General features: G+C 32.6%; 1 pseudogene; it reads left to right on the top strand.

Annotated features, from left to right (window-relative positions):
• The first annotated feature begins 23,668 nt into the window (after nt 1-23,668).
• Nucleotides 23,669-24,746, top strand: LOC144253499 (ras association domain-containing protein 2 pseudogene; annotated as a pseudogene).
• Nucleotides 24,747-72,089: the final 47,343 nt, after the last annotated feature.

Genomic DNA, 72,089 nt, shown 5'->3' on the forward strand with positions numbered 1-72,089 from the left:
TTGAAGATCCATTTACAGCTAGAACAAAAAATTCTATTACTCAGACATGACCACTTTACTCTTCTCTTCAAAGTAATAACACAAGGAAAGAAACTCATTGTATTGTGTGTATATATACCACATTTTCTTTATCCATTTATCTACTGAAGGGCATTTAGGTTGGTTCCACAGTTTAGCTGCTGTGAATTGTGCTGCTATAAACATTGACAATGGAATATTATTCAGCATTAAAAAAGAATCACCTCATAGCATTTGCAGGTAAATAGATGGAGCTAGAGAAAATAATGCTAAGTGAAATTAGCCAATCCCAAAAAAACAATTGTGGAATGATTTCTCTGATTTAAGCATGCTGATTCATAACATGCTGTTCGGGGAGGGGCGGGGTGGTAGGTGGGAGGATTAAATGAACTCTAGATAGGGCAGAGGGTGTCGCGACCCCTTGCCCGCAAGGAAGACGCAACTCGGGAATCTTCTCTCAGCAGTTTATTCAGGTCCTTGATACTTTTTCTTCTATCTCCTGGATGCCCCTCCCAGCCTTAATAAAGCACCTCAAGCCCCAATGCGAAGCTGCCACGTGGACTTTTCTCATAGGGTGCCAAGTCACAGCGTGCCAACTCATTCTGATAAGGAGTTGTTTGTCACAGACTACAGGGGAAACCAGCGCCATCTTGTAATGGCGGCCACAGTTCACAGAAACGGCTCACCACAAGAGGGGAAAAGGGAAGGGAGGGGAATAGAGGTAGGAAATATGATGGAATGCAATGGTTATCATTACCCTAAGTACATGTATGAAGACACAAAATTTGACTCTATTTTGTATACTACTAGAGGTATGAAAAATTGTGTTCTATATGTGTAATATGAATTGTAATGCATTCTGTTGCCAAATATAACAAATTAAAATTTAAAGAAAAGAAACTCATTGTAAAATTTCCATTTTTTGCAGATGTAAACAGGTGGTGATTCTCTTAATAATTTGTACATTAGAGTACAGGGTACTTCCTCTCTTACTTTCCATTGTTATCTATGTTCTTATTTATTTATTTATTTTTAGACAACCCATTTGAATACATTTTGTGTTTAATAATTAGTGCTTATCAAAGTGAGGGTCCTACCTTTCTGTAGAGACTGGGAGATAATGACTTTATTTTTCTTAATGATTACAGTGAAGAATTGCTCTCAGAACCTTGAGAAACATTCCTGAATTAAATATGAGTGAATTTTGGAGATTTTCCTCTCAAAAGGACAGAGAAAGCATTTCAAGGAGAGAGTGTTTGTCTGTTTCTTTTTTTTTGCTTTGTTTGTATATGATCTAAGAAAAAGAAATTTAAAAAAGCTATTATCTCAAAACAAACAAACAACAACAACAACAAAAAAACCCTGTCTAACCTATAGTCAAACTCAGGGGAACTTAAGGCCATCTTGTTCAATGCATGTAAAAAGCCAGCAAAGAGCTTGACTCTATTAAATCAGGGAGACTAGAGTCTTTTTTTTTTTTTTTTTTTTTATTGGTTGTTCATAACATTACATAGTTCTTAATACATCATATTACACGGTTGATTCACGTGGATTATGAACTCCCGCTTTTACCCCGTATACAAATCAGTGGGTAATTCTCTTCTCAGGAGAGAGGCATGGTTGTTCCTGTAAAACCAAGGTGTTTTCTTATGCGTGTTTGTGTATTTTCTACTGCTCTCTGGCTCCTGTTGCTCTGGACAATCCCTGTCCTGGTTCCTCTTTCCCCCTCCGTCCCCAGGGTCCTATGATAAAGCCTGAAGAGTAGATAACAAGGAGTAAATAAATGAATCATTAGAACAACTGCAAGACAATGAGCCCCTAAGCCAATGTCCAAATTGTTGCCACTGTGGCAGAATGAAATCAAAGCCAGGAAGGGAAGGCTAGCTCTAGTTCAGTGAAACAACTGTGAAAATAGGGTGAGGATACTGAAGTGTCAGATGAGCAGAGACCTTGGTAATGTGAAGAACCATGAACCAAAGGAAACAAAAAGTCACAATGCCAGGGACAGGAGTCAGAGCAGCAAGCCAGGAAGACTATCAAAGGAGCAGAAAAAAAAACTAATATAGAATTTGTTAGATATCAACCAAAAGTACAAGTTATCCCTTAAGAATACCTTGGTTTGTGGTATGTACAGGAAGTGCTTGATAGGAATCCTTAACCAATCTAGAAAGAAATACTGTCTATCTGAGGATATACCCAATTCCTAAGTTGTGCCTGAACTACAAAACCACAACCTTGCTACACTCAGGCTGGTTCAACTGGATAAGTCCCATTCCTACTTGATGGATTCACCCAATAAAACATTGAGAATTGGGGATGGGGTTGTGGCTCAGTGGTGGAGCATTCACCTATCATATATGAGGCACTGGGTTTAATTCTCAGAACCACATAAAAATAAATAAATAAATAAAATAAAGGTAGGGGTCCATTTGCAACTGAAAAAAAGATTAAATATATTGAGAATTGATCAATATATGTTATGCCAGTACTGTTTACATGCATTTTCACAAAGAACTTCAAATATAAGAAAAAATATATAACTTGAGGTAGCTCAATGAACTAATCTAATTATGACATGGTCTTTGTATATTTTAGGAACAGAAACCATAAACTGCATGCATTTTAAGCCACAGTGAAAGAACAGGATATGCCTAATGCTAAACCACATGCTATTATGAATAAATCTGTCCTTTTGGGAGAAGTAATTACTGCTACTCTTCTGAACTTTAGGTACCTGCTATTAACCCAGTAGGAAACCTTAAATTGTAACTTACCCTGAAGTCAACCACTCACAGAAATAAATGGGCTCCTCCTTCTAATAGAAATAACAAACACTCTTTCATTCCTTACTTAGAGCTGGAGGGGATGATCATTGCTTATAAATAGGGTGTATATTGTTCACATTTAAGTATATTTTTTGGTGTATTATTTCACTTAAATTCATGTAAAGTTGAAAAAGCAGTGGTAAAGTATAATGTTTTCCTTTTAATTGCTGTTATTTTGTAGTGTTCTAAATGTAGACTAAGTTAGATGCAGATCAGTAAAACAAGCATTTGTAATTATTTTATATAGAACATTCACAAAAGACATGTGAAACTGTTTTTGTCTCTTTTTAAATAACACCCACTGGCTAGTGATTGCATCTGCTCACTGGCATATTTTTTTTTCCTAGTTTAATGAGTAAAGGTCTTAATAGACATTCACCTATATCAGTCATACCATTTTTGGCAATTTCAGATGTACATTTATGCTGCTATCTGACTGGATATTTGAAAAACCAAGGAATTATAATTTGCAGTAAAGTGTACATAGAATATTAGAAAACAACAAATAACTTCTGACCTATAAATAATGAAATGCTCTGAAATCTCAAGAGTTTTGTGTGTAAAAATGTCTGAATGTACATCTCTGTCCATAACTATCTGTTATTTAGTACTATTATTTATAATCTGTATCTAAGAGCATTGTTCTAATGCATATTCTGCTACATTAATTTGTGAAACAACTAACATTGAGTACATACTATGACATCCTCTGAAGTTAATGTATAAGTACATAGATGGTGCTGGTGAATGAATGAGTAATTGACTGTCACTTTATGAAAGAACAAAAGGATCAAGGTCCAGAGGGTCTCACCAATTTTTAGTCTTCAGGTCATGCTGTGAGTTCAAAATTTGCAGCATTGATATGTATTTTTTTTTCTTGGAAATGACCTTGCATTTAGGCAGTTTACATGAAATAGGCTCAGTAAAATTGGTATTTGCCTCATTACCTCATTTCCCCACTGCTTTTATTTGTTCACAGAGAAATGTGTGAATATCTCAAGGAATTTAATATTTTAAGGTAGTGTCAATTTCTGATGTATGTATCCTAATAGTCACAATATACTCAAATAGAGGACGTTTGTATAAAATAATATATCTTACAGGGAAATGACAAATTCTTCCTGAAAATTTTATCCTTATTTAATTAATATTGTGAAACATACTTTATAGTAAAGTGTTAGGGTCTGTAAACAAGTCAAGATGGCGCCTGGCATTTTGCCAGAGGGAGTGGTTTATGAAGTAATGCCAGCAAGCCATTAAGTGTGGAGATTTCTTATTGGTTGACTGCTGTATCTATTTTATGTTAATTAAGATAAGCTGTGTGTAATGTATAAATACCTCTGTTGTCCTACAATAAATGGCTCCCACTCCTGCTGTATCAATGTATGGAAGTTGCTCATCACCCCCAGTTAGTTCGCTGCAGCCGGACTGCGGCAGTAAAGCTGAGGATATCCCTTCATTTCATACGTACTTGATAAAAGTAAAATCAAAATTGCTTAACACATGTAAGACAATCTGTGAGAGCTGAATAAATACTGGTTGACTGGCTGTGTGAAGTAATATATAGGCTTTGTAATGAAGCTGAAGTTTACTAAACACATATTGAAGACATTCTAATTCAAATAGTTATAAATACTTTGGGTTGCCTAAATTGAGTTTTTTGGGCAACAACTAGTTATAATAATTGAACTAAGTAACCTATAAAATATATAAAGAGATAAAACAGCATAGTAGAAGTTGAATACAATAGGTTTTACAATAATATTTATATTAAAAAATGCTCATTTGTAAATTAAAATTAGACTTCATAGTACAATTAGGATTTTCATGAACATTTTTATTCCTATCTAAGACATTTCTTAAAAATTCATTTATTGACAGAGTTTCACAGGAAAAAAGATACTAAAATTTTGCAATAGTAGATTTATATATTGTTTAGAATTGACAAGTGTAAGAATATATGCAAAGCCATGGGATAGTGAAGTATTCATGGTAAACAATGCAAAAATATTAGGAGTTTTAGCATTTTTCAATATATTGAGGTATAATTTACATTTAAAACCCACATCCATTTCCCATTATCAATTAATTTATTCAGAGGCACTGTGTCAGTCTCTCTTAGAAAACCAGCAAGTAAGAAACTCCCTGATCTTCAACAATTTCTTATGTAACAGGATAGTTTCTTATAAAATATGAAAGTGATATTATTTAGAGCACAACTCAAATCATTGCCAATTAACTATCCAGAACTTTCATCTGAATATCAAGTGTGGGACAATTTGTTCGGGCTTTCTGTCTGCCTATACATACATCAAATTTCCCTCTTAATCCAGGTCTTTGCAGAGTTTAACTCACCAGTGCTAAAAAATACTTTTATTTTATTATGACTATTAACATTTATTATTTGAACAATGTTTTGCTGAATAATTTTCACGCATGCATATATTATGGCTTCATTATCTCTACCTTTCCTTCTGCCCTCTCTTGCCAGCCTTTTCCCTCCCCTCTTCTTGTCCCCTTCTCTGATACTTTCGTCTTCCACATTAGGCCTTTTTTTACTTCCTTTATTGTTTTAGTACTGTGCTGTTCTACTTTGCATTCTCACCAATTAAATATAAAGGTTAATATTTCTCCACATCTTCCGCCAGCATTCTTTTTATGCTTGTTTGATTTGGCTTTTGATTATAGCCTTTATGAATGGGGTGAGATGGAATTTTGGTGTAGTTTTAATTTGCATTTCCCTGATGCTAAAGATATTATATATATATATATATATATATATATATATATATATATATATATATATATATATATATATACTTTTGAAAATCATCTATTCAGATGATTTGGTCATTTTTTTATTGAATCACTTATTCTTTTTGGTTGATTTTTTTGAAGTTCTTAATCTATTCTGGATATTAATCTTCTGTCACCAGAATAGTTGGCAAAGATTTTCTGCCATTCCATGGTTTCATGGTTTATTTCATCACTCAGTTGACTATTTCCTTTGTTGTTATTGACAACTTTCTTTCTTTTTTTTAGAGAGAGAAGAGAGAGAGAATTTTTTAATATTTATTTTTCAGTGGACACAACATCTTTATTTTATTTTTATGTGGTCATGAGGATCAAACCCAGCACCCCGCACATGCCAGGAAAGCATGTTACCACTTGAGCCACATCCCCAGCCCTATTATTGACAATTTTCAATTGATGTAATCTCACTTGTTATTTTTTCATTTTGTTTACTGACTTATTGGAGCCCCATCTAGGAAATGGTTGCCTGTGCAAATATGTTGAAGTGTTTCCTTTATGTTTTCATTTAGTAGTTTCAAAGATTAAGATCTTACAATGTGGTCTTTTACTCATTTTGAGTTTATTTTTGTGCAGGGTGAGAGAGAAGTGTTCTTTTAAATCTTCTACATGTGGATATCAGGTTTATCCAGAACTGTTTATTCAAAGACTGTTTTTTCTCCTACTTTTGTTAGAATCAGATGATTGTAATTGCAGTGGGTCTATTTTTGGGTCTTCTACTCTGTTGCAGTGATGTAAAAATCTATTTTCATGCTTATGTGATACTGTTTTATTGTCATGTCTCTGTAGTATAAATTGGAATCAGGTAATGTCATGTTGTCAGTGTTACTCTTTTTGATCAGTACTGCTTTGGCTATTCAGGGTCATTTATACTTGCATATGACTCTGAGGATTTTTTTACCTTATTCTTCGAAAATTGTTAATGGTAATATGATGTGTATTGCCTCAAATCTTCAGATAACTTTGAGAAGTATGGCCATTTTAACAATATTCTCTTAATCTAAGTGAGAGACCTTCTATCTTATAGTGTTATGTGTCTTTATTCAGTGTTTCATAATTTTCATTATAAAGGTATATTACCACCTTAAATTTATTCCTAGATATAGTTTTAGGCTATTGTCAGTGGGATTACTTTCCTGATATCTTTGTCAGTGATTTAATTATTGGCATATAGAGCTTTTAATTGAGTTTTAACAAATGTATAGACATCAATATTCACTACCATAATGGAGATAGACAGGATTTTTAATACCCCAAAATATAATTTGTCTTTTTCCTACTATCACCTAATGAGTGATATACTTTTTAAGACTAAAGATTAATTTTCTCAGGCTAAAATCTCATTAAAATATAATTTAAGATTATATAACTCTTAGTACCTGACTTATTTCACTCAATGTAATGTGGTAAAAAATGGTGTTGAATGTATCAGTAGTTCACTAACTTCTGTTTTTATATTACATTTTATTGGATATTTTATAATCTGTTAATGCTTTCTTTCACTGCCATTTGGGTTACTACAGGTTTTGGCTACTTTATATAAAGCTGCTCTAAAGTTACACGTGAGTATTTGTGCTTTTCTTTCTTTTGTATAAATATGCATGAGTAGAACTACTCAATTATGGCATGAATATCATTTTTGTTTTGCTCATTTTCTATCATTTTTAAATTCTAGAATGACCAGAATTTTATTGTAGTTTTTAATTTATGTAGTCCTTATTAAATATAAATTGTCATCAATTGCTAAGAATTAAGCAATACATTTTAGCAGCAAGTAGACTCATTTTACCACTAAACATTTTTTGTCTTGGCAATAACAGAGTGTAGGACTTTTACGTGATTCTAGTGGTTCAGAAAGTGTTGTTATTCTTACAACATTGAATGAAAAGTTTTATTCTAATTCCTCTTTTCATTGATAGATCATCATTTACATGCTTTCAAAGCCTGATGAAATATTTACTTTATAAAATTTCAGAGATTGAATTCATTTGTTCCTAATTTTCATAGTTTATGAGTATCAGAGTATAATATTGAAGGTAATTTAAAAGATTTTTCCTAAGTATATTTGGCTCAACTTTTTTTCCTTATATGTGGAATTAAGAAAAAAAATTCTCATATGTGAAAACTAGGAAAAACAAAAGATAATCTGAAATTAGAAATTATATAAGAGATGATTACATGAAATCATTAACTCATGCAATTAATATGTGTTGATCATAAAAAAAAATCAACATTGGACCTCTAACCAGGGATTAAACCCAGGGGCACTTTAACACTGACATATATCCCCAGCCCTTTTTATTTTTTATCTTGACATAGGATCTCATTAAGTTGCCTAGGGCCTTGCAGAATTGCTGGGTTTGCCTTCTTACTTGTGGCCCTCCTCTCTCAGCCTCCCAAACTGCTGGGGATTATAAGTGTGTAACAGCACGCCCATTTGAGCTCTAAGATTTTATTATCAGCCCTGCTATCTGGAATTTAGGATGTCACCAATGAAAAACTAAAGACATCAATAAACCATTAAAATAAAATGTGAGATAAATTAATATTAAAAAGACACACTTATCCCCCTATCATTATGGCTTTTCACCAAAGTATGTGTTGTGCAATTTGATTAATATCAGAATACTCATCTCCACCCACATATTAGGAAAAGCACACTTAATTGCATTGGTTGTTTAGAATTCTATACAAAATATTTTAATGGGTTAATAATAAAACCTTTAATTTTAAATAAAAATAAATCTCAACTATAATGATCAGTCAATTAAAATAAAACAATATATTTGTTATTTTGACACCACATCTGGTTACACAGAACAAGTGTTAGTTTTATTAGGTCTTGTTTCCAAAGCCAACTCCTTGTCAATTTGAATATCTTACTCTATGCACAATTATATAGTTAATTTTAATTAATAATGATTAATTTATTAAATCACATATTTAACTTGTTATGTATTTTACATTTTGTAAGGATATGTTTAAAATGTAAAATGCTAACAAGTCCTTTGTTTATCTTAGTAATAATAAGCAAAAAATGATGGGCTAACTGAAATCACATAAAAATTTATAGTATAGAATGTAATTCAAATATTCAAGCATGATATTATATTATTAGCAGGAAAAACTTCCAGCAAGTAGTTAATTAGCACTGAATTATGATGCTGCTTTCTTTGTGCATGGGTCTTAAGCTGTGAACTCTTAATGGGCTATATGTAAATGATGAATAAGTGTGATAGCCTCGACACATTCTCAACTTAATCAAGGAAGTGACTGGTCTTGTTACTGGAGTAGTAAAAAAAAATATTTTCAGCTCTATTATGAAGCATAGTTATTACCATATATTTGATTAGAAACATATTAATATATTATTTGAAGACTATGTTATACTCTTTTATAAAAAATATTTTTTAGTTGCCAATGGACATTTATTTTATTTATTTATGTGTGGTACTGAGGATAAAACCTAATGCCTCACATATTCTAGGCAAGTGCTTTACTACTGAGCCACAACCCCAGCCCCTATGCTATACTCTTCAAGGAGAAGTTTTGAGGAATTGACTAGAATGACCACATCTAAAATATTAGATTGTTAATTTGAATAAATGAGATTCATCACTTGTGAAAATATGGAGTAAAATTGTATAGTTCTTTTACCACATTTTAAATTTTCATCTTATAAGTTTATTTTATTCTTAACAAATAATAATTATGTATATTTATGAGGTTCCAAGTATTATTTTGAATATGAATACATTATATAAATATAAATCAAGGTAACTAGTATCCATCATCTAATCAATGTGTGTGTGTTGTGAGGATTAAAAAAATCTACTTCAGAAATTTAAAAATGTATGTTATTGTTAACATTGTTCATGATGCAGTATCAATCACTAAAACTTACATGTCTAGTCTTCTTGCAGAGCAAGACTTCCAGCAACATCTTCCCTTTTTCCATTCCCTCCCGCCCCCCAGCTTCCAGTGTTTACACTTCTCTGTTCCTATGATTTCTTTCTTTTTTTAGATTATACATATAAGGGAGATTATATAATATTTGTATTTCTGTGTCTGTTATTTTTTCTTTGACATTATAACAACAACACAACGTCCTTCTTCTTAAAGCCTATATGATATTCCATTATTAGATAACACCATGTCTTTATCTGTTCATCCACTGAAGAACACACTGATCTACCTCTTGGCTATCTCTGAACAGTGCTGAAATGAATATTGTAGTGCAGTGCAGATGTCTATCTGGACACTCATTATAATTATTTTGGCTATATACTCAAAAGTGGATGTGCTGAGTCACAAGGAAATTCTATTTTAATTTCACATTTTGTAGAACAGCCATACTAGTTTCCAAATAGGCTTAGTGCCTTACATTCCTACCATCAGAGTTCAAGTGTTTCCTTTTCTCCCCATCTTAGAAATTAGTTATAATTTGCCTCATCAATAGTCACCTTTATAATGGGTGGAGATCTAATTGTAATTTTAATTTACATTTCCTTTTAATTAGAGATGCTGAGCATATATCTGTTGTCCATTCATTTATTTTTTTTCTATTGAGAAATGTCTTTTCAGATTCTTTTTAAATTTTTAATTGTGTTACTATTTTCCTTCTATTGAGTGTTCATGTCCCCTATATATTTTGGAATTAGCCCTATTTTAGATGTACAGTTTATAAGTATTTTCTCTCAATCCCAGATTATCTATTTGCTCCTGTTGTTTCCTTGGTTCTATAAAATCTTTTTATTTGATGTTATCTCATCTGCTTTTATATCTGTTTTGTATTCATTGAAAGTCCTATCCAGGAAATTATTATTGAAACCAATGTTGTATGATATTTCCCATATTGTTTCTTCTAGTAGATTTCCATCAGATCTTAGATTAAATTTTTTTTAAATTCTGAGTTGATTTTGAGATATGATATGAGATAAAGGTCTAGTTGGTTATGTCTTTATGTTAACACTCAGTTAATCTAATATTATTTATTGGAAACATTGTTCTTTTCCCACTGAGGATTTCTAGTAAATTTATCAAAACAAAATTTCTTGTAAATATTTGATCTTATTTCTCTAACTTCTATCTCTAAAATAATAAATAAATATGAATTAATCATAAAATGATCTGATGTTCAAAATAACTGGGATTAAAGCTGTTTAATGAATGAATAATAGTCACAAGTATTAATGTTATAGTTCACATGCATTGTGACAGTTATGAATGTAGAAGAACCTATAAAAATATTAATGAAAGATATTTGCTAATTTACAAAAGGAAAATATGTATTTTATTTCTACCTTTCAGATAGCTTTTATGAGAATTATATTTATTTCATAATTGTGGGGTTCATTTTGACATTTCATAAATGCATTTCACATATTTTTTTAATTCCAATCCCCAGTACTTCTGCATATCCTCTTTTTCTCCCTCACCCTGATCATTTCTCAACTCATCTTCCTTCTATATATTCATTATTTTTAATTGGTGCATCATAGTTATACAATAAAGTGGAATTTGTTATGTTATAGCCATCAAGGCACATAGCAAAACCTTGTCAATCTTGTTATGCTTTTCAACTCCTTCCCTATTTCCCATCTTTTCTTTCCCCCCTCAATTTCCTTTCTTCAACTGCACTATTCTCCCTTCTGTATTATTGAGATGCCCTCTTTAAAAAAAAAATGTTTATATTTCTCCAGTTTCCACATATGAGAGCGAACATTTAAGCCTTGATTTTTTTCAGCCTGGCTTATTTTACTTAACATGACTTTCTCCAGTTTCATTCTGTAAGTGACATAATTTCATTACTTTTTATGGCTGAATAAAACTTAATTGTATAAATCACACATTTTCCTTAATCATTCATATGTTAGTGGGTATCTAGGCTTATTTTGTAACTAGGGTATTAAGAATTGTGCTCCTGCAAACATTGGTATGCTTATATCACGGTGGAAAGTGGATGAGTCTCTGTGATCCACTGACACTGTGGTGTAAGAAAAGCCAAGCCAGGGAAATATTCCTTCTTGCCAAAAGGCAAAGATATGAACATCCTTGATATTCTGCTAGTTTTCAGTACAATAGGTTTTCTGGATACAGCAAGATAGTCCACAGGATGTTCCTAACTCCGGAATAACGGGATAGTTACAAAAATGTTTCTAGTTCTTTAAGTTTTTAGTGCACAAAGAAGCCTCTTAATAACTAAAAAAGCCTTGAACAATTTACAATACCCATATAGTTAAACTTTCTGATTAGGAGACCTTATATAATAAACTTGTGGAGTTAGTTCTGAGTCACTGTTCCTCAATCAGATGGCAGAATCCCACCTGGCACCAGCTCTGCTTCATAACTCACTTGAAACTAATGTCTGAAATATGATATGTCAAGAGCCTTGTAAGGTTTTGAACAACCAATAAAAAAAATAAATAAAAAAAATATATAAAAAAAAAGGTCTCATGTTTTTCTCAATCTCCTGTCACCATATTCCAGATTCTTTGTTGATATGTGTGTGTCAGACTACCACTGTAGTATATTGATTTTAGGTTTTTTTTTTTTTTTTTTTTTTTTTTTTGTGTGTGTGTGTGTGTATAACATTTAAGGGGAGACCTGTGTCATATGGTGGTTCCATTGCTAGACTTTTGAGGAATTTCCATACTGCTTTCCATTGATTGAACTAATTCGTAGTCTCACTCATAATGCACGAATATACATTTTGCCCCATATTCTCAAAATAAAATATTAATTGTATTCTTGGTTATTACCATTCTAGCTGGAGTGAGATGAAATCTCAGCGTAGTTTTGATTTCTAAGGATATTGAACATTTTTTGTCACATATTTGTTGGACATTTGTATTTCTTCTTTTGAGAAATATCTGCTGAAATGTTTGACCTTTTGTTGATTGGCTTTTTTTCGGTGTAACATTTTTTGGGATTTTATGTTCTGTATATTATTTCCATGTCTGAAGAGTAGCTGATGGTCTATCTATATATACATACATATATATTACATATATGTGAGATATATATATTACATATATGTGAGATATATATATATATATATATATATCCATATCCTTCTGTTCTGTTCCATTCATCATTGTGTTTGTTTTGATGCCAATACCATCCACTATTTTTTTTAGTATAATTCCCTAGAATATTTTTGATCAAATATGTAAGTATTCCTGCAGTGTTCTTTTTGCTGAAATTGCACTTGATACTTAGTTTTTGAGGAGTTCAACACAAATTTTGAAATTTCACTTTTGATTTCTGAAAACACCATAATTGATATTTGATAAGGAATATATTGAATCTGTAGATCACTTCTTATAGGATTGTCTACATGATACATCTTTAAATGTGCATTGTTTAAGATGACAACGTGAAATTATTAATTATTTTAACTTTTCATATATAATGAAATATACAGAATTACTAAAAGTTGAATATAGAAATAATTTAACAATATCTCCTTTCCCAATGACAGATTTATGTGTCTAAAAGCTTTGATTGTACTTTTTCATTTTACTAATTAATTACTTTTTTTGGAAATTGAAATATAAATGCTTATCTGCTAATTTACAATTTATTTCAAAGTATTTTACTATACTAATACATGAGTAATAAAAAATCTAAATTGATTAAAATCTCAGAATTACATTAATGAAATCCAGTAATGAATTATATATTTTTGTTTTCAAATATCGACCTATTAATGGAACACAACATGGACAACACAACATCCAAATCAGAGAATAATTTGATAGCTGTAATTGTATCATGAGATTAGGTTTCAGGAATTTGAGAATAGAATGTTATTTTAAATATAAATATAAATATATATATATAATTAAAGTTGTAAAGTTGATTTACTGCAAGATAAATAAATGCAATTACTATTTAAGGAAATGTATATTTTTTTCAAAATCAAGTAATTACAAATAAAATATAGAGATGATATGGGTACTATATTTTCTGGGTGATCCCTTTATATAATTTCAGAATTTTAAAACTCTAATCGACATTGTCAAAAGTTAGGGTTATTAAGAGTCTCTTTTTTATTTATTGGTTCCTAATCACTAAGTGTATTTCCTTCTGTTTAGCAAAACTTATTTTGGAAATATAAAATAGATAAACTTGGACAACATGTGTATAGCTAGAAAACAAGTAGTAGAGCTAACATTGTTCTCCCAGATGATGCATAGGACTTTCCAAGGTATAACACAACAGCTCCCAATCTCAGAGAGCAGAATGGTTAACAGAGACTGAGGGCAAAAGGTGAGAACAAAGGAAGGAGTGTTACGAAAATTGTAAAATTACAAAAAAAGCACAAAAATATAACCTACAATCAAGACAGAAAATGTACAATAGAAGTTTTGTAATAAACCAACAAAACTTTTGAAATTACTATGAAAAATGCAAGGTAAAGGATTTATTGAAAAATATTGATATAAACACAGTGTAATTTCAACACTGAAAAGGAAACTATAAAAGAAGCAAATGAAAATAATTGAAGTGAAAAATAGAATGAAGTTAATAAAATTTCATCACTGAAATTAACACTGGATTGGGTAAAATGCAAAAAAAAAGATTGCTCACTTTAAAGATAGTATATACATTATCTAAAGAGGAAGATTAGAAAAATTTTAAAAAATGTGGACAGAATATCCAATATCTGTGGAGAATATCAAAGAGTTTGACATATATATAATGGGAGCCCCAGAAAAAAGCAAGGAAAACCTGATCCCAAGATATATTTTAGGAAACAATAGACTAGAAAATGAAATGAACAAAGAATGATGCCTAAAGTCTCATCAGAAAAGAAAGAGAAAGAAAGAAGACAAAGACGATGATGGGATTATATCTTGGGAATGCTGAGGAAAGACTCAATCTATGGATTTATACTTCCATACTAAATATATTTACATATTTATATTTAAAAAACAAAGGCATCCAGGCACAGTAGTAAATGCTCATAGTCCCAGCTATTTAGGAGATGGAGACAGAAAAATTACAAAATAAATATACTTCAAGACTAAAATAAAAAAATAATAATATAATTAACTGGAAACAAAACATTTTTAAATTTTATTTATTTACTCTAATTTGTTATACATGACATCAGAATGCATTTCAATTTGTAGTACATACATAGAGCACAACTTTTCATGTCTCAGTTCACAAAGTAGAGTCACACCATCTGTGCACTTGGGGTAACAATGCCCATCTCATTCCTCAAATCTTTTCTACCCCCATATCTCCTCTCTTTTCCTTATTCCCCTGTGCCTTATGTAAAATTACTCCATTTCTCCCATACCTCACCCCCATCCCCATTATGGATCAGCATCCTTTTATCAGAGAAAATATTCGGTCTTTGGTTCTTTGGTATTGCCTTACTTCACTTTATTATAAATTCTCCAATTCCATCCATTTAACTGAAAATGCCATGATTTTATTGTCTTTTACTGCTGAGTGATATTCCATTGTGTATATATACCATGGTTTCTTTACCCATTCATCTACTGAAGGGCATCTAGGTTGGTTCCACATTTAGCTATTGTGAATTGTGCTGCTATAAATATTGATGTGGCTATGTCTCTGGAGTATGCTGTTTTTAAGCCATTTGCATATAAACCTAGGAGTGGGATAGCTGGGTCAAATGGTGGTTCCATTGTAAGTTTTCCCAGGAATCTCCATACTGTTTTCCATATTGGCTGCACCAATTTGCAGTCCCACTAGCAATGTATGAGTGTGCCTTTTCCCCCATATCCTTGCCAACACATATTATTGTTTGTATTCTTAATATCTGCCATTCTGACTAGAGTGAGATGAAATCTCAGAGTAGTTTTAATTTGCATTTCTCAAATTCTTAGAGATGTTAAACATTTTTTGTTATATATGTGTTGATTGATTGTATATCATCTTCTGATTAGTGTCTGTTGATTCACCCTGAGTTGTGCATGGTGAGAGATAGGGGCTTAAGTGCATTTTTAATAAGGATTTTCAGTTTTCCCAGCACTTTTTGCTGAAGAGGCTATCCTTTATCCAATATATGCTTTTGGTGCCTATATTTATTATGAGATAACTGTATTTATGTTGTTTTTTTCTCTGTGTCCTTTATTCTGTACCATTTGTCTACAAGTCTATTTTGGTTCCAATACCATGCCATTTTTGTTACTATTACTCTGTAGTATAGTTTAAGCTCTAGTATAGTGATGTCACCTTCTTCACTCTTCTTGCTAAGGATTGCTTTGGCTATTTTGGGTCTCTTATTTTTTTAAATGAATTTCATGTTTGCTTTTTATATTTCTATGGTGAATTTCATTGGGATTTGATTGTAATTGCATCTGTATAGTGTTTTTGGTAATGTGGTCATCTTGACAATATTAATTGTGCTATCCAAAAACGAGGGAGATCTTTCCATCTTCCAAGGTCTTCTTTAATTTCTGTCTTTAGTATTCTGTACTTTTTTTTCTATAGAGGTCTTTCACCTCTTTCATTAAGTTGACTCCCAAGGTTTTTTGTTTGTTTGTTTGTTTGTTTGTTTGTGGCTATTGTAAATGGGTGGTTTTCCTAGTTTCTCTGTTAGAGGATTTGTCACTGATGTACAGAAATACCTTTGATTAATAGGTATTGATTTTATATTCTGCTATTTTGCTGAATTCATTTATTAGTTCTAGAAGTTTTATGTCAGAATTTTTTTGGATCATCTAAATAAAGAACATGTCATCCGCAAGTAGTAATAGCTTGAATTCTTCTTTTACTATCCATATCCAGTTAATTTATTTTGTCTATTTAATTGCTCTATCTAGAGTTTAAAAAACTATTTTAAATAGAAGTGGTAAAAGAGAGCATACCTGTCTTGTTTCAGTTTTTAGAGGGGTTGCTTTCAATTTTTCTCCATTTAGAATGTTGTTGGTCTGTTGCTTAGCATAGATAGCTTTTACAGTGTTGAGAGATGTTTCTGTTATCCCTAGTTTTTTCTAGTGTTTTGATATGAAGGTGTTGCTGTGGGTCACTCAGCTACATCAATCAAAGTGGGTGTGGGGGACATGGGGTCAAAACACAGACACCTGAGAGCTGGTGAGAGCAGGCATGTGGCAACTTCAGATGACCTCCAGCAAGCTGATTTAATGCAGAAGTGATTACAACTGATTTAGGGCATATCCTCCAACCATACATAAGCAAACACGTTATATAACATTTAGTAACCAATCATCTTATGATCAATGTAACTGCACTATGAGGAAGCTCTAAATATTGCTACTCAGTGGAAACCTGTCTGGAAAGATCTTTGTGCCTAGGAGTGGGGGCCTTATGAGTTGGGGGAATCATTCCCTGAGGCCCTTGTCTCTGGGTTCTCTGGCAACACTGACCTCAATCATTGAGGATGTGGTTTCTCAGAAGGCTCGCTAGAGCAGAGTGCACCATCCTGCAGGTGTTTCTGTCAGGCCTGTATGAGCATAGATTATTCTAAAACTGTGAGCTGCTCCTAGCTGCTAGCTGCAAACCAAAAGTTTTTTCTCCCTTTTTATTAAATTTGTAGCCAAAGGAGGAACCTGATAAGACTCAGAACCTATTCACATAGAAAATTGGCCCTCAGTTGGTATCTAATTAGATCAAATTCATAGCGGCCATCCACACAGCTGAAGGAGACTCCTTATTCTCTTTTTTAGTTTGCTTATGTGCATAAAATATCATAGTTTGTTTGGTTTCTATTTTGTTAAGCCTTTTTGGAAGCATCTTAAAATAACGTATATTAGAACAAGAAGAGCAACACCAATTAGTGGGGTCAATTAAGAGCTGACAGGTTATCCCATAGTCACTGTAGAAATGAGGGATTAAGAATTAGATTTGCTAATTCATTTAGGTTTCATTTAGGCTGAGAATCTGGGAAGGCAACATCATAGTGAAATTTCTGAAAGCCATATTCCAAGGTTCCTTAAGTCTATTTGCTAACTCAAGCTGAGCTTCTGTCACATTTTTTTTACTGAGACAGGGGTTTGGCAAGCATATAGAAATTGAGGACTGCAGGGTACCTTATCATTTAATTGAAACATCATTTTTTTATCAATAAGGTCAGTCTGTTGTTGTAGCATAAAGTGGTGCTGTATTTTGTCAAATGCTTTTTCTGCATCTATTGAGATGGTCATATGATTCTTATCTTTGAGTCTATTGATGTGATGAATTACATTTATTGATTTCCTTATGTTGAAACAACCTTGCATCCCTGGGATGAACCTCACTTGATCATGGTGCACTATCTTTTTGATATGTTTTTGTATTCGATTTGCCAGAATTTTATCGAGAATGTTTGCATGAATGTTCATTAAAGATATTGATCTGAAGTTTTCTTTCTTTGATGTATCTTTGTCTGGTTTTAGAATCAGTGTTATATTGGCCTCATAGAATTAATTTGGAAGTGTTTCCTCTTTTTCTATTTTATGAAATAATTTGAGAAGTATTGGTGATAGTTCTTCTTTGAAGGTCTTCTAGAACTCAGTTGTGTATCCATCTGGTCCTGGGCTTTTCTTGGTAGGTAGGCTACTGATGGCCTCTTCTATTTTATTGCTTAAAATTGATCTGTTTAACTTCTGTATTCAGTTCAGACAAATCATAGAACTCCAGAAATTTGTTGATGCCTTTGATATTTTCTATTTTATTGGAGTACAAATTTTCAAAATAATTTCTAATTATCTTCTGTATTTCTGTATTGTTCATTATGATATTTTCTTTTTCATCACAGATGGTAGTAATTTGAGTTTTCTCTCTCCTTCTCTTTGGTGGCATGGCTAAAGTTTTATCAATATTATTTACATTTCTTTAAAAAATTGAAAAAGAGGGCTGAGATTGTGTCTCAGAGAGACACAATGCCTTGCACGCATGAGGCAGTGGGTTCGATCCTTAGAACCACATAAAAATAAAATAAAGATATTGTGTCCATCTATAATAAAAAATAAATATAGAAAGGCTTTATTTTTACATAAAAGCATTGAAAAAGAAATTTATCATTTGTAAGTTATATGATACACTATAAGTAAAAACCTGCAGAAATAAATAAAGGTCAATAGAAAAGTTAAATATTTGTAAAAGAATAATTTATATCTTTTTCAAAAGGCATCATAAGAAAAATAAATAAGTAAATAAGTTGCTCACACACTGATTGCAAATAATTATTATGGATATATCACACAAAACATCAATTTATAAATTTATAAAATCTATCAAGAAAAACTGAATTTCATAAACACATAATTTATATGTAATTTCACTAAATAACGAATGCAAATGCTAAAAAAAGTACATTAAATTAAATTTAGAGTAATTCAAATTAATTAAATTACAACAGAATTAAAAAATTAAATCACAATAACATTTAGCTCAGTTGTTGAGCGCTTACCTATTTTGCCTATGGCCCTAAGTTTAATCCAGCACTGCCAAAAATCTCTAACAAAGAAAATTAAATCATAATGGTATGACTGAGACTGGCAATGCAAAATGTTGCATAGCATTCAGAATAAGTGGAACTCTCAATGTTAATGGGAATGTAAAATGCTAGTACTTTGAGAACTGTTGGGAAATCCTTGTGTATCTAATGGCTTTCTAAATGTATTCGCAGCAAGTTTTTAGATTTATCAAAGAAAGTAAAATAAGAGTATCTATTTAAACACTTAGGAAAGTTTGACATTTGTTCATAGATTATAAATGAGTCAAACACATCTTCTTTGTTTTCAGCCTATTGCTAAACATCTCACCCTGCCAGATGCATACATATGTGCTTGTGAATTTTATTTTGGTCACCTTTTTTTGCAAATCAAAAAGTCGGTAGGTATAAAACACTGTTTCGTTTGTCATTGTTTCTCTGCTCCAGAAGTTTGAAGAGGACACAACAAGTATAAGATATTCTTCCTTATCTAAATCTTCATCTGGGACCACTCAAAGGCCAGGGAGTGCCATCAATAGTGGGAGCTAGATTTAACTTTGTCTGATACCTGGGCTGGAAATACACTGAGTCTGAATTAGACAGGCCTCTTTATCAGGATATATACATATGAGTTTTCTATGTAATTTGACCTTTTAACAAGGAATGGCCTTTAAAAAAAAGAACATCAAGAATGCCCATCCAAAGAGTTATTTATTGTAGTAGCTCAAGCTTCCAGAAGACCAAGTAGAAACTATAAGGCATTTTACCATCTTTCATTGACTGTCACTTAGCATTACTTCTGCCACACTGTATTAAAAAAAAAGTGGTGACTACATTAGTCAAACCTTGACTAGATTCAAGAGAAGTTAACAACAATGCAACCTTTCTGTGGGAAGATTAGCAAATAAGCTGAAGCCTTTTTGTTTGTTTCTTTGTTTTTTCCTAGAACTTTTGTTTTGAGAATCTAATACACAGAGTGACCCTGTATGCTGACCATCACATTTGTGGGTGTTACTTATAGGAACTCTATGTTCTTATGTCAATTCAACAATATTTCTGTGTTCCATGGATGGTGTTCACCACTAGATCCTGTTGCTAATTCTATTGACCTTTGAGTTGCCAGAATTATGCTGTTTTCTAGGTATAAAAGAAACATACTCATTTCCATATTTAATGGTAAGGTCACTCCTTGAATGACTTATAGAGTTCCTCTTGATTTTATTTTCCAATTGTACATGCAAACCACAAATTACATTTTTAAAAGATCCTTCATGAAAACATGTTTGCATTCTATCTATAAACATCTTGCCCACTGAAACTCAAAATATGTGACCAATGGTGTGAAACATTGTGTCCAACATAATTCAGGAATCCTTCTTCTTATCACCCTCCAGGAAAAAAAAAATCTATCCAAATGCTTAAAATGGAATACATTCACATTCTGAGAATATTACCTATTGTGTATTTCCACATCTTACCTATTATTTACATTGTTGCCAAAGGTCCAGTTTTAGATAGATCATACTTTTCCTAAGTATGAGAAATAGGCATATTTATATCTAGTGAGATACTATGCCACCATTCAGGGCATACATTTCATAGTCATTGATCTCACAAATTATTAACCCATATCTCTTGTGCACAATTCATATTACTCCCCCTGATAACAAATCAGTGGTAAATATGAGCTTCAACCCGATACCTTTGGTTAATAAATAAACTAGCATATTTGCTTTTCAAATAATATAGATAAGTATTTGACAATACAACTAACAAAACTACAGAATTACAAATGAGAACAAAATTAGAAGCAAAGCATATGAAGTGATATGAGGAAGACAAAATGTATAAAGTAAAATGCAAAACATGAGTATGATCATTGCAAATAAATCTTAAAAATGCAGCTAATATTTATAAGAAAATCTTGGCTACCATAAAAAAACACATTGAAAACCCAAATTATCTATGATTTCCTGTGAAAACATAGATACATATATAACTATGTGTGTGTGTGTGTGTGTCAACTAAGTACTGAATATTGCACATTTTATAATTCCTATTTTTTTGCTATAAAAGTCTTAGAAACTTGAAATAGGTAATACATATAAAATTTTATTGGATATTTATACTTCCGCGTATATACCCATATGGATATGCATATGAATATGTGCATTGTAAAATACATAAAAATCTTAGACAATTATAGACGTTAAAGGAATATTGAATGCCAAGTTCAGAATATATATCTCAGAAATTATAGGATATTATGGTGCTAAGATATTTTTATATATAGCAATTTGAAGGAATATATTAAATAGATAAAAGAAATATGAATGCATAAAAAAGCACATTGAATGAATGTTACTACTTGATTCTGGTTTTAAAAACAAGGTTTTAAGCCATCAGGGCCTCAAGCTGACAGAGAATACTGATTTTCACCATTGATGTTTTCTCTCTTACTCTATTTTCCAAGTTAGTACAGTTTTTTGTTTGTTTTTACTTTTTTATGCCTAGACACAGATGTGCAAAGATATTAAGCATCACTTATAGATAGTGGAGAAGAAATGTGGTTAAACTCTGAAAATGAATGAGTCAAAGTGTTTAGTGTTCTCACAGGTCTTATATTTTATTCAATTTTTAGAAATTTTTAGAAATTTCTTCATACTTTCTAGTGCTTATTGTAGATCTTTTTATTGGATCAAAATACAGTGGCTATATTTGTTTTGGCATTAAGATAAAGAGATTAATAAAAGGAAAATGAAATAGCAGGAAGGTCAGTAACATAGAGGGAAAGGAATAGGAAAGGGAGGAGGAAAGGGAGAGGGGAAGTACTGGGGAAAGAATTAGAAGACATTGTATTTCACTCTTTTATAATTATGTCAGAATGAGTCATAATGTAATGTATAAATGTAAAAGAACAAATAATAAAAGAAAGACTTTAAACCTCAGAAATTATTAAATGTTGAATCAATATTTTATTTTTTCAAAAAAGTATATTCATTTCTTTCAAATTAATAAAATTATATTTTATTTTATTTAAAAATATATAGGTCATTTGAAGTAAGTTAAAATCAAAATCTTAATACCTATGGCAATTATGAAGTTTGAGCACGGAAACAACAAAAAATAAAGTATTTAGGAAAGGGTTTTAAATTTATTATTAACAACTAGAAAGGATGAAAGTGAACAGTTTCCCTGATAAAGTAATAACTGTAAGAAAAAAAATAAAACTACACAATGTTATTCAAAAAATGTCAATAACGAACACTGACATGCTGCTCTTAGAAATGTTCTAATGAATATCTAGTACCTAGCCAATCATAATGAAAATTACTGTGTAGCTTATCATTTGTCATTTATAAAAACAATAGAAATTTCCTAGCTCTGGAGGAAATGACTTTAAGATTTGATTATTGAATATCAAAACATATTAAATAGGAAAAATATGATAAAATAAATCAGTTCTCTGAAAGATATGAAACACAAGATGAAATTATTTGGTTATTAATAAAATATATAGTATTAGATACCAAAAAAATTAGCAGTAGTGATGTTAAAGCCAAGTAGATTTTAAAAGAGATAAAGTGACTTAAAGTGACATTTATTTTATACAATTATTGAAACCATAAAATTAAAATAAACAACTTTAAACTTATATCATGGAATTGAATTTTCACCTGTAAAAGTATGATTTTGACAAGTGGGAAAATTGAAAAAGCATCTTGTAATTAAAAACATTAATTAAAACTTTACCATGGTACTGAGAAGAATTGAATTGAAAAAAAAAGTAACAGGATTTAGAATTTTGGATTGAAAATAGATATTTCTTTGTGCTGTATATGGTGCTGAGTTTGAATGGGTTAGTAGGATACATGACCTGAACTGAGCTAATTATAATGGCATTATTTTTAAGTCAAACATAACTTATTCTGTTTTCTAATTTCTTTAAAGATTAATTTGACAAATTACATATGAAAGATGAGCTTACAACTACTCTCATACACCCAATGTGAAAATTTACTAAATACTATTTAAGAAATTAAATTTAAATCACAATGTATTGATATCAGTATAATGATCCAATATGACATATCTTTGTTTTATTAAAGGAGAAAATTCTGGACTTTGCTGGAAAAAATCAGAATATTCATTATATGTTCTGATTTAATATAACTTGTTATTTGCTATATGTTGAGATAACATGCATTCAAAACCAAGCAAGTCAGTATTCATTTGTTTGTGTTTTTGTAGATTTCAAATATTTTAAGAAGATAGATTAATTTCATGGAAAGGAAATGAATATGAACAATTGAAAAACTGTACTAAATTATGAGAAAATTCGAGCATTGAAATTAAAACATCTGCAAACTACAAAGAATAACATGTGGAGCTGGGCCGCCAGTCGCTAGCAGAGGCGAGGCTGGAGCATCCCCGCCCCCAGCAGCGGCGCCCCCACTTTGCAACTCCTGGGTCCCAGCAGCGCGCGCTGGATGCAGCTGGCCCCGGGACTCAGGTATCTGGAACCCAGGGGCCTAGAACGCATTCCTCCGGAGAGCAGAGTCCTAGTCTGCAGCGGGCCAGGGTTATAGCCTGCCCTTCGGATGAAAAAAGAAAGGAAGAATGGACTACAATCACCAAACGTCCCTCGTCCCCTGTGGACAAGATAAATACATTTCCAAGAATGATCTTTTCCTGCATCTGAAGACCTACAACCTGTACTACGAAGGCCAGAACTTGCAGCTGCGACACAGAGAGGAAGAAGATGAGTTCATTGTGGAGGGGCTGCTGAATATCTCCTGGGGGCTACGCCGGCCCATCCGCCTGCAGATGCAGGACGACAATGAACGCATCCGCCCCCCTCCGTCCTCTTCCTCCTGGCACTCGGGCTGCAACTTGGGGGCACAAGGCACCATTATGAAGCCCCTCACCATGCCTAACATTCAGATCTCAGAGGTGGATGCGTCTCCTGAGAGTAAACAGACCCCAAGCCCCACAGATTCCAGGGGTCTGAAGCCTGTGCAGGAGGACACCCCACAGTTGATGCGCACACTCAGTGATGTTGGGGTACGTCGCCGTGGCAATGTGAGAACCCCCAGTGACCAGCGGCGAATCAGACGCCACCGCTTCTCCATCAATGGCCATTTCTACAACCACAAGACTTCTGTGTTCACACCTGCCTATGGCTCCGTCACTAACGTCCGCATCAACAGCACCATGACCACCCCACAGGTCCTGAAGCTGCTGCTCAACAAGTTTAAGATAGAGAATTCAGAGGAGGAGTTTGCTTTGTACGTGGTCCACACCAGTGGTGAGAAACAGAAGCTGAAGACCACTGATTACCCCCTGATTGCCCGAATCCTCCAGGGCCCATGTGAGCAGGTCTCCAAAGTGTTCCTGATGGAGAAGGATCAGGTGGAGGAAGTCACCTATGATGTGGCCCAGTACATAAAGTTTGAGATGCCTGTCCTTCAAAGCTTCATTCAGAAGCTCCAAGAGGAAGAAGATCGTGAAGTAAAGAAGCTGATGCGCAAGTACACCGTGCTCCGGCTGATGATTCAGCAAAGGCTGGAGGAGATAGCCGAGACCCCAGCAACGATCTGAACCATGAGAACAAGAGGATCCAGACACCCCAGGGGTTGCCGTTGACTTGAGACGATCCACAGGAAGCTGGGTTCTTTCCTTCCATGGAAATGTTGTCATGCAGACCTTTGCAGCACCTGACCAGCCATTATCTGCTCCCTGAAGCAGGATGAAGAAGTCAGAGGACAAGTCCCCATCCCTGGATCCCTGCTCTCTTCTCTCTCACTCACAAGACTTTTGTTCTAAGGAGGACCCAAAGTGTGTGTTCGCGCTCACATGCATACACAGGATGCATGTCCATGGGCCTCCCTGATATTTTCACATGCAATTAAATTCCAAGCCACCAGCACAAGTGCCATGAGGCTGGCAGATGAGCTGTTGATGGGCAGGAAAGTCAGGGGAGTCCCTATCCCAAGGGCTTTCAGCTAAAGAAGTGATTTCTCCCCTCTGGTGCCAGGGGGAAGCCACACATATCTGCCTGTCTCTGACAGGGGAAGAGTCCCTGGAGCTCACCATTTGGGGGGTTTACATGTTAATAGAGATTCTCCTTGTTTGTCTAGAAGGATCTATGGATGAGATCCTTGGAAATTAATAAAACAACAGCTTCATACCTTTGGGGCAAGTCTGATGGAAAGAAAAAGATAAACCTTCACATGGGATAGATGCAATGAGTGTCCGTGAGTTTTTACACTGGAAATTTTGATTGTTTTAAATAACAAAGATGAATGTGCCATGCTGTGTGGATGCCTGGAAAGAATGGATTCTTCCTCCGTGCCACCTCCGTGGCCAACTGTGTCTCTGCTTTCCAAACTGCCAACTCATCTCTCCGATGCTTCCTTGTGCTGAAGGAAAGTCTCTTGAATCAGTGGTCTGTCTGGCGGGCACATGGCGCTGCCTAGTGGGTATGCTCAGGGCTTGTTTGGAGATGGTGGCCAGGAAGTTTCCAAGCTCTATCCCTAAATCTCAAGAGAAGGGTAGAGGTCACCTGCAGAAATGACAGGTGCCTTTGCGCCCCACCCATCTTCACATCAACGAGTCTTCCTGCACTTGGAGCCGGGCTGTGTGAGTTCGTGGTCAAGACCTTACTCTTCCCAACCTCTGGATTCTTGCATGTTCCCTCACCTTGGATGTGGAGATGGAACCCCAGAGTGAGGACGTGTCCTGCTGTCCACTGAACGTGGTCTCGGGGAAGCTGCCTGGTGAGGGTGCCTAGAGAGGACAGAGCTTCTCTTTCAGCTTCTCAGCAGCCACTGTGCGCCCTGATCTTTGGGCTGGGTGGATTTCAACCTTGAATTGAGGTTAAGGTAAGAGGGTCTCAGCACATTAGCCACCCATTCCTGAGACAAGTGTGGAGGCCGGAGGTCACTGTTTCCTTGAAGTCAAGCTGGTTCAGAAGCGTCAGGTGCTTCAAAGGGGAAATATTTGCATCTTCCTCCTTACCAACAGGAAAGCAATGCTCTTCTCAAAACCTTCCCATAAAGACATTTTATCAGCATATCCATGGCAAATGATAACCCTCCAAAATCTGTTCTCCATGCAAAAACATCTTGGTGAGAATTGCTTCCTATGGAGCTGGGAGACTATTGCAGTGTCAGGAGACTAATGCAACCAAAAAAAAGTCAAGAAACTCTTAAGAAAAGAAAAGCTTTCTTATTTTTTGTACCAGGGATTGAACTCAGGGGCACTTCACCATTGAGCCATATCCCTAGCCCCTTTGGGTATTTTATTTAGATACAATGTCTCACTGAGTTGCTTAGCATCTTGCTTTTGCTGAGGCTGGCTTTGAATTCTCAATCCTCCTGCCTCAGCCTCCTGAACTGTTGGCTTTACAGGTGTGCACCGCTGCACCTAGCTGAAAAACTCTTTTTTTAAAATGTCAGAAACCAGCCTAAAGCCACATTTTATTTCAAAGCTCTGTAACACCTGAGAACTTGATATCCCAGATAATGTCTCCAAGATAGAAGTTTCTGTGTGGACAAGGGACTTGCAGTGTCTCAAGTGTCCAAACCATGACATTGGGAGTATGAGAGATTGCCTGGAGTCTCTCTTCTACAACAGCATGCCTGCATTTTTGAGTATCTACTTAAATTGTTTTACACAAAGCCTTGCTCAAGTCAGATAAGATATGATCTCCTAAATGTAACGAATAGGGCACCCCTTCTTTCAGACCTAACCGGAAGTGTTTACTCTGTCACCGGATGTTAAAGTGCCCCTCTGCCTGTCCCCACCTTTTAATTAAGCACAGAGAAGCACAAGCTGTGAAGAAAAGCCTCAGCTTCCCTTTGGGGTCTTCCCGGCAGATCACAGACCTGTTTCCGGCCTGATGGTTTCTGATGTGTAGTTACTAGTGTTTCTTAAGGGTTCCCCCTCTTGTTTGAGTTCTGTGAAGTATTCTTTTCCTAACTTGCCTTCCAGTCATGGTACCTGGCCTGGTTCAATGTTGGATTCTGAACTGATAAATGGATGCGTTTAGGCATCTTAACATAATTTGACAGGGCCTCAGTAGGGAGCCGAACATTTTTTGTAACCTTTTAATATGTTTTAATGCACCTGATTTAGCTCTTATTGAAATAAAGCACTTTTCAAAGAGAAAAAAAAAAGAATAAAATGTACATAAAATTGAATTTAAAGAAAGTGTAATTTGTATGTTTTGTATCAACATATAGTCTCAATTGAAAGGAAATGAGTGGCTGGGGTTGTAAATCAGTGATAGAGCACTTGCTTAGCACATGTGAGGCATTGGGTTTGATCCTCAGCACCTCATAAAAATAAACAAATAAATAAAAATATTGTGTCTTTCTATAACTAAAAGTACTTTTAGAAAAAATAGAAAGGATATGTCAATATGTAGAACAGCACACTGTTTTATAAATATTATGATTTATGTTGTCCCAGTATTTAAATTCTGAAGGACAACAGCTTATTTCAACATATATCTAAATATTGAATTGTAATTATGTGGCCCATAATTACTTCAAATTTTTTTAATCTCTGGTGATATTCTGTCTACTAAAAGAAAAATAATAGTTGAAAAACAAAAATAACAATATTATGTTTTCACATTTAGAGAAAATAAATTATGGAACATTTGTCCTAATGTAATATGGGGTTAAAATTATTGTAGGAGTAAGGCTTGCTCTTCTTAAATACATATATTAATTAAATAAAAAGCCTATAGAGTTGCTATTATATTAGACTAGTTTTATGTTGCTGAGATTATACTATGACAATTAGATTGAAACTATTATGAGTAATATTCAGACCTTATGTAATTTTGGACCTTGATTTTTTCTGAATTCACTTTGTTTTTTGAGAAAGAATATGGAAATTGCAGCTGGAAAATTAAATTAAATATTAACTACCATTACTTAGGTATTTTTTTTTCTGTTATTAACTAAATGTGAGAGTTTCCCTGTTTCAATAAGGAAATGATATCAAGGTCATCCACCTTAAAGATTATTTTTATATTAAATGATTTCAAAATTATGTAAAAGCAAAACATTAGTTGTTACTGTTAATATTACTAATAATTTTACTTCTACTACTGTTATAATTCTAGTAGTTTTAATAAATTTCACTTTATGCTTTATGCTTATTCTATCAACAAATCAGAACTCACTATCCATTCTTACTACTGAATTGAGTTTAAAAAAGTGAAAATGATATTATATAACATTAATGACTAAAATTAATGACTAAATTTATTTTGTAAAACAATTTTTGTTGCCTATGGGAATTTTAAATCATTATTAGAAGATGATATAAGTGAAATCATATTTAATCTTCACATTAATCTTATTTTCAATCATTTTTCTGTGATTCATAAAAATGCTTACTCTCAATTTTTCTTAGATATTTAAAAAGAAAACTAATTTTAAAAATGTAGAGAACTGTTATATATTTACCTTACTATAAGTCTATCTGAGTTTTGGTTGGGAACATGGTCTCTTGTGACTAACTTGGTTTGATGGAAATGGGTTGCTAGATTGTCCTGATTAGTTTATTGTATAAAGATATAATTAACAAAATAGATGCAAGTTGCTAAGTAGAATAAGACATATTCCATGTAATATGGCATATTATACTCTACTGTTGTGTATACCTAAAATGAACAAATTTTGAAAAAAAAAAAAACTAAAACAAAACAAAAAACAAAGCAATAGAGTGAGAATATAATCATGTATATATTACCCAAGCATGGCATACCCAAGCATGCCAGGGTCTCATTAGATATATCTTATATTTTAAAGTTTCTCTGAAGAAAATTTAAGCTTTCTCTTTAATTTTAATTCTTCTAAGAAGGATCACAATAATTGCAGAAATCCTTTTGTTGGCATTTATGTTGTCATTCACAGTGATAGACATATATTAATCAAGTTGTCAATTTGAATACCTATGAAATGTATTTTAATATGTATCTGTTAGAACAATTTCTTCTATAGCAAGGTATAACATCACACAAATAATGCTCTATAAAATATTTATGTCATGAAAAATACAAAGTCATTTGTCATTCAATCATAGCATTAATTTGAAACAGGAATAGATATGAATTGTCTATGCAAATGAAAGAAATTTATAAGATACTTCAGTTTCTTTGCATTATAACATAGGGACCTCCAAAATACCTATCTTATCTAAATTCTGAAGCTAAGTATGAAGAAAACTACAACTAGGAGTAAGGTCTTGTATTTATTGCTACTCTGGACACCAGGAAGCTTCAATTTCATCAAGTTACCTATTGATAGATTTTCCCATTAGTCAACTCCTTTGAATCTCTACTTCTAATCTGCTAGTATTGATTGGGTTAACTCTATTTTTCTATAGCTTTGCTGAGTTCAAATTCATAGAGTATTACTGAATATTTAAAACCACTATAAATTTATGGCAGCGATATAAGAGTAGTAATATTTACAGCATAAGGGTGGATTTCCAGCTTTACAATGCTTTCATTTTAGTAATTGAAATGTGAAAAATAGAGTATAATGCAGAATTTATTGTTTTGTTCTAGTCCATTGCAAAATCCATAATATTTTACATGATTATATTCTAACCTAATTTTAAGACATTAACCAATGAGTGTCAATGTTTACAATAAATTAGCAGTTTATTTGCATTAATTTAAATCTTTTACGTAAGTGCTACAATAACTTCCTGTGTGTAAGTCCTGCCAAGACCCCATGGGGAATAACTGCAAAGTGGAGGGAAATTCCAGCCTCTTTTATCCTTGCATGTAAACATCCAGGGATCCCACCAAAACTCCCTTAATCCCTTCTGAGGGCAGCATCCTCAATGACAGAGGATTTTTTACTGTTCTTAATGATCCTTACTCCATTCTTAAGGGTTCAACTGCTTCCCAATATTGGCATCATGGGGGACAAGTGTCCAACACATGGATCTTTAGGGGACACCCAACCAAGCACAAACCATAGTATTTTCTTTTATCTCATTATGTTTCCTGTATCTGTATGATTGTTATCTTCTTCATACTGAAGCAGAATACCAACTTCGGTGCCTACACAATTGTATTTTAGTAGTAAATTTTTAGACTGAGTTAGAGTATAAGGAAACACTTTAAAAATCTCTTAAGAAAAGAGATGTAATATCTGTGTTCACACCAGTGCAGGCACTTGGTAGTTTTAAGATATGACTCAATTCCAGTGTGGCAAATAGAACATGGCTTGCACCATGCAAAACATTTTATCTTTTTTTTTTTTTTTTTAATGACTGGATTAGTTATCCTATTCAGTCAAGTCTTAGAAGGGTTATACCTGGACTAAATATATTTGGGAGTTGACCCCATTAATTATACAGTTGCTATAACTTTGGGTCTTATAATCAGAGCTAGGTTCACTTTCTGAGAAACTGAGGAGGAGGAAAGACTGTGGTGAACCAAAATATTTTTCTTCAAACAAATTTTCTCAAGTTAGAAATAGTTTAATCAACTTATATATGTGAGCCATTTTCACTGGCAAGACTTAAATTTCTATGTGGGAAAAATCATAAAAATCAATTTTGATGTTTATTTGTATTAGCTTAAGAAATGAAAAATGTCAAGTATAGCTGCTTTGCCAAAATAGACAATTTATGAAAATGGTTTTGATTTCTGGAATATGAAAGAAGTGCTCTGTGATCAATCCTAAGTTGTTTTGACAAAAAGCAAAATTGAAGCTGTCACAGTAAGTTGTGAAATATAGTCTATGTCACTAACACTTAAATATATAAAATTTGAAATTTTCTAATTTATTGTTAGAGGTATGAATTCAAAGATAACCCCCCCCAAAAAAAAATCTGATCCTCCTAACAGAAGACTGTGCCAAATTGATCATAGTCTATTGTGAAGAATTTTGAAGCTAATTTGAAATAATACTAATTCAATATAAAATAAAGTGAATTTTTTATTATGAGAGATAAAATTCATGAATAAAGATCACTGGGCCTTCCCCTTCATGTTCCCATGCTACCGCACTCCAGAATTTAATGAGTCACCTGTCAGGTGCCAAAATTTAATTTGCTTCTTTTTCTCATTTACACTATAGATATAATAATATCATTATTGGGCATCTATAGATTCTAAGAAATGGTTTCTATAGAATATCTATTGAGAATTTTTTTTTCATACTATCTTATCTATGCTCCAATTTCTTCCTAAATTTATCAAAAACTATCTTAAAAAGTATATTTTAAAAATGTATAATTATTGAGTTGGGGATGTGGCTCAAGCAGTAGCATGCTCGCCTGGCATGGGTTCGATCCTCAGCACCATATACAAATAAAGATGTTGTGTCCGCCGAAAACTAAAAAATAAATATTAAAAAATTCTCTCTCTCTCTCTCTTTAAAAAAATACATAAAAATGTATATTTATTTAACCCAACCATATTTCATTAAATTATTTAGCATAAATAGCAAAAGCACTTTCTTTGTTCACCAGGACATTCTAAATACTTATTTGTATTTTTTGAGTTACTGTATTACATAAATACCAATATGTTTTAAGAGAAAGCAAAAGCTTGTATATTTTATCAACAATAAAAATGAATGATTCTTATAGTGGGAGAAAAATAGAATGGTTTCCACTTTCCTATTTCTCTTAATTTAGAGGAATTATTCTGAAAGACTTTCCATGAAAAGGAATGATTTATTTTGTTCATGGGACATTTTCAGGAGAGAGAAAGAGGAGACAGTGAGACAATGAAAGTATTTCCCTAATAACAGTGAAATCAAATAAATCCAGGGAAAAAATACAAAAAATTAAAGGGTCTCAGTGATTTTGTATTCTGAAAGGGCATGCTTTGTGATTGAAGCTATAGCTAAATGGTAGAGAACTTGCTTAGCATGAGCAAAGCCCTGGGTTCCATTCCCCAGCACCATAAAAACAAACAAACAAACAAACAAACAAAAAGCCATGATTCTTTGAAATCACAGTTAAAGTATATATTACTTAAGTATGTATTGTAGTTCAATTAAAGTTTCTGAGTGATATTAGCATTTGCAAATGTCATTTTTCATGTTTGGTATTTTTTACCTATGTAATGTATTACTTTCACTAAGTTTACATAAGTAGATTATGCTATTACCCTAGATTGGTTTTTAAAGAATGAATTCTGGAACTGGACTATTGAAGTGGAAAACTGAGTTATATACCTTAAAGTTTCCTCATTTGAAAGTTGGTATTAAAACAGCAGTTTAACATCTAAACAGGGTAAATTGAAGGTCTACACACACACAATTTATTTGGAATAATACTTGACACATTGTCAGCAAGATTAAGTTTGTATTAAAATAAAATTTCTAATATGATGCTAGCTATGGAAGACATAATGCAATTTATAAAGACAATTGGCATTTAAACAGCTGAAGGTAATTGAGAAGAAGTTAATTTTTAAACTAACATTTTTTAGACATAGGTGATATAATATTTGATTTCACAAAATTAATATTAAGTCAGTTCAAAAGGACATAAGCATTATGAATCTTCATTGTTTCAGTATTATTTTTTTGCTAAAATTTCTTTTATTTTATTATGGTATTACTATGAATACAAGATACAAAATTTGCTGGATGTGGTGGGGCATGCCTGTAATCCCAGTGGCTCAGGAGGCTTAGGGGAGTTGTGAGATCAAAGCCAGAGTCAGCAATGTCAAGGCACAAAAGCAACTCAGTGAGACCTTGTCTCTAAATAAAATACAAAATAGGGCTGGGGATGTGACTCAGTGGTCGAGTGCCCCTGAGTTCAATCCCGGGTACCAAAAACAACATCATCAACAACAACAAGAAGATACAAAATTATCTGATTATTTTAAAAGCAAAAGCTAAAATCAGTTGGCAGTTCAATTAAAGTTTCTGAGTGGTAACATATATGTGTAAGTTTCCCCAAATATTGACAAAACAATCAAGGTTATACTTGCACTCTATATAATAGAAACAAAATGGTAATGCTACTAATAAAGCATAATACATTGTTTAATTATGAAAATATGAAACCTATTGGGCAAGATTTCTTTTTTACTTCTTCAAATACACCAGACATTCCTAGGCTGTGTCAGCATAATTTCTGTTTTTGCCTCTGATTTCACATTTGCCTCCTTTCAGGGTCTTCCCTTAGTATGTTTGTCTGTGTCCCCTTCATTCTTTTTGGAAGAGCAATGGCCATACTAGATTATGGCTTATTGCAACAGCCCATTCTTTTACCTCATTTAACAAAGTTACTTCTGTAAAGCCCTATTTCCAGAAAAGTTCTCATTAAAAACTATAAGGTTTATGACTTACATATCTGCTGTGAGGACAGAGCTTAAACTACAAAAAAACTTTAATGTACTTCAATGGTGTTCTTTTTTTCTTATCTATAGCCCAAATAACTTGAGTCTGCTAAGGTGGACCATTGTATTTGAATCAGGAATAAATACATGATGTATTTACTTTGTTGAGAAAGTAAGACATGGTTAAATACTGAATTAGTATTTTTGTACTAATGAACTTAGTAATTTCAAGTTGTTATAAGTTAGAACCATAGAACTCTAAAAGCAATGGAATAAATAAAACAATGATGCACATATCATTTAAAAATATTATCATAATTATGTATTGTAATAAGTTCAAATTTAGGACACTTCTAACTTCTTGGACAGTTGAAAGATGTTGAGACAGGTAATTTCCACAGGTAAACTATTAAATCAGGATTTTGTTTTGGAAAAAAAATTCAATTTGTATTTTATGCCAGCATATATTTTTCAATTTTTACTATCATATGAAGTGGTTATGTGTCAAAGCTTCACTTAAATTTGTGTAAGTTTATATGACATTTTTTAGGGATTTTAGAATTAGATTAAAAGTTGCATTTGGATTTCAGAGGAATGACAAATTTTAATATAAATTAATGTGTTCCATGCAATATTAATCTGGTGATGCTATTTATTTCCTTCATTATCAAAGTAAATAAAGGTTTACTTTTTCTGTAAGAATAAATTTAGATAGCAGAATGTCTACACTTTATTAGATGGGTAAAGGAAAACAGAAAAATAAAATTAATAGAAAATAAATGCTCTTACAATTAAGAAAACACTTTTGTTTTAGTCAAAATCGGCCAAAACAATTGAATTCTATTTTTAAATTATGTATTTATTTTGATTTATTTACCTATTACAAAACTATTAAGTTTTTTGAAGGTAATTTTTACATTGATCACCCTATACATTCAATGCAAATAAAATTCAGTGTTAGTACATGATCAAAATCCTATTATTAAAATCAAGTATAATTGAGAAGTTAAAAGGATACAAATTTTATGAGAAGAATGAATACAATTTGTTTTTAAAGTACACAGGAAAAAGGATGAAAGTATGACTTGAGGTTTGGAGACTAAATGGGTAAAATAGTGTGTGGTGTGAGTGTGTGACATGTTTGTCTGTGGGGTGGGTGTGTTTAACAAATGGCATGTAAGTTAGAAATGGAAGACCTAATGTGGTTCATTTTGAAGCAGTAAACAGGTAGTGCCTATACCCTTTGAACAAAAATTGAATTGTGCATGTAACAAATCAGACATGGGAAATTAAACAAAAATTCAAACATCATCTATTTACAATTTTGTTCTTTTAGTTGAGGCCACAGGCATCTCAGAGCAGAAGTATCAGCCATTTGATTTTCAGTTCCTGCCACCTTGACTAATACCTACCTATACTAGCCAAAGTCTTCCTTCACAGTAAATAAGAGTCCCATATTTCCTATTTTTTCATGTCAAAGTATACTATATCCTATCTCACTTTTTTCTTTCTTATTTATCTAGATTTTTTTTACCACCTGATATGCATTATCATTTTAAAAATCTAATTATTGTCTTTATCAGACACCAAGGAAGAGATTTCCATGGATGTGTTGAGTTCCATAACCCTGTTTCTAAACAACTCAATTTGTTTTCAATAAAGTTAATTTCATTGTACTATAATTTATTTATATTGGTTTCATTTACTTTTAAAATTTATCATTTCCTTATACATACAGGCATACAAGAATTTTTGTAAAAACTATACTCTTGCTAATGATATTAAAATAAAGTAGAATACTAGATAGTGCTTTTTCATGGGATCAGAACATGTGATTGCATATTGAAGAGTTAAGTATCGTACATTTTCAAGTGAAAATATAGAGTACCTTTGAAAACATATTTCTAATTTTCCCAAATCTCATTCCTTCTTCCTTGTTCTTCCTTGTTCCTTTAAATAATGTTGGACAAATCATTATGTAAATTTTACCTTGAAAATTAAACATTATGAAGTCTGAATGAACAGCAAGCATGTCCAAATAATGTTGGTAATATTAAAAAGGAATGACTTCTAAGATTCTTCTCATTTGATGTAATTTACATGTAGATTGATGAGCTTTTGGGAATACTAGTATCTAAACTACTCTCATGAGTAACAAATTCACTACACAATACTAGCTGTGAATTTATAAAGTTGCTCTTATCCATGTATGTTGGTTCCACTTGGTATCATTTTCAGGCAGAAATAATACTTTATTGTTTTAATTCAAAATTTTAGTACATAGGGTAATAATAGATTACTTAACACACCAAGGAAAGAGGTGGGGATTATGAAAGTAAAACTTTGGTTTTGGTCAAAAGCTAAAATTAAAAAAAAAATTCATGACTTTTAAAAAATGCATGAGAAATAAATAAGCACATTGTGTGAACAGGATTTAGGATAAGAAAAATTTAGGTAAACATAGTAAAGAGGTATGCATGTCACAGGGACCAAGATAATTATGTTAAATTGAACTTCATTAGTTATTTTGATTTGCAAAGTAAAATTAAAAATAATGAAATTAAGACATTCTAATAATTGTACTTTAATCTTTTATAGAAGTTTATACAAAATTTTAGAAATAATTTGGACAATGAAAAAAACTCTGTGAAAAATACTGCAAAGTACCAAAGAATTATACAAACAATATTTTCAATGTATATGCCTGAACATTTTCCATGATGCTGATGTGGTGTTATTTATTTATTTATTTATTTAATTTTTGAGATTAGTGAGTGACAGGCATTTAATAGAAGTAATACCTTGGCAAAACAGATTTGCAAGAAGCTGGGATTGGATAGACCAGTTATGTAGCATATTGGTGGTAAACTTTAGCTCCAATATATAATTTAGAGTAGAAATAAACATATGTATTAATTTTAACTCTCTGAAACTACCCTAGTTATTTCAACATATGTGAGCAATTTAGCATGCATAAGAACAGCTGTGAGTCTGTTTGTAATATGAAAAAAGAGACTATAAAATATCATAAATGTACAAAACTTAAGGACTACATAAATGCTTTATCAAATATTTTATGAAAATATTTTATGTAGCTAATAAAGCAAATCAAGTTATTCTAAATGAATAGATGCATGATATTAATTTATTAATGTAAAATATTAAAGAAATAGGACACCAGGGTAAGAAAAACTTATATGACTTGGGTTATTCTACATCATGTACAACCAGACGAATGAGAAGTTATATTTCATATGTATGCTGTGTCAAAATTCATTCTACTGTCATGTATAACTCATTAGAAAAAATTTTAAAAAATGAAAACAATTGCATATTTGATGTTTTAAAATTATAATGATGAAAGATCAATAATTTTATATAATTTATCAATATTATTAATTCATGAATAAGTTCATTATAAAATGTTTTAAAATAAAAATTTAGTAACCCCCCAGCACACACACATAAATAAGAATAGATGAAAATGCAGGTCAAAATGACAAGAGAAAATTTTTAAAGGACACTTTTACTACATATATGATGTGGTCTTTTTTAAACATTGCTTGATAGAGACTGAAATCCACAGACTCTATATGATTGTCTGAAGATAATATACAGTCAAGACTGTATAATCCTTATTTTTGTACATAAAAATTCAAGTTGAGGTCTGCTTGTTAAAATTTGAGAAGTTTGAAATATGTCTAAATGGAAACTCTGCTGTTAAAAAGTTGGAATAACATACCACCTTCAATCAAAGTAGAAATTTCCCTCATGAATAAGTTCCTGCATACTCATAAGGGACAGATGTTTTCAAAATTCAGCATCAAAGAGTGTGGGAAAAATCATTTTTATAAGACTATGTGTAAAGCATACACTCCAGATGCTAATTTCCTCTGAATCAAATGTATATGGGCAAGTTTATTAAACCAAGTTCATCATGAGCATGGAACAAAATTCTTTAAAATGTTTAAATACTTGTTTTTCTGTGAAATGAAAGAAGAAAAAAGAAAAACTAAAAAACCATTTGATATAAATGTAACATAATTATTACTTGTAAAAAATTTAAATATCTGAACCAGATATGAGTAGGAACAGATCATATTTTCAGATTATAATTGTACTTTCACCTTATTTTTTAGAGCATTTAATAAAAAGTAATTTATCTTTAGCAAGAATTAATTTAGGGCTGTGGATGTGGCTCAAGTGGTAGCGTGCTCGCCTGGAATGTGTGCAGCCCAGGTTCAATCCTCAGCACCACATACAAACAAAGATGTTGTGTCCACAAAAAAAAAAAAAAAAAACTAAAAAAAAAAAAAAGAAAATATTAAAAATCTCTCTCTCTCTCTCTCTCTCTCTCTCTCTCTCTCTCTCTCTCTCAAATAAAACAAAACAAAACAACAAAAAAGAATTAATTTAGCATTTAATTTAAAAAGGTTCCAATGGTAGTGGAACATTAATATCTGATTATTATTATTTATTATAAAACAATGTGAAAAAATTTTACACAGAAATTTAGAACTGTTCAATTATTTAAGTGAAGAGAATATTCTATGAACCTAAGGTTATATAACAATATTAGGAATTATATATCTATAAAATTTAAAAATGGGTCATTTTGCTTTATCTTTCATATTAATCTTTCAAATTCATTTTTCAGATATTATAACTTTAGAATGTAATGTGAGACAAAAAATAAATAATGACTAATGGCTTATTGACAATATAATTTAATATGGTTATTAAGCAAGTATTTATTCAAGGACATTAAAAGCTTTTATGACAGGCATTTAACTATTAATATATTTTGACCAAATATATAGACTTAGTAACATTTTGCCTTATCATCAGCATTAAGCCAACTATATCATATAAGTTAAAAATGTTTCAGATAAATTGATCACAAAGCATGATCAATAGTTTATCATACTGATATTGTGTGTAAGAATAATAAGATTCTTAAAATGGTTTTCATATGATGTGTCCACCAAATTTCCTGTTAACAAAGATAAATTTAGAGGTTAAATCATTATATTATGAGAACTATAATCAGTCTATCCTAAATGATAATATTGCCCCTTCTTCTCTCTCTCTCTCTCTCTCTCTCTCTCTCTCATACACACACACACACACACACCCTAGTTCTAATTTGAGAAGGATGATTGATGAGAAAGAATGGAAGTTTATGTCACATATTAAAGGTACCATGTTTCATTCTTACACTAATATATTTAGGGGTTTAATTTTTATTCTCATGTTTATGCATATATAAGTATGTACACATGTCTGTCAGAATTTAACAATTTATAAATTACATAAAGATTTGAAGTACATCAATCTTCTTTTAAGACTGTGTCAAAGTGTGGGAACAGGTGCATGGAGCACTGCATACATGACATACATTAAGGGCGTCTGAGTGGCAAACCACTCCCCTGTGCTAGACATGCGAGTGGCAAACCACTTACCCCATAGGCACAGCCCTGGATGTGAGGCCCAGTGTTGCAGTCCCTGTAGTTGCTCCACCACCAGGTCCTCAATTGGTTGTTGCAAGGACAGTTGGCCAGAAATTGTATTGCTGACTGCCTATAATCTGCTTAACTAATGCTTGAATATATATACATGGTAACTGAGCAATAAAATCAGACCTGCTTCCTGCTTGATCTCTGAAGTTCTCGATTTGCTACTCCGCAGCCACACTCTCCTCTATGCTGTTCTGTGGACATCCTTGCTGGATGAGAGAGAGCCCATGCATCCAAGGACATTGGCTTTCTCTGTTTGAGGGCCTTTGGACTCTCATCAAGATATATGCTGCTGGTCTCCTTTTCTCAGGCCTTCTTCAGACTGTGGACTAGGACTTACACTAGTTACCTCCTTTATTCTCAAGCCCTGAGTATAGGCTGGAATTTCTACACTGATTTTCCTAGATTTCTAGCGTGTACATGGCAGATTATGAGACTTCTCAGTCTCTATAATCATGTACACTAATCCCCTCATATTAAAGCTCTTCATATGCATCTATATCTAATTCTATATTATTAGTTTTGTGTGTTTGGACATCTGTGCCTAATAAAAAGGTCTTGTTAAGAGCACTAAGATCAAGTTTCTTTAACTTCTCCTAGGTATTCATAAGAAGAAACTTCAATGTTGTATAAATAAGCTAAATGCCTTAGTATTTTAGATTTATAAAGATGCTTTTTCCTGTGTCAACTGAGGCAGATGTGCTAAAAAATTTGAATGATCAATCAAAAGATTGGAAATTTTTAGTACAAAATTTTACCTGAGTTTACATTTAGAATTCTTCTAAATTCTGGAGTTATATTCTATGAGAATTCCACTAAGAGATGGTAACTGCTATTACTATCTTTAAATAAATTATTTACTACTTATTAATTATTTTACTACGAACATTATAGGCTTTGTTTTCTTTCTTTAGAGACAAATGTAAATAATTATTTACTTACTGTTTTCAAGAAATAGTGTCTAAATTTTCACAAAAAAATCCCTCTCTGTGATAAGTTATACTGGGGGAGAGCTCTGTGTTTAATTTATTCACAATGTGTATTTGTCTTCATTGAAAAAGAATGTACATTTCTACATATTCTTAATTATATTGACAATAAAACTAAAATACAATATCCATACTTACCATATTATGGAAAACACTCTCAGACAAAAAATAATTGCTCAGAAGTTTAGCCTTCTCTGTTGTTAAATTGGCTACTGTTTTTGAAAAGTACTCATTAGAATAATATTTGGGGAAAATGTCATCTCAATAAGTGAACACTTTTTAAAAAAATCCACTAACAATTTATCCCAATAGAGAATCATTCCATGTGGGGCAAACAACAAACATTTTCATTTGAATATCACTCAATATTTTCACCAAAGGAAAGGAATACTGACCACATATGGCTATCAAATTTTAGGAATGGCTCTCAGTCAAGATTTTCATGTAGTCTGGTAGAATTTTAAGACTGGATGCTTTTCTCTGAGCATTAGAATTCTGCACTCTGAAGACTGGAGTAAAAGTCTAGTATAAATGTAATTGAGTTTTTAAAGGTTTCTCTAAAGTTCAGCATGGATTTTAAAATGAAGAATTTCAAGTCTACTTGGCTATAAATAAAATATGTTCTTTAATGTTGGAACCCAACACACTTTTTTTCTTGTCAGCAGAAGGGAAAAAAATCATGATTGGAAACAAAATGAAATATGACTGATAAGTCAAGCCAGTTTTCATCTTTTCCTTGACGTTTCTGTCACTGAAAGTCAAAGTTCTTGTATATTTCCATGATTTTATTTTACCTTTAGAGAGAGAGGTGAGATTCAAATTAAATTGTCTCAATTAGGGATTTTTAAAAATCATGCAATTCATAAGAATTGTTCAAAAGTAAATACACACAAATGCACACATATGCTGATATGCATATGTAAGTACACATACTTACATATGCATAAACCCATACATAGAGTAGTTATTATTTATCTTCAGATTAAAATGATCCTGATATTAATATTTACAGATTCTGACTCTGTAAAAATAGGAAAAAACATTCTAATGAATAGCAACATAAATCTAAGCTACACATAATACAGAGGAAATTTGTAATTATTTGTAACTGAACAGAATTGTAATTTTTAAAGTACTAAATAACTTTAGATGAAAATTTTGAAGAATATTAGAGTGCATCTTCATTCTATTTATAGTATTCTTTTAATTAATTTATATTTAATATATTAGAGCACCAGAACTCTTATAGTATGTCAATATTTTTTCTTTATTTATTTTTTATGGTACCAGAGATTGAACTTAAGAAAATTCTACCACTGAACCACTCCCCAGGCCTATTTTGTATTTTATTTGGAGACAGGGTCTCACTGAGTTGCTTAGTGCGTCGCTACTTGCTGAAGCTAGCTGTGAAATCATGATCTTCTTGCCTCCACCTCTGGAGCTAATGGGTTTACATGCTTGTACCACCTTGCCTGGTTGTAACAATTTTAATGAAGAGAATTATACTAATTTTCTTGAAGCCAGGAAGATTATTATATATTCTGTTCTTTAACTTTCTAAAATTTTTGAGCATACTGGACATTGTACCCAGGGCCATTCACATGCTAGGCAAGTGCTCTGTCACTGAACTATAGTCCCAGCTCATGACATCCATTCTTGTAGAGAATCATCTTGTATAAAATTTTGATTCAGATAGGAATCAAGAAGTCATTTCTACATTAAGACTAAAAAGTTCATATGCTGTTATCACACCATTTTTTAAAATTACCTCTTTTCTATTAAAAATAACTGTTTTCTATTCAAGAATATTTTCTATTTTTTCACATAATAAGCATATATATTTATATATAATAAAAATAATCTTATAAGTGTCGACTAGCTTTTAGTTGTATTGCCATATATTAAAGAATTTAATTAAGACTATTCTAACACACTGCTACTACTATTCATAGATAAGGATAAATAATGTTAGTACTTGTCAGTCACTTACTATGAGACTTAGATTGTCCAATATATTTTTTATCAGTTATCCCTAATGTCAGCATTAAATGATGTGACTATGCCATTAAGCTTTAATATGATATTTAGAAGAGAAACATATATCATTTTTTAAAAACTAACAAAATATTTTTTTCATATTTAAACATGTAGTTAAGTTCATTACTAAACCTGTCAATCAAATTTAGTCTTCTGTGAATAAGGGTGAGGTTTAAAAAACATTATGTACCACACTAAATGTATAAAAATATTTATTTTTCATTTTTATAGTTGGTAATGTTTTCATTATAGTTTCCCCTACATTAATTTTGTATATCATCACAAAATTTGTATTAATATTGACACAAGCCACTGGACTTCTCATACTTACTTACTGTTGAAGACTTTTAAAGTAATCCTTGAAAAGCATATTTCAAAGCAGAAGCAAAATTACTGTTGTTATATATACTGTTGTTGAGTCACAAAAGGGCTTGATGAAATATGTAGTATTAGTTAAAATTCTACCTTTGTTTCTAATGAACTCTATAAAATTATTTCTTCTATGTCTGAACATACAAAAATACAATGTTTGTACATTTTTTTCTGTATATTCAGAAACAATAGGAAAACCATCATTTAAATATTTTCAAAACCTAGTCCAAAATTGAAAAAGTTTGTAACATTTGGAATCACAGAATAGTAGGCACATTATGGTCACACAACTGGACAAAGTATATGCAAATACATGCAAAATAACCAGATGAATATTAGTTAATTTAACAAATACTTAATTAATGCCAATGAAATCTATTGATTGAGTACTGAATTTAGGGCTATGAAAAACATCCAAATAAATACTATTTTAAAAACGGGAAAATAAATCTGAGTAAACATAAGGTATATATTCTGAGAAATGGATGACTTAAGTAAAACATGGAAAATATTGAAAATTACATTTTTAAAAATATTTTCCATGTTTTAAAAAATATGTGGTAGTTCATCAAAAATTGATATTAGCTGAGCATAGTGGCACAGGCCTGTGATCCTACCAGTTTGGGAGGTGGGGACAGGAGGGCTGATTGCAAGTTCAAAGCCAGTCTCAGCAATTTAACAAGACCCTAAGCAACTCAGCAAAACTTTGTCTCTAAATAAGACACAAGAAAGTTTGGGAAGCCAGGATCATGTTCAGTGAGAGTGATTTCCTAGCATATGTGAGGCACTGAATTTGATCACTGGCACCATATAAGAATAAGAAAGAATAAAATAAAGGTATTATGTCCATATATAATTAGAAACAAACAAACAAACATACAAAGGGTTGGTGATGTGGCTCAAAGATTAAATGCCCCTGAGTTCAATCCCCAGTACAAATTAATAATAATAATAATAATAATAATAATAATCTTTATTATGAACACATTTCTTGTAGCAGCCATGATATCAAGTCTCACAAATAATCAGATGAATTCTGTTTCACTAATTGTCCTGAATTCCTGTACTATAAGAGTTAATTGTGTGATTCCATATAGTTTCAAGTGTATAGCTATTTGTATTCAAAGGGTCTTTTTATTTACAGTTTTATTTATTATCACAATCATGTTTAGTAAAGTTACAAGTGATGGTTTTTAATCCCATTCTACTTCTACATCTGAGATTAAAGCACAAGTATAACCATTATGAAGCCAACTTCTATTTTCTCTAAAGTACTGTTCTCATAAATGAATTCTGACTCTTGCTGCCTTTCAGTGACATTATTTCAGGTCATGTCCTATTGCAATGAACATAACTTTGGACTTTTCCCATTCTGTCCAAATTATGTCTGTATAACATTTTAGACCACATTCTATGATAACAGTGAATAATAATTAGATTCAATGTTTCTGTTATGGTCTGCCATGGTGAGAAAGGACAAAGGGGATAGTTTTAGAAGGATATATGAATCCCAAATTAAGAATACTTTGGGGGGTAAAGTTCTGTTGGAAACTATGTTGGGTCAGTGTTCCCAGGTGTGTGCGAATCTATGTGGATTTAATTTTCCACTTAAATTTCAAGATTTGTTAACCAAATCTTTTTAATTTGCTGTTTCGTTTCTTGTCTCAAATTTAGTTGGGACTGTGAATAGCTTGAATGTTCTGCTTTTTAAAACAATTATACTACATAATTGTAGCTTCCATACCCATTTGTGTTAAAGGAGAAATGCATGGCTAATAGATAGTCCTCATTTAAGCTCACACAACATTTTAATTCACTGACTTCTACAATATGATTTGATTCTTTCTATATGCACTGTTTGAAAATAATAAAGAAAAAGAAGATATGGAATAAGAATATAGACCTAGAGTGCAAATACATTGAATTATTAAGTTGAGAGACTTACTGAATTCTTTGCAGACATTTTGTACATGTTAGAATCAACCAAGTATGATTATGTGCGCAATACAAGAAATTTGGAAGATGATTTCACTTATGAATACAGAATCAACTGAATCTTTGCATGTTAAAATTATGCAATGTAACATCCATTTACCAATATATTAAAAAATAAAATAATCATGATCAGGTAGTATTTATATCAGAAATGTAAGGTTTTTCCTCATGTCAGAAAATGCAATGAGAGAAATCAGGAAATGAATAGACAATGCACAGTTATACAATCATTTGAAATGATGCAAACCAATTGTTTCATGAATTTCAATACTTATTAATAACTTGAAATATTTAATAAATAAAGACTTGAAAAGAATTATTTAACTTAGTGGTAAGTACATACAAAACTCTACAGCAAACATTACATTTGAGGCATTCTTTTTTTTAGTTTAGATTTTTAAAAATTTATTTTTATTAGAACATTATAGTTGTACATAGTTGGACCATTTTGACAAAATCAAATATGCATGAAATTTATTTAAATTCCCACCTTTTACCCATTTCCCTCTCCTCCTCTCTTCCTCTATTCTCTTTCCTCTACTGTTTTGATCTTCCTTTTACTTCTTTATTTGTGATTTGGACTATCTACATATACATAAAGATGAAATTCCCTGTGGTATAATCATATATGCTTATAGTGTGATTTTGTTAAATTGTTCCACATTTTCTACCCTTTCCTATTCCTCTTACCTTACTCTTGGTTTCCTTCTTCTACTCCACTGATCTGACATACATACTTGTGATATTGAATTCCTCACCCCACTCTATTTTTCTTATTTTGCTCTAACTTTCAAATATGATAGTAAATATTTGGCCCTTGATTTTCGGAGTCTGGTTTACTTTAGTTAGCATAATGTTTCTTTGAGAGCACAAAAAAAGTGTTTACTAACATTTCAATATTTGTATTGGATGTTTTAATACTTTAAAAAAAGTAGGGTTGGGAGGGATTCACTCTCCTCATTTGCTAATAATATTGTCTTAATTAGAAAAAATACTTAGATTTAAGAAACAAAGCAATAAAATAATTAAAAGTGGTTAGAGTTTTTTTTTTTTCAAATGAATCATGGGCTTACAATTGATATCATGTTTACTACCACTAGGAAATACAAATTATAAAAATACACCTTACCTAGTATCAATAAAAATAAACATGTAAAATGATGAAGAGAGAATAATTGAATAGATACATTAAAAGGTTAAAATTCTAGTAAAGCATTAATTATCATATGAATTGATAAGGAAATAATCCAAAAGTTTTACTAATATTTAAAGAAGTTATAGTATACAGATATTACTTGGAGTAAGTGTGTATGACAACCAGACCCCTCTAGCCATTTATCTCATCTAAGTAGGGATAGAACAAACTATAGAATTTTTGTTAATGTCAAAGCTCCAAGACACAGAGAATTTATCATAGAAAGAGAGCATTTCTCCTCTTTGTGACAACCTTGCTACAACATCAACAAGGGTCACATATATTTAGTGAGAAATACATTTCCCCCCAAGATCATAGACAAAGCAAAAGTCATGGTCAATCATTCCTATTTAATATAGTACAGAATATCTGACATAATGCAATAAAGCAAGAGATTTGTCTTTATTTGAAAATTACATAGTCTATAGTAGTATACAATGTTTTAGTCAGCTATTTCCCTGCTCTGATTAAAAGATATGACCAGAACAATAGTAGAGGAGGAAAAATTGTATTGAGGGCTCATGGTTTCAGAGGTTTCAATGTTCACAGGAGGCCTGCTCCATTCCTTGAGGCTAGAGGCAAAGCTGAACATCATGGCAGGAGAGTGTCACAGAGGTAAGCAGCTCATATGGTGATCAGCAAACAGAGAGAGATTCCACTTGCCAGATAAAAAACACATACTCCAAAGCCACATGTCCAATGCCCCACCTCCTCCAGCCACACCCTACCACTTCAGTTACTACTCAGTTAATCCCTGTCAGGGGATTAATTTACTTATTAGGTTAAGACTATCACAACCCAATCATTTCTCCTCCAAACATTCTTGCACTGTCTCACACATAAGATTTTTGGGGACACCTCACATCCAAACCATAACAATAATAACTCCCAAAAAATAAACAACAACAACAACAAAAAAAAACCTAAATGTCTTAGAACTTTAAACAACTCTGACAAGCTCCCATGATAACAAAGTTAACACTTGTTGGGGACCGCAAATCAAGTCAACATGGCGCCTGGCAGTTTGCCAGGAGGAGTGGTTTGTAAGGCAACGCCACCAAGCCATTAAGATGGTGGAGATTCCTTATTGGCTGACTGCTGTATCTAGATGATGCTAATTGAGTCAAGCTGTGTGCAATCAGTTAGGTATATATACCTCTGCTGTTCTGCAATAAACTGGCTCCTCCCGCTATTTTGGGTGCCCGATATCTTGAGTTCCTGCTCAGTTTCCACCGAGTTTCCCCGCAATAAAGCAGTTCCTGCTTCAACCTTCAAGTTGCTTGTCATCTCCGGGTTATTGTGCCCAGCTGAACTGCAGCAAACACTGAAAACTCATTGCTTTTCAATTACACCACAAATTGGAAGTAAAATGTAAAATAATATTATTTATAAAAAACTAATAAAATAGTTGCTTAGATATAAATGTAATAAAATGTAAAATTGTAAACCTTTAATGAAGGAAATATAAAAGGATCTAAATAAATTCAGAGATATTGTGTGATCATGGACCATAGAATCAATGTTAATAAAATCAAAACCCTTCCTAATTTTATCAGTCAACTAAGTAAAATCACATTCAAAATTCTAGGGCATTTTTATATATCAGTAAATTGATTCAATAATCCATACACAAAGGTATAAGACCTAGAGGAGCTGAAATGATCTTAAACAAACAATTTTAAAAAAAGAAATATCTCGCAGTGTTCAAGAGTTACTTCAAGTAAACACACGACCTATAAACCAGCATTTCCATTCTCACAGGTGTATGTCCTTCTCCAAAATAACCTTATTCACACTCATAATTAGACTGTGTATTGCAACCCTATCCTTGTGGTAGAGAGAAAATCGAAGGCAATCTTTATTCAGTTGCATGCATTACATTAAGTATTTGACATACACTCAGCCACAACTGAATGAACCTATAACTACATTGAAAAAATATAAAACTAATCTAATTGCAATAACCTAAAAACAAAGACTTAAAATACGATATAATGCATATGGACACAAAAATGCAAATAATAGAGTGCATTGAGTTAAAAATCAAGAAACAATTGGAGTATATTTAAGCAGGGGTGGCCATTCTCATATAGAATAAAATCGACTTCAAGACTAAGTTAATCAAAAGGGATAAGGAAGGACATTATATACTGTTAAAAGGAACCATTCACCAACAAGACATAACAATTATCAATATTTATGCACCAAATAATGGTGCTGCGACATTCATAAAACAAATTCTCCTCAAGTTCAAGAATCAAATAGACCACAACACAATAATTAGGGGTGACTTCAACACACCTCTCTCACCTTTAGACAGATGCTCCAAACAAAAGTTGAATAAAGAAACGATAGAACTCAATACCACAATCAATAACCTAGACTTAACTGACATATATAGAATATATCAACCATCATCAAATGGATATGCTTTTTTCTCAGCAGCACATGGATCCTTCTCAAAAATAGACCATATATTATGCCATAGGGCAATCCTCAGTAAATATAAAGGGGTGGAGATAATATCATGCATTTTATCTGATCATAATGGAATGAAACTGGAAATCAAAGATAAAAGAAGGAAGGAAAAATCCTACATCACTTGGAAAATGAACAATATGTTACTGAATGATCAACGGGTTACAGAAGACATAAAGGAGGAAATCAAAAAATTCTTAGAGATAAATGAAAATATAGACACAACATATCAGAATCTATGGGACACAATGAAAGCAGTTTTAAGAGGGAAATTCATCTCCTGGAGGTCATTCCTCAAAAAAAAGAAAAAAACAACAAATAAATGAGCTCACACTTCATCTCAAAGCCCTAGAAAAGGAAGAGCAAAACAACAGCAAATGTAGCAGAAGGCAAGAAATAATGAAAATCAGAGCAGAAATCAATGAAATTGGAACAAAAGAAACTATTGAAAAAATTAACAAAACTAAAAGTTGGTTCTTCGAAAAAATAAATAAGATTGACAGACCTTTAGCCATGCTAACGAAGAGAAAAAGAGACAGAACTCAAATTACTAACATACAGGATGAAAAAGGCAATATCACAACAGATGTTACAGAAATACAGAAGACAATTAGAAATTATTTTGAAAACCTATATTCCAATAAAATAGAAGATAGTGAAGACATCGATAAATTTCTTAAGTCATATGATTTGCCCAGACTGAGTCAGGAGGATACACACAATATGAACAGACCAATATCAATGGATAAAATTGAAGAAGCAATCAAAAGACTACCAACCAAGAAAAGCCCAGGACCAGATGGGTATACAGCGGAGTTTTACAAAACCTTTAAAGAAGAATTAATACCAATACTTTTCAAGTTATTTCAGGAAATAGAAAAAGAGGGAGCTCTTCCAAATTCATTCTATGAGGCCAACATCACCCTGATTCTGAAACCAGACAAAGACACCTCAAAGAAAGAAAACTACAGACCAATATCTCTAATGAACCTAGATGCAAAAATCCTCAATAAAATTCTGGCGAATCGAATACGAAAACACATCAAAAAAATTGTGCACCATGATCAAATAGGATTCATCCCTGGGATGCAAGGATGGTTCAATATACAGAAATCAATAAATGTTATTCACCACATCAATAGACTTAAAGATAAGAACCATATGATCATCTCGATAGACACCGAAAAAGCATTCAACAAAGTACAGCATCCCTTTATGTTCAAAACATTAGAAAAACTAGGGATAGCAGGAACTTACCTTGACATTGTAAAAGCTATCTATGCTAAGCCTCAGGCTAGCATCATTCTGAATGGAGAAAAGTTGAAGGCATTCCCTCTAAAATCTGGAACAAGACAGGGATGCCCTCTATCACCACTTCTATTCAATATAGTTCTCGAAACACTGGCCAGAGCAATTAGACAGATGAAAGAAATTAAAGGCATAAAAATAGGAAAAGAAGAACTTAAATTATCACTATTTGCGGATGACATGATTCTATACCTAGAAGACCCAAAAGGGTCTACAAAGAAACTATTGGAACTAATAAATGAATTCAGCAAAGTGGCAGGATATAAAATCAACATGCATAAATCAAAGGCATTTCTGTATATCAGCAACAAAACTTCTGAAACGGAAATGAGGAAAAACACTCCAATCACAATATCCTCAAAAAAAATAAAAATAAAATACTTGGGAATCAACCTAACAAAAGAGGTGAAAGATTTATACAATGAAAACTTCAGAATCCTAAAGAGAGAAGTAGAAGAAGACCTTAGAAGATGGAAAAATATACCCTGTTCATGGATAGGCAGAACTAACATTATCAAAATGGCGATATTAGGGGAATGGGAAAATAAACAAGGAGAGAAATGAATTACAGTAGATGAGGTAGAGAGAGAAGATGTGAGGGAAGGGGAGGGGGGATAGTAAGGGATAGGAAAGGTAGCAGAATACAACAGTTACTAATAGGGCATTATGTAAAATTGTGGATGTGTAACTGACGTGATTCTGCAATCTGCATTTGGGGTAAAAATTGGGAGTTCATAACACACTTCAATCTAATGTATGAAATATGATATGTCAAGAGCTTTGTAATGTTGTGAACAACCAATAAAAAAAAAAAAGAAACAATTGGGGGCTGGGGATGTAGCTCAAGCGGTAGCGTGCTCGCCTGGAATGTGTGCGGCCCGGGTTCAATCCTCAGCACCACATACCAACAAAAGATGTTGTGTCCACCGAGAACTAAAAAAAAAAAAAAAAAAAAAAAATATTAAAAAATTCTCTCTCTCTCTCACTCTTTCTTTAAAAAAAAGATAAAATTATTCAAACATAATTAAGTTTGAAAAAGGGGGAAGATATAGTTTAGAATGTGTGCTTCACAATACATGTGTGTAGTTTAGGAGGCTGATAGTCCATAGGTTCAGTACAATGTATTTGTATATAAAAGAAGTCATATCTAGACTATGGAAATAACTCCACCAAATGAATAATGAAACAAAATAATCTGAGAGATAATATGAGCAAAACTCTTTATACTCAGGTTGTTAAAAGCACATGTATATTTGGGCTGGGGTTATAGCTCTGTGGTAGAGCGATTGCCTAGCACGTGTGAGGCATTGGGTTTGATTCTCAGCACCACATATTTTAATAAAATAAAGGTCCATTGACAACAAAAATATTTAAATATATATATGCATATATATGTGTGTGTGTGTATATATGTGTGTGTGTGTGTGTGTGTATTCAAATGGTAATAAGCATCTGAAAAGACTCAACATTGTTAGTCATAGAATAATGAAAATTAAATTCCAAATATTTTTCCACTACAAACCCAAAATTGTGAAGAAATAGAATGCATTAAATAGTAAGTGCTTTTAAAGTTACTGAGCAAGTGCAACTCTTTTTTTATTGTTGGATGTATATATTGATATATGCACTTTGGAAAACCATTTGACAGTATATGCACTAAATATGAACATATAAGCAGCAATGACTGAGTAAATACACTCTCAGATATTTATGGGACAGAAATGAACACATTTGTATACAAAATAGACATGTCAAGATTGTACACTGCAGTCCTATTTTTAAAAGCCCCAAATTGGAAATTATGCAAATGCTCAGCATCAATACAACATATGCATGCGTTGTAGTACATTCAAAAAATAAAAATGAATGAACCTTCTTAAAACAACAACGTGGATGGATTTTACAGTCATTATGTTGAGCAAAATTTGCCAGGCTTTTCTCTGTTTGCATTAATTTAAACTTCAAAAATTGTGAAAAAAATACATATGGTGATAAATGAGATGACAGCAGGCACTGAAGAAGAGATGGCACAAAAGTGATTTATGGGTTGATTGGTAATATAACATTTTTGATGTAAATCATATTTATGGAGTGTACATGTTGTGAAAATTAATCACTTTCCAGCTATAATTTATGTAATATATGTAGTTTAGTATTTCACAACAGTCATATAGATGCTCACATACATAGAGTAGAAGAATTAAATTTAAATTAATGAGTAAAAATAAACAGAATTTAATCCAATTTAATTTAAACTTCAATAATTATAGTAGAATGATATTAATGAGTAAATAAACATAAATATCAATATTTTGTAGTTGAAAGTACAGGAGTAGACTTACACTATTTTGGAAATTTTGATAATTTTAATTCAATATAGAAAAGTCAGAACTATTCAATAAAAGGTACTATGAAATTAGCTTATCCATCTGAAAAAAAATTAAAGTTACAGTTTTTTACATTGTACACGGGATGAAAATCTAATAAGTCACATATTTAATTGATAAATTAAAATACTAAAACAAAATATATGAGAATATTTTCCTATAAGTAGGATTTCATGGATTTTATTTATATTTTATTACTAAACAAATATGGTAATAACATGTTAAATGACAAGAAATAATCCTAAATTTCAAATAGTTGAAATAGGCACATGTAGACCACTTTGGGGGATAGATACTGAATGTTTTGGTCATGTTAAATTTTTACTTATAAATTCATATTTTGATTTATGATGATAAAATATTCAAATTGCTCTGAGAAGGTTGGGAAGTGATGGCATAAAAGATAACAGTGGAGACAAAGAATTGTGGAAAAATGTAACATATTTTGGAATCAACAAGATTATCTGGATTATTTATTTTATTTATAAAATTCCAAAAATAGATATGGCATACAAATCTCAGTTTATATGAATACTCAACTAAATTAGTTAATGAATTGAAAAAAACTGAGTGCTGCTGGAATTAGATATGAAAACAAAGAGGAAAATTTGGCTTTTGTCCAGGAGTCAACAGTGGCATAATTATGTGTCAATAGTCTCTTTATTATCAGCGAACAGTGATATACAATCTCAATTGTCCAGATCAATATGCAAAATAACCCTAAAATAGGATGACTGCAATATAGCCTATAACATTTTAGTATAACAGCAATTAAAATGTATTGTTTCAGAAAGTTTCAACAAAGAATTACTTTTTAATGAACCATATATGAATTATCTCATTAGGGATCATATCTGACATAAGAATTGATGCTTATAACATATGTAGCACTTTTCACAGATATCACTCTGGTCTTAAAGTGGGTAAAATGATTCAACAAATAATAAACAATGCACTTGTCCATTTAAGAGAAGTTATATTATGCAAAGCTATCTTGGTATAATAGTGATTTTTTTTTGTAACCAATCCTATTTGACCAGAAAACAAATTTTTATCATTAAGTATAGAAATAGATAGCTCTTGTGATTAACTCATTTGCATATGCATGCTTTTTACTTTTCTTGGCCCATATAATGGCTATGACTTATCTGTTTTTTACTTTTATCTTTGTTTATTTTACATATCACTAAATCTAAACTTTCATATAATTTCTATCTTGTATATTTCTTAAGCAATAATTTCCTAAGTGACTTTGTAAACCACATATCATTGGTATTAAATATGCAGTATTATAAAATTTACGATTTAATTACACATGTTCTGCCAGAATTTTATAAAGTTTGTTACTTCAGCAAGAGTGTGCACCAAGCAAGGAAAAAACATTCCAAATGATTTTTTATTACCTTGACACTAATATAATCACTGTATTATATTAACAAAATATTCTATCACTGATAAATTTGAGGATGAATAGCTGTAGGTATATGGCAAAACAGAGTTACTTGATGAAAAATCTTTGCTTTATTCACATATAGTCATTAATTATAAATGTTAATTTCAAAAAAAAATATAAATGAACTTCTGAATATACTTCCAAACAATTTAAAATTATATTCTATCTGTTGAGGGAGGCATCATATCCTTATGTTTTGTTGTGGTTTTTAACTGTGACCAGTTCAGTGAAGATTTGTTTAGGTCTTTCTGCATTTAAAAGCTGAAACTCATCTGGCTTAAGGTTAAGCTGACTAGAGCATAAATTTTCAAGAGGGAAAGCATAGTATCATACATACAATTTAAGTGTTCATGTGAGTCATGGCACAGAGAACCATCATTCTAAATTATACATTTTTACTGTTCATAACACTTTTTCTTTCTTCTGACATTTTTTTAAAGTTAAAGTTGGTGATTTTTCTAGCATAGAAGCTGTAAAGGAAAACATACAAACCTTTGGCAAAGCTTAAATAAGATGAAATTAATGTGAGATAGGATTTGCATTCTAGTCATGGGTGTGGTATATAATCATGTAGTGTATGCAGTTAAATGAGTCTGTTGTCTGGCAGTAATGAATAACTACATCCATCCTAACAGTTAATGAGGAATAAATGACTTATTATCCATGAATGGCTGTATCTAAATAGCTCTGCAACAAAAACAGAATATTAAAATGTGTAGCTAAAATAGATCTGAAATGATAATGAACTTACTTAGGTTATTAATTAATTGTTAAAGCATCAGAAAGCTTGCAGCTTTGGATGAAATCAGCACTGGAATAAGTTTATGCACAATGACATGTTGAAAGTCTGAATTTTATCTAAGTTTGAATGCAGATGCATTCTTGGGCATGCATATCTATGCATATTAAATCTATGCACGCACACAAATGTATACATATATGCAAAGGAAAAATTTTTACCATATATCTTTGCTTCCTTAAAGTAAAAGCATTAAACTGAACTTGCATTACAGTACTTCCAAAAGTACTACCATTTATTTGTGATACACCCATTTATGTAAATATTAAAACATATTAGAACTATTTTTGATAAGCCTGAAACTCATTGGTATGTTTTAAAGTAAGTAATTTTTAGTTGTGTAAAATTAGAAAGGAAATTTTCATAATAATTTTCCAGATTTATTGATGTATAATAAAATTATGTATTTTTGTGGTACATAGCAAGACTATTTTATATAGATATACATTGTTAAATGTTTAACAAATGAAGCTATTTAATACTATTTAAATTACCTATCACATCATATTAAGTCAACTTGTGTTTTTGTGAATGTGTGTGTGTTTATGTGTATGTATGTGTATATGTGACAAGTGAGAATACTTGAGATCTAGTATTTTAGCAAATTTCAAGTATAAAAGAGGTGAGTATAAAACATAGCCATCATGATGTACATTAGGTAGGTCTCCAGATGCCTTTGACCAAATCTTATTTCTCCTACCCCCAAACCTGGTAACCACTCTCCTATTCTTGTTATGAATTCACCTTTCTAAGATGCCACAGGTTAGTCAAAATGTGTATTTGTTTTTCTTGTGGTTTGTTGGACTCAACATAATTTCCTCCAAGTTCATTTATATTTCTGTAAATAATGTGATTTCCTTCATTATTATAGCCAAATACTTATCTATGTATCTATCTATATCATTTCTAAATGTGAAATTTCTATCTCATATTTTCTACATACCTGCAGTCTTTTGCCTGATAGATTGTCTCCTATCTTTACTCTAGTGAATAACGATGCTATTCACATGGCAGTGCTAATGTGTCTTCAACATGTTCATGTCATTCTCTTTGGATGTGTGCCAAAAAGTGAGATGCTAAGTCATGTACATTTCTATTTTTCAACTTCTAATGAAGTTTCTTACTGTTTTGTATAATGGGTTTTTATTAGTATACATTCCCACCAAACGTTTTCAGGGGCTGCTTCTCTCTACATCTTTATTAAATCTTGTTGCATGTTTAACTTCTGATGATAGTAATTCTGCCAGTGTAGCATTGTGTTGCTAGTAGAATAAGAAATTCTAGCACCTTCTTGCCATATATTGTGGGAACACAATGCATAATGCATAAATGATATTTGAGAACTTTAGCAAACACATCCATATCTGTGTTCAGCAAAGTGTTTTTGTTTTCTACTACATATTCCTGGAGAAGAGAGCAATGTTCTAGCTTACCAAAAGATAGCTTACCTGTATCAGTAATGCTTATCCAACATTTCACTGTTATTTATTTTATTAGTAAATAAATAATATCAGAAAAATGAGATTCTATACCTTCCGTAACTGATGATTTACAAGATTAATTACATTTGAGGAAATGTTTGATGTGCAAATTTAGATGTAGTTAACATTTTAAGGTTATGATTTTTTGTTTGTTTGTACTTAAGATTGAACTGAGAGGTGTTCTTCCACTGAGTTATGTCCCCAATTCTTTTTATATTTTATTTTCAGACAAGGTCTTGCTTGGTTGCTGAGAATCACCCTAAGTTGCTAAGACTGACCTCGAACTTGAATTCCACCTGTTCTCAGTCTACAGAATCAGTGGAATTTCTGGCATGAACTGCTATACTTGGCTTAAGGTATGTTTAATTTGATTCAAACATCACATAGATGTTTACAGATAAATAAATATTTAATTTGGTCCTGAAAAGTGCTAAAAGTATGCTACAAAAAATAATGACATTTCTGTGTAGTTACAATTTATTACCAAAGGAAAATAGAAGTAAAATTATAGGTATAATTAAGCAAAGACAAATATATTTGTATGATCAAACATGCAGGAAAAAATAAATACGTGAATGAAAGAAAAATAATTTCATTTGATTTTTTTAACATGGTAATATTGTTCCAGGGACTCAGGAGGCTGAAAAAGGGAATTACAAATTTAAATCTAGCATCAGCAATTTAGCTAGGCCCTAAGCAATTTAGCAAGATCCTGTCTCAGAATTAAAAATGAAAAGATTTGGGGATGTAATCAGTTGTAAAGTGTTCATGGGCTGGATATCCCCAAACAAAAAATAGAAATCAATACTTACTACATACCATTTTGGGTAGTTTTTAAAATGGAATAATGTAGCTGAGAAATAGTCTTATATTGTATTCTCAGAATTAAACAAGTTAAAAAATATAAATCCATTTGAAAGGATTCAAACCTAAAACAGAGATGATGATGTTTCTGAATTAAGTTGTCCCATAATACGTATTTTTTTTTGCTTTAAGAGACTGTGTAAAGAAACTCTAAAGGATGATTGGAATTTCTCTTAAGAGTATAGCAACAAATATAATTAGACATGAGTATGCAAGGGTAGAAAAGAGGAAATGAGAATGTACATGCACGATGTTTATGCTGATATTTCCTGATTTTCTATCTAACAATAACAATTGATATGCATAGACTTAATCAATGACCTTGATAGAAGAATCTCTGTAACTGTCCAAAAGAAGTAAAGCAATTTTAAAAAGGGAGAATTTGCATTCTAAAAATTAGCATATACTTTAAAATTTATTATTTATAAATATTCCACAAATATCTAAAAAGTATAAAAATTGTGAAACTGACCACATAAACAGAACAGTTAAAATAGAAATAATGATCTATAAAAAATTGAGAATCAAAAATTAGGAAAAATATTTAAAATTATATTTATATAAATGCCATAAATCACTCAATGTTCATGGTTAAATTATTTATCTGTGTTTCAAGACTCACTACTTGCTAAAATAATTATTTTAACAATGAGAAATAACTCTTATCCTGACTATAATATTTCAAGGCTTTCAGATTTCTAAACATCTAGAACTACACAAAACTTTTAAAATAGCATACATATCATGTGTATGCATTTCATGGTGAAAGTAATCAAGAGATATTGAGTTTGTGAATAAAAATATAATAACTCTAGAGTGAGCATTTGAACAAGATTAACTTATAAATTGTGGTAAATACTTCCCATTGTTCAATGTAATCCAATGTATTGCTTTTTTAAAAAGGTGAATCTTCTTCTTTTTAACTGTTTTAGTTGTAGAGGGACACAATACCTTTATTTATTTATTTATTTATTTATTTATTTATTTATTTATTTATTTATGTGCTGAGGATGGAACCCAGTGCCTCACACATGCTAGGCAAGTTCTCTACCAGTGAGCTACAACCCCAGCTCCTAATGTATTGCTTTTAGTAAGAATTTGTTCATTATTTTTTTTCACAAAACTATCTTCAGTGAAGCAAAACCTTCATGATAAATGTTTTTAAGTGTTCTTTAATCAAATTAATGTATACACACTGAATAATTTATCTGTCTTTTGGATATTTTGAAGTATCATTAATAAATTTATCTATTTATGAAATTTAACTGTTAGAACAAACATTAAAATCAACAAATGTTGGATGGATTATCACCACTTGGCATAGACCCTGAATTGAGCCAGAACTGCTTTAGTGCTTTCATATGCAGCTCTTCATCCAGACTTCATCATGTGTATCCTGAGTTTCAAACATAAAACATATCTGTTGTCTGAAATTAAATCTCAATTTCTTTGAAGAGTCAGTATTGCATACGCAGCTCCTTCTTGCTCACTTTTTAAAGTCCAGTTGAAATGTCATGAATGTCACAACACCAAATGCCAGCAAGGATACAGAGCAATAGAAACTCTCGTTAACGTCTCTTTAAGCTTAAGCTTGTTTTGGAACATCTGTGAGCTTCCATGTGTTCCAGTATTTCTATGGTACTAACATGTTCTTAAGAATTATTAAAGAGGTAGCTATGTATTTTTGGGGGGGCTATGTAAAAAAATCTTATTGAATTACAAAAAAAAACTAACATTAACAATTATATGTAATATATATGTGTATATATATTATAATGAACCAAGTTTTTACTCTGAAAATAGACATTCTGGTTTGAATTATGAAACTACCAATGAGTGATTATATAATCTTAGGAAATTAACTTGATTTCTTTAGGCATTAGCTTTCTCATTTGAAAATGGATCTATTTTATGACAGTTATTATAAAAAATTATTACTTAATTCTTCTTAACTATGGTAAAGATACATTGTATATCTGAATAATAAAAATATCAACTTTACATTTTGGTTAAAAATAAAACATTTTTAAAGTCACATAATTTTTAATACATTCATTTGTGTCATTAGTGTTTAATATTTTAATGATCATACAGTATTATATATTTTAACTGATTATGGCACTGCAAAATAAGTAACTGTGTCCCATAAACACTTGGTCTTCTATTTCCGTATATTATATATTCCTTCTTTAGTTTTACACTCCATATATAGTTGCCCACATAAACTGTAAATCAAGTAGTAATAAGAGAGTGGTGACATAGAACTTGTTTATTCTTATTTTCAACTTTTGTAGCTTATTTATTTTTATGTATTATTTATTTATAGTGTCAATGATATTTTAATAATGTTTTTAGGGACAGAAAATAATTTTCACATTAAATTAATAAAATTTAGTATCAAGATATAATATATTTTTTCGTGCAACTGGGAAGAAGAATTAAGTAAGAATATTCATTTTCCTATGAATTGTGAGGAAGGGCATTTTATCTTCAGCATAACCATTAATATTTATCATTTTTAATATAATACACAAAAATATTTCTCTAGTCTTTGCATAGGAATCTACCTACTTAAAAAGACTAAAGATAGTTTTATCTGTGGCCCAGTTTGATGGCCTCATAAACTTTTTTTTTTAATTTTAAAAACAACTATTATCATAAGTCTCTGCACAGTAAATAACAAAAAAATTAGATCCTCAAAGTAGGATTCATGAAGATATTTTTAGGATATAAACTCTTAAAGATGGACAAAAATAACATTAATATTTTATAGCTTTGCTAAACTACAGCAATATACCTCAGAATTGAAATTTATTGGAGGTAGATGAAAAGAAAAAGGATTTTGAAAATGCATCATGTGTGACCAAAATATAATTTTTTTAGAAAGGCATTTAAACTTCAAATTCACAGATGATTTTTAGCTATTAACTTTGTGGGTTTCAGTGATCTAAATGCTGTTGCAAGTTGTAAAAGGTGCATTTGATTATTATTCTTTTTTAATTTCAGAGAAACTTATCAGCAATCCAAAAAGACTTGCTCTGCAAATGCTTCCTACACTTTGCTACCTCCTAGATATTTTTTTATTTGATACATTGTTTCATTCTGATACAACAGTAAAGGAAAGTGTGTGATTAGAAAATTTTATTTCAGTGTAGGTTTATGTCAAGAAAAGAGTTCCCCTGGTTAATGTAAAAGAAAACTAGAACAACATTCAATCCAATCTATGCAAAACAACATATAACTCTGCCAGAAGTGGACCCATATGTGATGATGAATCTTTAGAATTTTTTTGACAGGTACATCAAGGAGATTGGTATCCTCCATATTCCTTTTCTAATTTCTTGTGGAACCAATTTTGTCTTTGAATATCAAAACAGCAGAAATGAATAGTTAGGAAAGGTACAGTGTAAATTACTCTCTCCAATCTCATGTGACTCCTTGCTCTCCTCCCGTGCTACCATGCTATAGTGAAATAGAATAGCCAGGCATTTCTCTAAAATGGAACATGGTTTCCCAACTGATTTTCTTGAGTTCAATTACTTTTCTTGCCAGGAAATATTTTAATTCTAATTTGCTTTGTCCCATGTTCATATTGTTTTTTTACACAAAAGTGGCAGATAACATTCTCAAAATATAAGTGGTATAAAAATATTTACCTAATTTTTGAAAGAATAATGAAATCTATTTACATGAACTCAAAACTACAATACTGTATATCTCATATTGGTTAGATGAGACAACAATAATACAGAATTTGTGATGTAATAAAAAACTCTCTGAAGATTGAAATGTATCAATATTTTTGTGCATTATAGATCCTCCTTACTTGATGATATCCAATGCTTTTGACCAAATCTGTCTCTAAATTGAATTGTCCTTTATGCATTGCAAATGACCTTTTCAAAACACAGGGTGTCTCTGACATTTACAATTAAAAGGCAAACTGAGTAATAATATCAGCTATGGAAAAGAGAGTGTGAACTTTGGAAACAATGTGTTTAGTTACTGTATCCTGAAAATTCTTCTTGCAATGAATGATATCTGCAAATTGCCATGGGTTCAAGTAACCTGAGCTAAGATATGTGTTAAATAAATTAGAATTATGCATTCATTTATTGACAATTTGAGTGAATTCTCCTATAAGACAAAAAAAATTTCCAAAGAATTGCTTTTTTATTAGAAGAATTATCAAAATAAATAATGTATTCCATTATTGAAAATAGTCTTCTTACATAAAATATGTTTGGATATAATGGTTGTAAAATAGAGTGTATTATTTGCTAGAATGTAAGAAAGAACATCATGGTAGGAACTATAATGAGTAAGTATTGTGGAAAGTCCATCATTGTGGACCAAGCTCCTATAGCACACCCAAACATACCAAACCAAATAAAAATGAAGTCAATTCTCACAAATGCCACACAATCAATCTAAAACACTAAATATGATAATAAATAACCAAACAGACAAGTTTTTCCTCAAAACAGAAAATTTCTTTCTACCTGAATCTTTGTAATAAGGAGATCCTCTACACTTTAGTCCTTACAAAAAAATAATCTGCAATAACCCAATGCCACTCAATCAGTATCATTTTTTATTGTTCTGTTTCCTTGTTAGATGCTATGTAGTCATGGCTCAGGCATAGTACTAGGAAGCAAGAAGAGAGACAGAGAAAGGGCTCCGCACACCAAGAACAAAATATAAACCACAAAGATATGCCTCAGTGACAGGATTTCTCTAATCCTAACACTATCTGATTATGGTTGCCATTGAGTTAGTCCACATAGGTGGATTAATTCACTGGTTGGTTTAAAACTTGTATAATCTCATCATTTCATTTTAAACTTTCTTGAATTTTCTCTCATATGAACTCTTGGGAGTCATCTCCTATCTAAACAACACCATAACGCAACACTTCTGGGAGCAACTCTCTTTATAGGAACAATATCAATGTGTCTATCATGGCCTTATTTTTGTATTTATGTTGATTAATTTCATAGTATTATTTTAAAGATATTTTGGTATTTGTAGATGGAAACAATATCTTTATTTTATTTATTTATTTTTATGTGATGCTGAAAATCCAAGCCAGTGCTTCACACATGCTCTACAAGTGTGCTACCACTGAGCCACAACCCTAGTTCCTAATTTCATAGTATTTTTAGTTGACTTTCCTTAACTTGTGTCAGTGACATTCAATATGTAATTAAATATTTTAAGTAAACTACAGACTGGTTCTTATTGAGTTTAACTTGTTACATGATCAAAATAATAGCAAGTTTGATGTTTGTGAGAAAAACATGGTATTTGTTTCAATAACAAAACAAAAAATCACCATGAACTTCATTTTATAGATAAGAGAAATAAAAGGAGAAATAAATGACTCATAGAAGTATACTAACACATGGAATAATGGTACAGATTTCTATATTCTTTAATCAATACACTGTCTACCAGGCCTAGGCACATGCAGTGCATGAGACCCAGTGATTATGCATTTAAAATACCTGCACTATAACTGGTCTTCAATGTTATTAACATGAATATTTTCTTCCAGGGGACTCATTCGCAATTACAGTTGACTGAAGAGTGATTATTTCTGTTCTTTTTTTACTTAACTTATACTTTCGTATAAACTGATTAGTCTAGCAATTACACTCTCCCACAATTTTAGACACCTCTCTGAGATTCAGTAAATAATAAATGTATGATGATATGGGGAAAACAAATATTATATTTTTCACTCCACAGCCTCTTACCTGCTACCATAAATAATGCATACCTCCCTCAATATCAATGAAGGAAAATGAATAATGATGGAATGGTTTGAAGATGTCATTAATGACATATGATTATAAATCCAATGGTAGTTTAGTTTGCTCAATTATTTTTTCGCTTACATATTTTATTCATGTATTTCTCAAAAATTTCTCTTCTTTCAAATGTCTTCTAAACTTGGAAATTGTAACCTCAGATATTTGTAAGGTCATTTTGATTTTTTTAAGAATTAGCAAGAATCTCAATATAATATGGATGCAGAGGACATATTTATTAAACATGTTTTAAGTGGAAAAATCATATTTATTCTTAAAATATTAATACGCATTATCTTTTAAATTTACCATACATTAAATTGATTTGTTATTTAATGTGTCGGCTTTTCTCATTTACATGTGTTTGTAAGATATAGTTATTTTTTATACTTAGTTAACTTACAAAGGATTTTGTACCCCTATATTTTTAATATGCACAGTATTTTTATTATAAATGCAACCCCCTGAGAAAAATGTGAATATGTAAAACATTATTTGAATGGCAATTAAACCAGTGAGATATTTTAAGATGAATAAATAGCTCTAATTTGGTCAGATTTTATTTTTCAAACAGTAAACATTGATTTGGATAACTCACCTTAATTAAAACCCTTTGGGATACTCAAATATTTTTTAGGATTTCAAAGGGGTCCTGAGACCAGAGAGTTTGAAAACTGTTCACATGTGTTATGGCATACATTTGATATCAGTGGCTCTAATCCTACTGCACAAAATAATTATCCAGGGAGTTTTAAAAATTTCTCTTATATAAAAATTATGTAAGGAGCTTAAAAACACTAATTAGGCTCCATTACTCTTGATTTCAATGCACTGGAATTGAGCTTAGGCATCAATATGTGTAAAGCTCCTCTTTAAATCTAATAATTACTGAGGGATGTAAAATCTTATCTTTGAACATGTATATTTTAAGTTTTATATTTCTTTTCTAGATTGTGTCAGCTATACATGCTCAGTGGTGTCCCTACTTGCCTAAAATATTGAAAGCAGATACACATTAAGTGCTTTGCACACCCTATTCTATTCACCACAGTGCAGAAAATATTTACAAAAATGTTTGAAAATATAAAACATAACGTAGAAGGATTTTGTGGAAGAAATTAATGGCAAAGAGAATGCTTAGTTTAAACTGTGATGCTGAGCAGGGATAAAAAAAAAAACAGTGATGGGCAGCATACATGAAACAGAGAATCAATTTTACATTCAGCACCTGAGGATACTGAAGATCACTGAAGAGACTGAGTAATGTCTTAACACAGGTTTTATGGGTAATGGTTGATAGATTGGATACATTTGAACAAGCTTGAGGATTTTCCCCCTGGTAATGTCTGAACTGTTTCTAAAATGGGAAAAAGTCCTGAAGTTGCATCAATTACCTTGTTTTATGAGGATTCATGATGCTTGAAAATAGAATGTGAAATTTAGTTTAAAGAATAGTTGAGTCTTATGTGGAAGTAAAAACCTGAACAGTGTAAGATAGAATCAAAACAAGTGTACACTTTGAGTATATATTATACTATAAATTATATATATTTGAATATGGATCATACTACATATAAGTTATTAATTCATCTTCCACTGTAGTAGCTTGATATTATATGCTTATTAGCATGTAGTGATAATACATATATTTGGGTTGAACTCACACCCCTTTCCCAAAGAGGAGTTAAATAAAACTCTAAAAAATATTTGCTAAAAATTATTCACTGAATATTAAGGAGTGTTACGGTTTTATTGTGTCCCTCCAAAAGCATGTGTTGGAATTTTAATTCCCAATGCAACATGGTAGTGAGTTGGACACTAATAAGATGTAATTAGACTCTCTGTGGCTTTGCCCTCACGAGTGGATTTATTTAATTGTGAGATGGAATTTGTTCTCCTAGAAATGGATTTCTTTGAAACAATGAGATTGACACTGCTAGGCCCTTTCACTACTCCTTTTTATACTTCTGCCATGGGTTCTTTCACTCTAAGAAAGGCCTGACCAGGTTCTGGCCTCTCAATTTTGGATGTCCCAGGCCTCAGAACCATGAGTCAATTCCTGTTTATTGTAAATCGCCTCATCCGTGTTATTTTGCTATAGCAGCACAGAGTGGACAAACGGAAGAAATGTAATTTCTCCTCCTCATTGACAACTTTAATTTCAGATGTCCTTATGTATTTCATATGAGGTGTCCCCCCAAAAGCTCACATAATAGACAATGCAGGATATTCAGTGAATTGATTCAAAGAATTGATGAGATTATGAGATCCATAACCTCGTCAGTGGATTAATGTATTTGAATCTATTTGGTGGAAAATAATTTGAATGGACTACTGAAGTGGTACTCACAGGCAGGTGGGCATTACTGGAGGAATAAGGTCAATGGGGCATTCCCTTGGGGACTATATCTTATTCATGGCTCCATGCTCTTGTTCTTTTTGTGCTTCCTTCTCTTGCTGCCAAGAATTGAGCCACTTTTTTTTTTTTCACCGCACCCTTCTGCCTTGATGTCATGTGTCACCTCAGGCCCAGAGCACTGGAGTCATATTGAGATATGGGAAACCATGTACCCAAAATAAACTTGTATCCTGTAAATTGTTCTCATAAGGTATTCTTTTTTTTTTTTTTTAACGGCCACCAAAAGCTGAATAACACTAATGTTAATTTCCAAAAAATATTAAAGTTATAAAAAATTTTATGCCTAAGTATCTTAATGGATTGAACTTTGGGGAATATTTTAAAATCCAAGTCTTAATTTGTGTGGTTATTAACTTCTACTATAAAATTTAGTCATCTTCATGCAAAATTCTATTTGGAAATGGTCTTATTTCAATAAGGATTGCTTAAAAATGAATGTAAAAATTTTTGACTCATCAGAATAATTTCTTCATAAAAGATGCATCTTCTATACCTTTTATAACTCACTTTTAAAAACTGAGTCATGGGCTGGGGATGTGGCTCAAGCGGTAGCACACTCGCCTGGAATGCGTGCAGCCCGGGTTCGATCTTCAGCACCACATACCAACAAAGATGTTGTGTCCGCCGAGAACTAAAAAATAAATATTAAAAAAATTCTCTCTCTCTATCTCTCTGTCTCTCCTCTCTCACTCTCTCTTTAAAAAAAATAAAATAAAAATAAAAACTGAGTCATAGTACATTGATAAAACATTGCTAACTAGAATCACAGGAGAAAATGTGTAAATTTTCCTAATGGCTTAAAAAGCATTTAGAAGCCAACATAAGATATTGATGTTAACATCTATAAAAAAAATAGGTAAAATTGAAAATAAAACCCATTCTTGACTGTCGCGACCCCTTGCCCGCAAGGAAGACGCAACTCGGGAATCTTCTCTCAGCAGTTTATTCAGGTCCTTGATACTTTTCTTCTCTCCCCTGGATGCCCCTCCCAGCCTTAATAAAGCACCTCAAGCCCCAATGCGAAGCTGCCACATGGACTTTTCTCACAGGGTGCCAAGTCACAGCGTGCCAACTCATTCTGATAAGGAGTTGTTTGTCACAGACTACAGGGGAAACCAGCGCCATCTTGTAATGGCGGCCACAGTTCACAGAAACGGCTCACCACAGTTCCCCCTTTTTTGTTTTTATATGACAATACAGGCGAGAGTAGAGGTCCTATCCCACTGTGCAGAAGTGGCTGCATAGTATGGCTCAGCCCTAAGGAGGCGCCTTCCCCAGATCCAAGGCCATATCAGCCGACGCCTTTTTTCGTGGGGCGGGGCGTGGATAAGGTGGGGTAAGGAAGGACGTCAAACCCGCATGCAATAGGACATGCTCTCCTTGAGGTCCACTCCAAGGATCACTCAAGTGCAGTGCCTTGCCTCGCATCCTGTACCGTGACGATGGTGGACGGAGGGGGATAGCTGAGGCTGAACTGTGGCTGTGTACAACGACAAACAAGTTGACAGCACCCTGAAAGAAAGGCACGGACTTTAAAGCGATAGAGAAGCACTAGTGTGGAAACCCATCTGCGTGCAATGGCAGCAAGACCGGCAGAGTGCAAGGGCTTTCCAACACTAAGAGAACAGCGAGGAAAGACATGTCGATCCCAGTGCAATGTTATAATAACTTGGGGTGCAACGACCATGTCAAAGGTTTACTGTTTAAGATGCGCAAGCCAGACCTGTGGCGAGTTGCCGTTTTCTAAAGCAGCAAGAGCTTGTATGATCATAGCCTTATCGTGAGCACTGCGGGCCTTGAGGCGACAGAGAAACCACAAACAGAGGAACATACCGAAGCAACACATTGCACCAAAAACGCCTACCCCCACCCACTCTTTAAAAAAGGAAAAGGCAGAAGATATCCAATCGGTGAATTGTCCCAAGGTCACGGGATCGACACGGGTACTGTTCAAGACAGCTATTTGGGTTAGTTGAGACTGGATCATGTCTTCCGCTTCCATGGACCAATTTCCGGCCAAATATTCGCCGATGATGCGGGAAGCATTCCTGGAATCATTAAATCTGACAGAGGTTATGCATAAATGTGCACGTTGGTCAACGCAACCCAAAAGCACCAAGTCAGCTAATTCTTCTACCTGAGCTTGGAGTAAATCTATTCTTTGGTTGGCAGCTAAAATCCCTGACAAAATATGTTGATTAATTGTACTTTGAGATTTAGAAATTACTTGATTGTATTTTTACTTAAAAGAAAATTTATACTAAACACATTTATCTCAAATATCTGTAACTGAAAAAACAGAGTACCTGATAAATGTAAATATAAAACTTAAATTATAGGTTTTCTGTTGAAGAAAAACAATTAGGCAAATATATATTAACTAATCAATTAGGCATGTGCTAATTAATTTATAGATTAACAAATATAGGTTATCTAAATATCTAAAATATATATATAAATAAGAACATAACTTATAATTGTATTAACTTCATGTAACCACGTGGTCTTAAAATATTTGGATCCATTTAAATTTATTTTTAGCTAGGAGTGCACTCTTCTATGTGACGTCACTTGATGTAACTGAAATAAGATCCTTGAGTATACATTTTTATTTTTATAGTTAGCAATGAAAATAAGGATTTTTTGGTCATCACAGGAACTTTGCCGGCTTGTTCCTGTGGCGAGCAAATGCATCCTCATAACCTTCAAAATTAAAAGTAAAATATAAAGAAGCATATTTGATATCTCTCATCAATAGAACATTATTCAGTAACACAACTATAGAGAAAAAGTCAGGTTATTTAACTTAGAACTAGCTTAAATTTAGGACTGTAACATAGAAACCTGTGGAATTAAATTTTGTCTGAAAAAGATATCTTTCATTAGCATTTACAGGTAGGCATTTTGTTGTAAAAAAAATACAGGCTCTGAGCAGCTCCGGTAGTGGCTGGAAAGCGGGACTAGAAGTCCTGTCTGAGTGACTGTGGAAGAACCAATCAGAAGCCCGCAAAAGTGTGGGAGGTGGGACCAGGAAGCAGCTATGCCGGCCAGGCACCCCATGGTTACCATGGTGATGCAAACAACATGGAGTCTGGTGCCCATTTTCAGGGCAAAAGTTCTCCAAGTTTTCCTAGCCGATTGCATTTTGTTTGATTTTGTCTGCATTTTCCCCCGCCTGGCCAAGATCTTACTGGGGTAGCAGCTTGTTCTGTCTCTGCGACCTGCGGTTGCAGTTGTACATCCTGTACTTCCTGGCATTCCCCTAGGGAGTCTACAGATAGAAAGGGGTTGGTCCGTGGGAGGTGACAAAGTCGCCCACTCCCCGGGGTACCATTCCGTCCCTGGATTGCCCCATACACCTAGGCTTCCGGGGCCCGGGTTGGGCCCCTGTTTCCGTTTTGAGGGCAGCGGCCAGAACCTGTCCTGTAATATGAGCTCCATCAATATCCTTACAAGCTCGAATCATGTCATCAACACTCTTTGCTCTGGTAGATTTAATGGCATTTTGGCAATAGGAATTTGCATATTTAAGAGCCAATTGCTTAATGACCGGCATGGCTTGTTCCAAGTTAGGGAATATTTTTTCTGCTACCTGTATCAATCAGGCAAGGAAGTCAGAATAAGGCTCAGAGGGTCCTTGAGCAATTTTTGAAATTTTTGTTTTAGCATTTGAAATAGGTAGAGCCTTCCAAGCCTAAATGGCTGCAGTAGCTATCTGAGCATAGACCCCAGGATCATAATTAATTTGTTGATTTATGATAGCATATAATCCCAAGCCTGTTAACATTTCAAGGTTACGCCGTGGGAAGCCGGCGTCCTGATTGACTCGGGCTAGCTCGCGACACCTCTCTTGATTTTCACTTTTCCACAACAAAAAATCCCCTCCGGACAACACAGCCATGCAAAGCTGTTGCCAGTCACTAGGTGTCAGCTGATTGGCAGAGAAAGACTCGAAGAGAGTCAATGTAAAGGGGGCATGGGATCCGTAATTAGTAATTGCCTCCTTTAGTTGTTTAATATCCTTAAAGGCTAAAGGAACATGTACTCTGGCCGGCTGTCCATCGGCATCCAAGTTTTCAATTACTGGGAAGTTTGGGCCGTCTTAGGCTGCCACTGAACACCCCCCAGCCTTCTGGGGTTGTCCTTGTCCCAATCGGGGTTATAAGGAGGGAGCGTGACAGCGATCGGGGCTGTAGGTGCTTTAAATCTTGACTTTTACAATCGACCCTCCAGTTCCTCTATCTCCCTTTCCAATTCTTCCTCCTGCCAGCTGTTACCATGGAGCCCAGTTAGTAACTCCCTTATCTTAGAAATGTAGTCAGCACTGTGAAGCCCAGCTCAAGGCCAGAGGCCTTGTTACATATTTTTGTGAAAAACTAGTAAGGGAGTGTCCAGCACCTGGAGTGCTGATTTTTTCAGACAGTGGCCAAATAAAACAGGGCAACATGAAAATAGGAAGTTTATCTACATTAAACCTTTTTGTAGAGATTCTTTTGCTGAAAGTCCTAAAATAAGCCATGGTGAATATTCTGGAGAAGGTCAATTAAGACTTTTCTGTGGGCCTGATAGGGAGGGGGAAGATGAGAAGGAGGGGTTGAGAGCGGCTAGGGTGGATCTAATTCCTCAGAACTGTCTGAGCTACTTGTGTCCTTGGGAGTTTTTAACTCAGTCAAGTCCGGATAGAGCCTTCTCCTCTGTTTAACATTCCGTACATTCCCATCCTTCTGAGATATCTCACTTCTTGCCGGAGACAGCCGCCTCCTCCCCTGTTTCATGCTCCGCATACTCCCATCCTCCTGAGATACCTCACTTTCTGCCGTCTCTGACTTCTCCTCATGTAATTGCTCTAAAACTTCCTGTCCTTTAGTAAGTGCTTCCTGACATCTGCCATCTGTGAGGCAACTACGGACCATCTTCCAAAGGGGTATCACCCCACCCTCTAATATGCCCTGCTCAGAAGCAAAGTCAAGGTCTTTGCCTAATTTATCCCAGCTAGGTATAGTAAGGCTGCCCGAAAATGCAAACCACGGCGCAGCAATATCTGTCTTCTGTAAAAATCTCTCTAAAGTACTACGTTTCACTTCCAGGCCCTTGGAACGTAACAGGTCATCTAGGGCCAGGAGGAGCGGACTTGAAGATGCGACACCCATGACACAACAACAAAAGACGCACAAAAAACAACAAGAGATACCACAAAAAACAAAAACGAGATGACACAACAAAAGAAACACAGAAAACAAAAGTGAAAGTACACAGTGCAGCTGCAATAAATATGAGGCTCTCTCTTTCTTTGTAGAGGAGCTGACCCCGCTTTGGACGCGGATCCCACTTACTGGGACTATCCCTGCTTTCATCGCAGATCCCACTTACCTGGGACTAACCGGTGCACCACCCCTGACTGACTTAAAGTTCTGGTTCCCGGGTCTCGGTGCCACTTGTCGCGACCCCTTGCCCGCAAGGAAGACGCAACTCGGGAATCTTCTCTCAGCAGTTTATTCAGGTCCTTGATACTTTTTCTTCTATTCCCTGGATGCCCCTCCCAGCCTTAATAAAGCACCTCAAGCCCCAATGCGAAGCTGCCACGTGGACTTTTCTTATAGGGTGCCAAGTCACAGCGTGCCAACTCATTCTGATAAGGAGTTGTTTGTCACAGACTACAGGGGAAACCAGCGCCATCTTGTAATGGCGGCCACAGTTCACAGAAACGGCTCACCACACTTGACGATTTCTTATGGCATGATATGAAGTATTGATTAATAAATAATAGGGAAATTTCTCTGTAACATTTCACTCATTTTTAAAAGCCTCCTATAAGACAATGTTCAGGGAATTTTGGACCTTCGAAGTACGAAGTATAACAACTTTCTCTCAGTATATGATGGATGCCTTCTGGGAAGAAAACAGTGATAATAATCAGCACAAAAAGAATGAATTTAGAATGCTAATTGCATCTCAGGACCCTTTTTCTTTCTTTTTTTCGCAATTCTTTTGCTCATTTTGAATTGGCAAACCAAAAATTGATATTTTATCACATAGCACATTTTGTTTTTAAATATATTTACTTTGTGGGATATCTACATTAAGTTAAATTTGATGTGTATTACTTCATATATTTATCAGATATTTTCATGAGAACACTTAAAATCCCTTAGCAATTTTCAAAACTATGATATGTTGTTATTAACTCAACAGTGCTATGCAGTAGATTTCTTCAGGCAGTCTCTTTTATGTTGCTGCTATTTTTGCATCACATTTCATGATTGTAAAAAATCCATGAGGTAAGGACCATGACAAACACCAATTTTCAGCTGAAAATATGGTAACTTTCTCTGCTGCAATTAGGCAGTGGAGAACAGACTAGAATAATTATGACAAAATATTTCAGTGAACTTACTATGATCTTTGATTTTTGAAACCTTTAGGACATTTTCTTGAATAACTTTGTGTAGGTGAACAATACTAGGTAATAGTATATAGATTCATATGTAGTAAAATATGTGGATTGACATATTGTAATCCATATATAGATATAAAGTATTCTTTTTACTGTGTAATATTCATTATTTAGTCATTATTCCTAGCAATAAAAAATAATGTTTACATCAATGTAGAACTCCAAATTCTCTTTATTTTTTTTTCCTTTGTAGCAGGGATTGAACCATGAAGCATTTCAACAATGAGCCACATCTGCATTTTATATATATATATATATATATATATATATATATATATATATATATATATATTTTATTTAGACACAGGGTCTCACTAAATTGCTAAGGATGGCTTTGAACTTGTGATCCTCCTGCCTCAGCATCCCCAGCTGATGGAATTATGGGCGTGTGCCACCATGACTGGCTCTCCTTATTCTTTTTAAAGTTCTACATTATCTTTAGTTACTTCCTTATGTATTCCTTTACTATACTGTCTTTAAATACTTATGCCTCCGATACTTATAACTATATATAATACATATGTATATTTATATGTACAGATACTTTTACAATTCATTTAAAGTGACATATAGTTCTCAAATTAAAACATTTCTAAGGCATTTTGCAAATGTTATATGTATTGAGAAGATGTGTCTTACCAAATATTTTGCACTTCTTAGCATTTTTTAAATAAACAACTTATAGATGGACATAATACCTTTGTTTTTATTTGTTAGTTTTATGTGGTGCTGAGGAGCGAACCCATTGCCTCATGCATGCAAGGCAAGCGCTCTGCCACTGAGCCACAACCCCAGCCCCTAAACATTTTTTACCTTGTTTAATTAAACAGTATGCACACCAGTAACAATGTGTAATAGCAGTAAACACTTAACATTGAATATTATGTATCATTTTCATATGCTTTATTTTACAGACCTATTATTTGAATGATTAGAATATACTTTTTTTTTTTTTTTTTGTACCCAGAGTTTGAACCCAGGGACTCTTAACCACTGAGCCACATCCCTAGCTCTTTTTATTTTTTTTTTTTTATTTTTCTTTTGAGCCAGAGTCTCACTAAATGGCTGAGATTAGCTTCAAACTTTCCATCTTCCTGCCTTAGCCTTCTGAGTT

Source organism: Urocitellus parryii, chromosome 1 (assembly GCF_045843805.1).
Source record: "Urocitellus parryii isolate mUroPar1 chromosome 1, mUroPar1.hap1, whole genome shotgun sequence".
NCBI lineage: Eukaryota > Metazoa > Chordata > Mammalia > Rodentia > Sciuridae > Urocitellus > Urocitellus parryii.